This window comes from Aquarana catesbeiana, linkage group LG02 (assembly GCF_042186555.1).
Source record: "Aquarana catesbeiana isolate 2022-GZ linkage group LG02, ASM4218655v1, whole genome shotgun sequence".
Classification (NCBI taxonomy): domain Eukaryota; kingdom Metazoa; phylum Chordata; class Amphibia; order Anura; family Ranidae; genus Aquarana; species Aquarana catesbeiana.
In genome coordinates, this window is record NC_133325.1 from 140,350,512 (window position 1) to 140,416,764 (window position 66,253).

At 44.1% G+C, this 66,253-nt stretch overlaps 1 protein-coding gene across 1 annotated transcript; it reads right to left on the minus strand.

The window, feature by feature from the left end:
• Nucleotides 1-10,580: 10,580 nt before the first annotated feature.
• Nucleotides 10,581-28,681, minus strand: LOC141127262 (keratin, type II cytoskeletal cochleal-like). The gene is made up of 10 exons (XM_073613542.1): nucleotides 28,139-28,681; nucleotides 27,820-28,040; nucleotides 27,548-27,608; nucleotides 24,895-24,990; nucleotides 22,533-22,697; nucleotides 17,081-17,206; nucleotides 15,719-15,939; nucleotides 13,708-13,742; nucleotides 11,092-11,181; nucleotides 10,581-10,996 (listed from the first exon to the last, which is right to left on the minus strand). Exons 1-10 carry the CDS (start codon nucleotides 28,616-28,618, stop codon nucleotides 10,851-10,853), a joined length of 1,641 nt encoding a protein of 546 aa, XP_073469643.1. The 5' UTR covers nucleotides 28,619-28,681; the 3' UTR covers nucleotides 10,581-10,850.
• Nucleotides 28,682-66,253: the final 37,572 nt, after the last annotated feature.

Here is a 66,253-nt window from a genome sequence, read left to right on the forward strand (position 1 = left end):
GTCTCGTGAGGCGTATTAATATCATTATTATAGTTATAGCTGAATAACATGTTATCCATATGCGGATATAATATTGCTAGAAGTTTAACGTATAAAGAAATTAATAACATAAAGGGAGGGAAGGTAGGAGGGAGGGAGGGAAGGGAGTAGGGGAGGGAGGGGGAAAGGTTGAAGGAGGTTCATCCATGGTCTGATCTCATGTGGACATAGTGGAAGCATCTAGATTTTGGATAGTTTATCTAATATTTGTTAAAGTCAGTTACCTTTAAACCATGTTGTCCAAATTTTCCAATTTTTATCAAACTTTTCTTTCTGGCCATTCTTAATGGCTATTAGAGATTCATATACATAGTGTGTCTGGGTGTTTGTGAGGACTTCGGATACATTTGGAGCTCTGTCTGCCTTCCAATGTTTGGCTATTAGCGTTCTAGCAGCTAGGAGAATATGTGTGATTACAGTTTTGAATTCAGGAGGGAAATTTTCAATACCCACATTTAAAATTGCCAAGCTTGGTTTAGGGCGGGTCAGAATTCCCGTGATGCCAGAAATAAACCGGAAGACAGAGTTCCAAAAGCTAGTTAGGTGCCTACAGGACCAGAACATATGTAATAGGTTACCTATGGAGCCACATTTTCTCCAGCATAGCGGGGAGCCATTGTTTCCAAATTTTGAAATCCTGTAAGGTGTAAGATACCAGCGTAATGCAATTTTCTGGGAAAGTTCCCAGTGGTTGACACATTTTGAAGCTTTATAGAGTGATCTAAATGCACACTGCCACTGTGAGTTCGCAATGTGCACGTTTAGATCTGTTTCCCATTTCTGGAAAGGTTGTGATTTGATAAAATCTAGTTTACTTTGAAAAATATTGTAGAACAGAGAGATACCTTTTGGAGGAGTGGGTTTTGAGGTGAGATATTTCCACGCCTCTTTAGGTAGGTATATATGGTATGATTTAATAGAGCGTAGGAGATGAGCTATTTGATTATATTTATATTGATCTGCAGGGCATAGATTATATTGGTCTTGCAGTGTGGTGAAGGGGATAAGGGAGTTGTTGGAATATAAATCCGTGATAAATTTTATACCTTTGTTGTGCCATTCTCCCATGTTAAGATTGGGGATGGCTTGAGAGATAATTGCTATGGGTATAGGGATTTCCTGGAGTTGGGGTGGCGTGGTTGGATTTTTACATAAGTCTCTCCATGCAGATAATGATGCTTGGAGGGTGAGTGGGAGGGTGTGTAGTGGATGGGGTTTCCATACAATCTAAAAGTAGGAAGCATTGTAGGTTGTTAGAAGGAATCATAGTTCTTTCAATTCCACACCATAGGTTGTCAGATGTTGGGTCAAACCATTCTTTAAGTTGTGTAAGAACTGCAGCACGATAATAGTCCCTAATGTCCACCAGTCCCATCCCTCCCGCCCCTCTATGTTTGACCAGGAGGATTTTAGAGCATCTTGGTCTCTTGGATTGCCAGATATATCTGGAAAGTAGAGTATTTAAGGCTTTGATATGTGTGTTGTGTATTGGGACAGCTAATGTTCGGAATATGTATAGTATTTGGGGTAAGATTAACATTTTGAATGAGGCAAGACGGCCCGACCAAGTTAGTTCTATTTTGGCTAGTCTATTTGTTTCTTTGGTGAGTTTAGTAATTAAAGAGGAGTAGTTGGTTTCTGCTAGGTCATTTGGGTTTTTGGTCAAAATAAGACCTAGGTAGGTGATGCTCGACTTGCTCCATGTATAGGGGAAGGATGTCTGAAGTTCGGATTTTAAGGAGGGGGGTATTCCTAAATCTAGTATGATTGATTTTGTAAAATTGACTTTATAATATGAGATGTTGCTAAACTCATTTAGGGTATTGTGTGCATGGCTTAATGATATTTTGGGTTGAGAGAGGAATAAGATGATGTCATCTGCAAATAGATTTATGTTGTGTGATTTCCCTTGTATGGAGTAGCCTAAGATTTTCGGATGTGTTCTGATTCTTTCAGCAAGGGGTTCGATCAGTAGGTTAAAAATTGAGGGGGAGAGGGGACAGCCCTGTCTAGTCCCATTTGATATGTTGAAGGTATCAGATAGTAAATTAGATGTAAAGACTTGTGCACAGGGAGAAGAATACAATGCCTGTATAGCAGATAGGATGGGGCCAGCGAACCCGTATTTTTGCAGGGTTTGGTTCATGTAACCCCAATGTATCCTGTCGAACGCCTTCTCCGCATCCAAAGAGAGGAGCAGAGAAGGCGTCCGACACGACCCGGCATGTTGTATTATGTTGATGACCCTTCTGGTGGCATCGGCCGGTTGTCTACCTGCCGTGAAGCCAGATTGGTCGGGTTTTATAAGAAGCGGGAGGATTGGAAGCAGTCTGTGGGCCAATATTTTTGCATAAAGCTTTACATCAGTGTTAAGTAATGATATTGGCCTGAAGTTGGCCGGGGAGGTAGGCTCCTTACCAGGTTTTGGGATAGCTACCACATATGCTTTAAGCATTTCTGGGGGAAACGAGGCAGAGGACACCACAGCAGAGTAAACTGTCTGTAGGGTTGGGGCTAGTATGGATTGGAATGCCTTATAATACCCATTAGGGAGGCCATCTGGGCCTGGAGACTTACCCAGGGGGAGTGATCGTATCCCCTTTTGGATCTCAGACTCAGTTATGGGGGCGTTAAGGGTCTCAAGTTGTGTATGAGATAGAAAAGGAAGATTGAGTTGCGCTAGAAAAGCCTGAACTTTCTCCTCAGTTGGCTGTGGAGTGTCAGGGTCTGTTTTCAGATTGCATAGTGTAGAGTAGTATTCAGCAAAGGAGTTTGCTATGTCTTTGGGATTGTAAATGTTGTGTTTAGTGATGGGGTGTGTCAAGAAAGGAATTTTGGACTTGGTTCTAGCTATCTTGAGCCTCTGGGCTAAGAATTTGCCTGCACGGTTGCCCGATGAGTAGTGAGACATTCTAAGGTATGTGTATTGTATGTGTTTGTCATATCTTTCGATCAATAGGAGTCTGAGCTCCAAACGGAGCTGGGATAATTTTTGGGCATTATGAGAGGTGGGGTTTTGTTTGTTTGCTGTCTCCAGGTCTTTGATATCATTGATTAGTGAGTTTAGCTTTTGCGTCCTCTGCCTCTTCTCCCCTGCACTTATCTGACGCATCAACCCTCTAACAAACGCTTTATGGGCGCACCACAATACTGCCGGATCGGACACCGAACCAGTATTGGCTTCAAAAAATTCAGTTAGATTTTTACTTAAATTTTTAACATGCTGTGGCATTTGAAGAATACGTGTGTTGGCTCTCCATATATATGCCGGGCTTGGAGTGTGCCCCTCCACCACCGTGCTCGATACAGGAGCATGGTCAGACCATGTTATGTCATGTATGGTGGAGGAGGACACTGCCTGCAATAACATTTTATCAACCATAATCAAATCTATTCTGGAATATGAATTATGTCTAGCAGAATGAAAGGTGTAGTCTTTCTCATTTGCATGTTGGCAGCGCCATACATCGAATATATTTTCTAAGTGTAGCAGAGGCTGAAGTGAAGGAGGAGGACGCTTGGCCTTGGAGGTAGTGTCCAAAAAGTGGTCAGGTGATATGTTGTGGTCTCCACAGACAATCAGAGATCCCTGTTGGACGGTAGAAATTTTACGGTAGAGTCTCCTCAGGAAACGGAGTTGGTGAGAGTTAGGAGCATATAGATTAGCGATGGTAAAGGGTTTGTTATTAAGCTTTCCTATGAGTATTATGTATCTTCCAGCTGGGTCTACGTGTGTTTCCAAACGATGAAAGGCCACAGAGTCTCTGATAGCGATAAGGACCCCTTTTTGTTTCGAAGGAGCTGAGGCAAGAAAAACATGAGGAAATCGCTGGTGTTGAAAATGTGGGGTATTACCAGTGGCAAAGTGTGTCTCTTGAAGGCATAGGACATCTGCTTGGAGCTTTATTGCTTCTTTCCATACAGAAGCTCTCTTGGCCGGGTGGTTGAGGCCATTTACATTAAATGTAACTATTTTAAGCGCCATTTAGAGTAGTATGGGGAGTGGTGCGTGTAGTACCTTGGTCTCTTCGGAGTAGTCCATCTTGTTTTGATGAGTCGGCGTTGGTTGGGCTGGATGTTGCTTCTTGGGTCCACTATGATGAGGATGTCCACTTGGAGTTCAGACCAGTAGAGGGAGAGAGAGATCAGAGTAGGGGAAAAAATAAAAGGTAATTGTAAAAAAAACAAGTATTGCAAAATAACTGTGAGGTTGAACTTGCATCTGAGGGCACAGCTAATGCCCATATCTCAAGGCTTTAGTAGGAACCTTGATGTAGTGAAGTAGCATTAGGTTTTATATTTGGGTGTTTTTGAGTTGTTTCGTTTGGTACTGCTCTTTCTGGACACTGTTTGCCATTCGTACTGAGTGTCGAGTTTTGCAGGGGGTGAAGGGCCCTCTGAGGGGCGATCAGGTAGTATGTCAAGTGATCGGAGCAATTTGAGTCCCTCCTCCACGTCTGTGATTACCGTGGTGTTACCATCATGGGTAACTGTTATTTTCACGGGGTATCCCCACCGATATGGTATACCGTGGTTGCGGAGAGCTTTGGTCACCGGCAATAAGGCTTTTTGTTTTTGCATGGTGAATTGTGAGAGGTCTGCGAACAGTTGGAGATGTGCAAACCTTTCTGGGGGTTGTTGGTTTTTACGGAACGCAGACATGAGTTGTTCCTTGGTCTGGTAAAAGTGCACTCGCATCAGCACATCCCTGGGTATGTTGTCAGGGAGGTGTGCTGGCTTTGGGAGTCTGTGAATGCGGTCTATATAGATTTCGTTATCTGGAATGTTAGGTAAGAAGGTTTGGATTAGATCCTGTGCATATTGCTGGAGTTGTGGGGGAAGAACATTTTCAGGGACCCCTCTAATCTTAATGTTGTTTCTTCTTGACCTGTCTTCAAGGTCGGCGACCTTTGACCTAAGCCATGTAATCTCATCAGACTGGTCGTTATGGGCATCGATCAGAGTATTGTGAGATGCTGCAAAATCCCCCATTTTATCCTCTATGTGATCAACTCTTCCCCCTATAGCTCCTAGTTCAGATTTAAAGTTGTGTACACACTGCATCATATCTGTATGCATAGAGCTGCGTAGGGAGACAAGCATATCTTTTAAGGTGGTGTCTGATACAGGCTTACCCATTGTTGGGAAGGCTGTGAACGGGTCCACCAGCTCCCTTGTGTCCTCCATGGTATCCGGAGTCATGTTGCCTTGCTGAGTGTTCTCTGCCAACCGAGGTTTGGACTTTGCTGGGCTGCGGGACATGGGTGTGGAGGCACCAGGAGAGCTGTGCTTGGAGCCTGCTTGTGAACCCGGGCTGGAGATCGCAGACCGCGCGCTGCCTGTGGGGGAAGGAGGATCTCGCATGGCACCCGCGCCATCTTGGAGAAGGCCGCGGTCTTTCATCTGGAAGAAATCCGGTAATTTCTTCAGCTGATCGTTGTCCTTTTTCCTGCGGGTCATCTTGCGACAGTAGCAGGGCTTTTAGGCTCGTTTTGGAGGTTGAGCAGGGTCGTTGTTTCGTCCCCAAGGCTTCGGTTCCTGAAGCTGGAGCGGAGCTGTGGGTTTAAGCGTCCATTCAGCTGCGCGGTAGCCACGCCCCTCTGTGTCTTTATTCTTATAGAAGCAATAATTTGACAAAGCAATATAAACTTAAAGCAACTTGTTTAAGAGTTGACCCTAACAACCACCATCAACCCCACCTGTGACCCACCTGGGGCGTTGCTTTGGGCTTCTATTGACAAACATTTTTTGTACCAAAATCGGGATGGAGGAGGGGAGTTGAACGACCCCATAAATCCTCATTTAAAGTCCCCAACAAACATTTCTCCTTGTATCTTATTAACCAATTAGGGATGGAGGCACACTGTTGCATTAATAATTTTTACTCCTATACTTTAATGTATTGGTAACTCTCGAAATTATGTAATTTTATTCTTTCCCTCTTTTTCTCTTTCTTTGATATCCGCCCATGTTTTGATTTATTTCCTGACATACATGTTTATCATTTATGCTTTTTGTCAACATCTCTTTACTAGACCATGTGTGCCTGTGTGCACTTTGGGGCCATTGGCTGTGATTTGCTGTGGTCGTGTCGTTCTGCTACATCCCAGAGTAGGGATGAGCTTCGAGTTCGAGTCGAACTCATGTTCGACTCGAACATTGGCTGTTCGCAAGTTCACCGAACAGCGAACAATTTGGGGTGTTCGCGGCAAATTCGAATGCCGCGGAACACCCTTTAAAAGTCTATGGGAGAAATCAAAAGTGCTAATTTTAAAGGCTAATATGCAAGTTATTGTCATAAAAAGTGTTTGGGGACCTGGGTCCTGCCCCAGGGGACATGGATCAATGCAAAAAAAAGTTTTAAAATCGGCCGTTTTTTCAGGAGCAGTGATTTTAATAATACTTAAAGTCAATCAATAAAAGTGTAATATCCCTTTAAATTTCGTACCTGGGGGGTGTCTACAGTGTGCCTGTAAAGGGGCGCATGTTTCCTGTGTTTAGAACAGTCTGACAGCAAAATGACATTTTGAAGGAAAAAACTCATTTAAAACTACCCGCGGCTATTGCATTGCCGACAATACACATAGAAGTTCATTGATAAAAACGGCATGGGAATTCCCCAAAGGGGAACCCCGAACCAAAATTAAAAAAAAAAAATGACGTGGGGGTCCCCCTAAATTCCATACCAGGCCCTTCAGGTCTGGTATGGATATTAAGGGGAACCCCGGCCAAAATTAAAAAAAAAAAATGACGTGGGGTTCCCCCTAAATTCCATACCAGACCCTTCAGGTCTGGTATGGATTTTAAGGGGAACCCCGCGCCAAAAAAAAAAAAAAAAAACGGCGTGGGGTCCCCCCAAAAATCCATACCAGACCCTTATCCGAGCACGCAACCTGGCAGGCCGCAGGAAAAGAGGGGGGGACAAGAGTGCGGCCCCCCCTCCCTCCTGAACCGTACCAGGCCACATGCCCTCAACATTGGGAGGGTGCTTTGGGGTAGCCCCCCAAAACACCTTGTCCCCATGTTGATGAGGACAAGGGCCTCATCCCCACAACCCTGGCCGGTGGTTGTGGGGGTCTGCGGGCGGGGGGCTTATCGGAATCTGGAAGCCCCCTTTAACAAGGTGACCCCCAGATCCCGGCCCCCCCCCTGTGTGAAATGGTAAGGGGGTACATAAGTACCCCTACCATTTCACGAAAAAAGTGTCAAAAATGTTAAAAATGACAAGAGACAGTTTTTGACAATTCCTTTATTTAAATGCTTCTTCTTTCTTCTATCTTGCTTCATCTTCTGGTTCTTCTGGCTCTTCTGGTTCTTCTGGTTCTTCCTCCGGCGTTCTCGTCCAGCATCTCCTCCGCGGCGTCTTCTGTCTTCTTCTCCTCGGGCCGCTCCGCACCCATGGCATGGGGGGGAGGCTCCCGCTCTTCTCTTCTTCTCTTCTTCTTTTCTTCTTTTCTTCTTTTCTTCTCTTCTTCTCTTCTTCTTCATTTTCTTCTCCGGGCCGCTCCGCAATCCATGCTGACATGGAGGGAGGCTCCCGCTGTGTGACGGCGCTCCTCGTCTGACAGTTCTTAAATAACTGGGGGGGGGCGGGGCCACCCGGTGACCCCGCCCCCCTCTGACGCACGGTGACTTGACGGGACTTCCCTGTGGCATTCCCCGTGACGTCACAGGGAAGTCCCGTCAAGTCACCGTGCGTCAGAGGGGGGCGGGGTCACCGGGTGGCCCCGCCCCCCCCATTATTTAAGAACTGTCAGACGAGGAGCGCCGTCACACAGCGGGAGCCTCCCTCCATGCCAGCATGGATTGCGGAGCGGCCCGGAGAAGAAAATGAAGAAGAAGAGAAGAAGAGAAGAAAAGAAGAAAAGAAGAAAAGAAGAAGAGAAGAGCGGGAGCCTCCCCCCCATGCCATGGGTGCGGAGCGGCCCGAGGAGAAGAAGACAGAAGACGCCGCGGAGGAGATGCTGGACGAGAACGCCGGAGGAAGAACCAGAAGAACCAGAAGAACCAGAAGAGCCAGAAGAACCAGAAGATGAAGCACGATAGAAGAAAGAAGAAGCATTTAAATAAAGGAATTGTCAAAAACTGTCTCTTGTCATTTTTAACATTTTTGACACTTTTTTCGTGAAATGGTAGGGGTACTTATGTACCCCCTTACCATTTCACACAGGGGGGGGGCCGGGATCTGGGGGTCACCTTGTTAAAGGGGGCTTCCAGATTCCGATAAGCCCCCCGCCCGCAGACCCCCACAACCACCGGCCAGGGTTGTGGGGATGAGGCCCTTGTCCTCATCAACATGGGGACAAGGTGTTTTGGGGGGCTACCCCAAAGCACCCTCCCAATGTTGAGGGCATGTGGCCTGGTACGGTTCAGGAGGGAGGGGGGGCCGCACTCTCGTCCCCCCCTCTTTTCCTGCGGCCTGCCAGGTTGCGTGCTCGGATAAGGGTCTGGTATGGATTTTTGGGGGGACCCCACGCCGTTTTTTTTTTTTTTTTTGGCGCGGGGTTCCCCTTAAAATCCATACCAGACCTGAAGGGTCTGGTATGGAATTTAGGGGGAACCCCACGTCATTTTTTTTTTTAAATTTTGGCCGGGGTTCCCCTTAATATCCATACCAGACCTGAAGGGCCTGGTATGGAATTTAGGGGGACCCCCACGTCATTTTTTTTTTTAATTTTGGTTCGGGGTTCCCCTTTGGGGAATTCCCATGCCGTTTTTATCAATGAACTTCTATGTGTATTGTCGGCAATGCAATAGCCGCGGGTAGTTTTAAATGAGTTTTTTCCTTCAAAATGTCATTTTGCTGTCAGACTGTTCTAAACACGGGAAACATGCGCCCCTTTACAGGCACACTATAGACACCCCCCAGGTACGAAATTTAAAGGGATATTACACTTTTATTGTTTGACTTTAAGCATTATTAAAATCACTGCTCCTGAAAAAACGGCCGTTTTTAAAACTTTTTTTTGCATTGATCCATGTCCCCTGGGGCAGGACCCAGGTCCCCAAACACTTTTTATGACAATAACTTGCATATAAGCCTTGAAAATTAGCACTTTTGATTATTCATGTTCGTGTCCCATAGACTTTAACGGTGTTCGCATGTTCGAACGAACTTTTTTCCTGTTCGCATGTTCTGGTGCGAACCGAACAGGGGGGTGTTCGGCTCATCCCTATCCCAGAGCCACGACGAGCACTGGTGGATGGCCCCTTCCCCCTTGATCTGACGCAGGGGGTTGTGCGTCGACGTCATGCCTCCATGCTGGATATCTGTCGTCCTCGTGGCGCGCTCCTACCCTGCATGCCTGCTTTCCATCTCCAGCGCTCGAGGGGCTTGACATGACGCATCTGGGTGAGCTGCTTGGTTGTACCGGCGGTCTCCCCACAGCGCCTCCCTTGCCCCCCCCTTTGCTTGCTGGTACATGACGTTGGGGGCTCTTGAACGGTGATACTCCCTGCCTTGGCCTCCCCTTGATTTTGGGCTTCACAATTTGCCTTTTCTCATCTTCCCTTTCCTGGTTGACACTCACCTTTGCCGTCCTTGCCTCATTCACCCTTTTAGCAGGTAAATTTCCTTGTTCACCTTTCTACACATCCTTTTCTTTCCCTTTCCTGGTTCACTAACAAACACTTTTGTCATCTATCACCTTTATTTCACTTTGTTTTTCACAGGCCCTCCCTTACAATTGGGGCAGCCTGTCCCATCTGCATCCTTCTCTCCTGTTCACCACCATCACCCCCACCTGTGACCCACCTGGGGCGTTGCTTTGGGCTGGTTGTGTGTCGCCAGAAAGGGCCTCCTCGGCTCCGGGGGTGGTATTACTGGCCGACCTGGCTTTCTTGGCGGTGTCGCCATTGCACATACATGTATGTAAGTTGGTGGGTCAGATGTATATATGTGATGGGATATGTTTTACATTTGCCCACCTTTTCTTTTGAACTTTTTTCAAATGTGGTCTTTTCATATTCATAGGTGACCCTTGAGGTCTTGCTCCTGAAGAGTGACATAAAGGTCCCGAAACGCATAGAGCTTACAACTACCTAAAGGTGTACCTAATCAATAACTATGTATGGACATTCCAACCCATTCGTGCTCTCTTGATTCTTTTATACTTTGTAAACATTGGTATCTCTGTACATTATATGTTATATGCTATTGTGCTTTTTCGTATATTACTTACTTGCAAACGAGTCCATGTTAGACCGCTTATTGTGATATAGTACTAAGTATTTTTGTTATTGACCTTGTGTAATGCCATGTGGAAATACACTAACACTACCTTTTTACAATTAAATTTTTTTTTTGCCCCATATCTACCGCTTCCGTGTGCCTCACTCAAAGTCCCACCCTACGTTCTATTCATAAACATTTTTTGTATGTTTTTTGTGTCTGTTTCCTACTTCAGTAGTTATTATTAATTGGGAACCACTAATCAATATGAGGATAGGAGTTGCCTATCTATAAAATCTCCAGAATACTGTTAACAACCCAACATACTGTAGTTGTATTTACATTTAAAAGAAAATAACATAATGAATTTAACATGCAGTTTATTGAATTATAGATACACAGTTACAAGATACAGTACATACCAGTACAGGATGTTTAAATAGTGCAAGACGAAGGACATGCTAATCCTCTAAGTGATTATTATGTTGTTTTAGTTTGCCAAGGCTAAAGAACAGAAAACAATTCCAAATACAAATATCCCCCTTAGTTATTAACAAAGCTTTATGCAAAGTTGTTTTCAGTAAGAAAATAGCTTTCAGTGTAAAATATTGGCACTGCCACTAAAGGTTTTTATATTTCCTTAATAGTTCTTCTTGCTGAAAGCAGTTGAAGCAAGTACTGCAATCCCTCCGGTGGCACTAGCTGCTTTGCTGTTGGTGTTGCATTTTCCTGTTCCACACCCAGAAGCATCAGAATTGCGCACCTTCACGATGTTGTTATATACAGCTGTTATGATACAAATAGTGAAAAATACAGACAGATAAAAGTGGCAGAAATTAAAGTGGTAAAAAAGGTTACAGCAGATCACGCTGAATTCCTACCTCCTGCTGCATTGCTCCTCGGGAAACTGCAGGATCCTGTTCCACAGCTCAAACCAGAACTGGCCACCTTTCCAGCACTGTTAAAGACAGCTGCAAAGCAAAATCAGACCCAATGTTAATGAAAAGTTCATATTTCACAGCAATCTTAAGATAATGAAGTTTAAGGCACCCTTTCACGTGGGCGAACTGTTCAATTGAATGTTTTAGGCAGACCTGAGCGGATGCTCCATGCAGGTCTATGGAGCAAGGGATGTCAGCAGTGACTTGTCCGCTGACATCCGATCTGATAAAATCAGACGTATGGCCATACGTTCACCATCCATCCTGGCAGGTCGGATCGGATGAGATCTGATGAAAACGGACATGCTGTCATCTGCCGGCTCAGCGGAGATCAAGGGAGAAATTTCCCACTGAGCCGATCCTCCATGTGTGGAAGGGGCCTAAAGGCATTTTTAACTGGAAATATGGTAATCAAAAAAAGTTTCCTGATTCAATATTTGTAGTTGAGATAAAATAAACAAATGCAAGCAAATCAAGGAGAATGGAATTTCTTCCTAGATTATCATATAGATTCTGCTGACGGGTACTTCCCACTGGAGATCCTTGGTTTGTCCTCGCTATAATGGAGTTTCACTTATTTTGTGACAAAAAGACTATCTGAAAAAAGGTCTTGTAGAAATAATGGGAAGTAAAAGGAAAGCTCTTCAAAGTAAGGGTAATCCCCTTCTGAGCAGTTATCATGGGAGCAAGTGTGTACATTGGAAGATTTCCCCTCTTGTTTTTGTAGTAATGTAACATTTTGGATTATCCTACTTTCTGTACCAGTGACAGTGGACACCAGGGCACATAGAGAGACTGGAACTTCCCATCAGTGAAACACACAACAATATAGACCAGAAAGAGGTTTTAACCACTTACATTCAATCCAAAAATACATTTTTAAAAGTTTAAGCTTTAACCACTTCAATACAGGGCACTTATACACCTTCCTGCCCAGACCAATTTTCAGCTTTCAGCGCTGTTGCACTTTGAATGACAATTGCGTGGTCATGCTACACTGTATCCAAATGAAATTTTTATCATTTTGTTCCCACAAATAGTGCTTTCTTTTGGTGGTATTTGATCACCTCTGGGATTTTTATTTTCTGCTAAACAAATACAAAAAAGACGGAAACTTTTGAAGAAGTTTTCTTCAAAAGTTTCCGTCTTTTTTGTATTTGTTTAGCAGAAAATAAAAATCCCAGAGGTGATCAAATACCACCAAAAGAAAGCACTATTTGTGGGAACAACATGATAAAAATTTCATTTGGATACAGTGTAAATAAGTGTAAATAAGTAAATAAGTAAGTTTTCTCCTTCACTGGTGGGCACTGATGGAGCTGCACTAACGGGCACTGATGGGCACCGATGAGGTGGCACTGATGGGCACTGATGATGGGCACTAATATGCAGCACTGAAACGCGGCACTGATAGGTGGCACTGACATGCAGCACTGATGGGTACACGTAGGCGGCACAGATGGGCATTGATAGATAGCACGGATGGGCACTGATAGGCGGCATGGATGGGTACTAATAGGTGGCACTGATGTACACTAATGGATGATACTGATGGCATCACTGATTGGCAGGCATCAATTGTGGGCACTGATTGGCAGGCATTGTGGGCACTTATTGGCATCCATTGTGGGCACTAATTGTTATTCCTGGTGGCCATTGGTGGCATACCTGGTGGTGACTAGTGGTGGGCATCCCTGGTGGTCCTGGTGGCATCCCTGGTGGTCCAGTGTGGGCATCCGTGGGGGGACTTCGCTGATAATCAATCAGCACAGACCCCCCTGTCAGAGGAGCAGCCAATCGGCTCTCCTCTACTTGCGTCTGACAGACGTCAAGTGAGGAAAAGCTGATCAATGGCTCTTCCTGTTTACACTGTGATCAGCCGTGATTGGACATGGCTGATCACGTGGTAAAGAGTCTCCATCAGAGACTCTACCTAGATTGGTGTTGCGGTGTGTCAGACTGACAAACTGCAACAACAATCGCCGTGATATCCTGGTGCCATCATATGACGTCCGGTTAGGATATTGCAACCACTTTGCCGCAGTTATTTTGCTATATGGCGGGCGGCAAGTGATTAGGCTAATCTCCGGGATAAGCAAATATTGTCTAAATACAAGAGGACTGAGTATTTTCTACTTGGATCTTGACATGCTTTATGTATTTATTTGAGATCAGTGCAGTAATCAAGCATAAAACTTTGGCTTTGTGCTGGAGCTTCCCTCAAAAAGACCAATCACTGCTGTTCTCTCTACTACTGCAAGGTGACTGGTCTTGTAACCACCCCCCTCTTATAATTCTCTGGAGGCAGCCTGTAGTGGGTAAGGCTTGCTGGATCCCTCCCACAGCTCTGCTCTCTGCACGGGTTAAATGCAGCACAATGATGATGTCACTCCTACCTTTAAATTATAACCTCTGGGTATACAAAGGGGTTTGGAGCACACATAGTGGATTTATATCCAATGTGGCTATTGATAAATATATATAAATTAAAATGTTTGTGCTTGGAGTTTGGCTTTAGGATTGTAAATTATATATTTGTTTTAAAGTGAAACTTACAGATTGTAACGTTGTTGTCAACTTCGCCATGAATCCTGCAAAAAAAAAAAAAAAAACAGTGTTATAGATTACAATAAAGTCTGCACTAGAGATAATTCATGAATAAAATGTTTTTTTGTTAACAAGGTTTTGCAAATTATCATTATTGCAACTCTTGTGCAATAAAAGATAACAGTGGATGCAGGGCTATTTTGGAAATACAGCTCTAAGAGTGAAAATTATAAAATGATCCCACCCTACCCAGCCCCGTGCATACTGAAATAAAATAGGAAAAAGCCCTCATTTATTATTACTATTATTACTGTTATTATTATTCAGCATTTATATAGCACCAACAGTTTGTGCAGCTGTTTACAAAATAAAGGGAAATAATACAATTTAATACAAGAGGGTTGAGAAGGCCCTGCTCATAAAAACTTACTATCTAATAGGAATGGACAAGGGATACAAAAAGGTATTAACTGATAGAGATGAACTGATGGCAAAACGAACAATTATATTTTTAGGGGAGGAGAGGAAGAGATGAGTTTTCAGGGATCGCCTAAAGTTGGACAGAGTAGGAGATAGCTAAGTAGATTGGGGTAAAGAGTTCCGATGGATGGAAGAGGGACTGAATAAGTCCTGGATGCAAACATGGCAACTATAAACAAGGAGCAGAGAGGATTTGGATGATATTTTGAGAGTGGTTAGTGAAGATTGGTGACTGGCTCGGGGAAGAGTTGTAAATAGCTTTGTATGTTTTTGCTTGTGTTTTGATTTGTGTTTATTGGGCTTTCATGATAAAATAAAGATGGGGATAGCCCATAGATGTAGGCCAATGAGGAGGGAGTTGCAATAGTCAAGGCAAAAGTGACAAGGTGGTAACTTAGTGGTTTCATTGGTTAAGTAGCAGCATATTTTGGAAATATTATGGGGGTGAATTTTGCAAAACTTAGACAGCGATTGGATTTGAGGCTGAAAGGACAGGATCTAGAATTATACCTAGTACCCTGGCATTAGCTATAACTGCAGCTCAGAGAAATGTTTAATCAGAGCAAAGACTATAATGCCCAAACCAAAGTATGAGGGGGAGGGGGATGCCGGAGGTGGAGAAAAACAGTAGCATAGGGGTGCTGGAGGTGAGGTATAGAACATAAACGATCACATTACTGGGAGATGAAACAAGTGGGCACTGCATGTGGAGGTGAGGCACAGTACAGGGATGAAGTACTGAAGATAGAAAAATGGTGAAGGCACACTTAAGGGTGGCATGCTATAGGAAGACCATATGAATAGGGGAAACAGATCTGCAATCCCTTACTTTCAACTGAATTTAAGGTAAAAAAAGTGACACCTCCCACTTCTTTTACCCATTTAAAATAAGAATACATAGCAAAATACCATCCATGGCTTCATAATATAATTTGAAATTAATCTTAGGGAGATTTCCTTAAAGAATATTTCAACCCAGAATTTCATATTTCTGATATGTGCCTGCTGTACCATGTACTTGTCTGAAAGTATCATGTTCTCATTGTATTGATTCTTTTGTGTGAAATACCTGGTGAGCTTGCCAGTCCCTCTGCTTACTTATTAAAAACTGATCACACTAGTCTTGAGAGCACCATGTTGTCAGTCTGCTGGTTGTGCTGGAAACTCAGCCTGCTCTCCTCCAATGAGCAGACTGGTGCTGACATATCTTCCCCCTGCGCACCCATTCAGAGGGAAGATCAGTGTGCTGCTGCTTCTCCCTCCTCAGCTCTCTAAGATTCTTATGGAGTTGAGAACAGAGGTTATGTGGTCACTTATAAAAACAAATGTTTTGCCTTTTTATTTCTATTTTAAACTGATTGGGTTGTTTTACAAGGTGAGGGTTTACATATACTTTAATGGAAGGTCTGCTTTAAAGACACTAGTAAATTAGACTCATATTGAAAATATTACACTAATAAAGCTTGCATAAGTAGTACAGGATACATTTGCTTTTAGATATATGATGCTTTTCTTTGGCCACTTATTTTATAACACTTACCTGCTTTCTTCACCCTCCAGAAGAGTCCTGTAGGTGGCAATCTCAAGATCCAGAGCCATTTTTACATTAAGCAGTTCCTGGTAGTCACGTAGCTGAACTGCAAGATCTTCTTTGGCTTTCTGCAGAGCAGCTTCCAGTTCACATAATTTATTTTTGGCATCTTTCAAAGCAACATCCCCACGCTGTTCAGCATCAGTAATTGCTGTCTCTAGTGCACAAATCTGCAGGAATAAAATGATACTTTAAAGCTGTTAGAAAAAAAAACATGCTAAGTTTAAAAATTCTCCAAATCTAGGGTAAGCATGCTTGAATAGACTTTAGGTCATGACACAGGAAGGAGTTGACCAGCGGAGGATAGATGATGCAGGGTGTGTGCTAATGAGATCAGCTGGTCAACTCCTTCCTGTAAAAAGTGTAGCAAATAATTCAGTGCTGCCCTTAAAGATAGCAGCTAACACAGCAAATTGGATAAATAGCAAAATAGAAGAAAACAAATAGTGTAGCGCTAAAAATTGACGTGGCACATAGGCCAAAATAAAGGCAGTGAAAGCAAATAACACTCAAAATGAAATGAAGCAAAAAAATAATATATAAGTGTTAAGAAAAAAAATGTGAAATGGATATCCAAAAAAGAAGCAAAAGCTAGCAATGTTCAACACATAGTTCATGTAATTTTTTTTTCTTAACACTTATATATTATTTTTTGCTTCATTTCATTTTGAGTGTTATTTGGGTTCACTGCCTTTATTTTGGCCTATGTGCCATGTCAATTTTTAGCACTACGCTATTTGTTTTCTTCTGTTTTGCAACTCCTTCCTGTAACATGACCTAAAGTCTATTCAGGAAGTAAGGCAGAAGTAATGCAGCAGGTTTTTAAACAGCCATGAACAGAGTGAGTTAACCATGGGTAGAATAAATGGAAAGCTGTTTTATTTTTGCAAAAGAAGTACGTTAATGTTTTATTGGTACATAGGGGAGCTGAAATAAGAAAAAAAAAAGGTGAACAAAAGTGAACTTAGCCTTTAAGCCACAGATGGCTCAGAGGGATGTGAATGCTGCTTTGAGGGGGAATTGTTGGAGATTGATGCAAAGGCAGATTCAGGTTCCTATGCTAGTTTTCATTTGCAATTTTTAACCAATACACATCAAATTAAACTATATTTTATATCCGCTTGAAGTTTAGTTAAACAGCCTGGGATGTGAAATTAAACTATGGTAATTATTACCTAATTAAATGATACAGACATGGCTGATCTAACAATAGATGCATACCCAAGACTGACCCCCTCCCCTGTAAGGGCCCTATCATCAGTAACAGGAACCAAGATGAGAACATACTGTGTACAGTAGGAAAGGTCTTACCTGTTTCTTTACACAGTCGATTTCTCCATGCAGTCTTTTTACCATGCTGTTCAGATCCTGGATCTCATTCCTCTGATTACGCAGATTGTCCCCATGTAGCCCCGCTGTGTCTTTGAGCAGCTGGTACTGTCAGGGATGTGCAGATTATTTGGTATTTGTGTAATATTTATCATTAACCCAGCAAAAATTCAAATGTTGTATTACAGATCATACAATTAACAGTCACAACACAAATTATTCTACTGCATCAATTAAATGTAAAATGGAACTGCAGCCTAAACTTTTTTGTTTGTTTGGGATAGAGTGGAAAAAGTTTATAATGTTTGTCAGGACTTTATTGTTGTGTGTTTGATTACCCAGACCACCTCCTAACTTCCTGCTCCGGTGACGGCGCACACTGAGACAGGAAGTGAGGGTGCATGGACAGGAAAAAAAGATCTTTCTTAGTAGAGTAGGGGAGGGTTAAGGCCTCTGTAAGTTTTTTATTTTTTCTTTGGGGCATATTTCTTCTGTGTATTCTACCTGTATAGTCATTGGGGCAGAATGTCATGGGTAATCATCCATATGGGTGCACTGAAAACATCTGAACATGGGGAAAAAAAACTACCAAAATGAAAAAAAAATTAAAAATGTTAGTTTTGTTTCCTTTAAAAGTTTTGAAAGCTGATGAGGTATGTAAACAATAAGTATTAAAACTGTAATATGGAAAGTAATAAAACAATACTGGTCGCTAAAAGTATGATCTATAGAGAAGTCAGTCAATGATCAAGCCAACAAATAGAATGATTATTTTAATCTGAGAAAATACTAGAAATAATGTAATGCTGTGTTTCCAGTGACTGAACAGATATTAAAAAGCAACTGTGCCCAGACTATAGACAATAAAGTTTTTTACATACTCCTATTATACAGTAAAACAGCATTTTTGCACACATGTTAAAGTGGGAGCAAACTCCCATGCATGATTTTTACCTATAGGTACTTTAAATATCTCCTAAATGTGCACTGTTTAGGAGATGTGTACTGTACATGCAGCCGGTGACATCACCAGCACCTATGCTCGGAAGAAATGGCATACCCATGCTGTTCATTCAGAGTCCTGTGCCGTAAACGGCGGCTCCTGCACGCATGCATGGGCTCAACACAACCGGAGTCTGCAAACCCAGAAGGAAGACTGGGTGAAGATGGAAGCACCTTCAGTGGTTACAGCGCACTGCTGGAGGGCTTTGTTCTAAGGTAAGTTTCACATAATGTGCTCGTATGCAATGCATACGAGCACATTATGACATTGCCTTGCAGGTTAAAAGAAAAACAAAAAAAACAGCGCTTTTAAATTGCACATTTTAGGGCTGAAGATTAATTAAGACTGCCAAATATAATATTTTCTGAAAGCAGAGACCCTGGGCAATGAAATGTTGGTAGTTGCAATATTTTAGATCCCATGATATTAGCACACATTTATCAAACACTTATTTTTGAGTAAAAAATACACTAAAATTACTTTTAGTGCATGCAAACACAGTGGGGTTGATTTACTAAAGACAAAAAGACTGTTCACTTTGCAAAGTGCAGTTGCACTCTGCAAGAGCAGTTGCTCCAGAGCTTAGTAAATGAGCAGACGCTCTGCTAACTTCCATCATCCAATCATGTGCATGCAAAGATGCAGTTTTTTTATTGCCTTGTATGTGATTGGGTATTCTTTGCAAAGTGAAGCTTTATCTCACTTACTAAGCTCTGGAGCAACACGGAGGAAAAATGAGTATGCTTTAAGAGCATATTAAATAAGGGCATTAGCCAGTGCATCCCAATGGGAAATACATTTAAAAGAGCTAATACAAGTCCTGGGTGGCTTAACTCCAAAGTAAAAATGCATATAAAAAGGAGAAGGCCTTCAAAAAATACAAGGCTGAGGGATCATCATCAGCATTCCAACTTTACAAAAAATTGAACAAGAAATGTAAGAGTGCAATCAGGGCAGCTAAGATAGAACACGAAAGGCACATGGTGGAGGAGCGTAAAAAAAATCCCAAGAAGCTCTTTAAGTACATAAATAGTAAGAAAGGGAGGGCAGATCATATTGGTTCCATAAAGAATGATGAAGGGAATCTGGTTACTAAGGATGGAGAGATGGTGAAGGTATTGAATGTATTCTTCTCCTCAGTCTTCACGAGGGAATTGGGGGGCTTCAGTAACCAAAACTGCAATGTTTATCCTCATGACATGTCACAGGAAGCACCCTCATGGCTAACAGAGGAGAGAACTAGAAATAGACTTGAAAAACTTAACAGACTTGAAAAACTTAACATTAATAAGTCACCAGGACCAGCTTGCACCAGAGGGTCCTTAAGGAATGCAGTCAAGTAATTGCCAGACCATTGTTCCTTATTTTTTCGAACAGTCTCCTTATTGGAATGATACCAGCTGATTGGAGAAAAGCCAATGTAGCACCAATATTTAAAAAAGGGCCAAGATGCATCCCTGGGAATTACAGACCAGTTAGCCTAACATCAATTCTATGCAAGCTCTTGGAGGGAATGATAGGGGTCTATATACAAGATTTTAGTAATGACAAAGGTATCATTAGCAATAATCAGCATGGATTCATGAAGAATCGTTCTTGTCAAACCAATCTATTAACCTTTTATGAGGAGGTGAACTGCCATCTAGATAAAAGAAGGCCCTTAGACGTGGTGTATCTGGATTTTGCAAAAGCATTTGATACAGTTCCCCATAAACGTTTACTGTATAAAGTAAGGTCCATTGGCATGGACCAAAGGGTGAGTACATGGATTGAAAACTGGCTACAGGGTTGAGTTTAGAGGGTAGTGATAAATGGGGAGTACTTAGAATGGTCTGAGGTGGAAAGTGGTGTCCCCCAGGGTTCTGTCCTGGGAGCAATCCTATTTAATTGATTCATAAACGACCTGGAGGATGGAATAAACAGCTCAATCTCTATTTGTGGACGATACTAAGCTCAACAGGGGAAAAACTTCTCCGCAGGGTGTGGAAACTTTGCAAGAAGAACTGAACAAATGAATGGGGTGGGCAATTACATGGGAAATGAGGTTAAATGTATAAAAATGTAAAATAATGCATTTGGGTGGCAAAAATATGAATGCAATCTACTCACTAGGGGGAGATCATCTGGGGGAATAGGATGGAAAAGGACCTGGGGGTCCTAGTAGATGACAGGCTCAGCAATGGCATGCAATGCCAAGCTGCTGCAAGCAAAGCAAACAGAATATTGGCATGCATTAAAAAGGGAATTAACTCCAGAGGTAAAACAATAATTCTCCCACTCTACAAGACTCTGGTGCGGCAGCACCTGGAATATGCTGTCCAGTTCTGGGCACCAGTCCGCAGGAAAGATGTGCTGGAACTGGAGAGAGTCCAGAGAAGGGCAACAAAATGAATAAAGGGACTGGAGCGCCTTAGTTATGAGGAAAGGTTACGAGCACGGGAATTATTCTCTCTGGAGAAGAGACGCTTGAGAGGGGATATGATTTAAATGTACAAATACCGTACTGGTGACCCCACAATAGGGATAAAGCTTTTCCATGAAAGGGAATTTAATAAGACACGCGGCCATTCACTAAAATTAGAAGAAAAGAGGTTTAACCTTCGTAGAGGGTTCTTTACTGTAAGAGCCGTTAGGATATGGAATTCTCTTCCACAGGCAGTGGTCTCAGCCGCGGGCATCGATAATTTCTATTAGATAGGCACCTGAACGACCACAACATACAGGGATATACAATTTAATACTGACATTTAATCACACACATAGGTTGGACTTAATGGACTTGTGTCTTTTTTCAACCTCGCCTACTTTGTAACTGCCCTGCAGAGTGCAATTGCACTTTTCAAAGTGCACAGTCTATTGGCTTTTTGTAAATTAACTTCTGTATCTTTTCGGTAAAATATAAAATATGGCGTTGTGTCAAGTAAATAGAAACCAAGAAACAGCGACAAACTTTGGTACCCAAAATTGTCAAAAGGCGACTTTTAAAAGCATTTACAGGTCATATATTTATATGCATAACAATCAGTGTAGCGCTGGACATAAATAATGTGACTAGTGACTAAAGATTTGTGCACACTCTCTATTGTTACCAAGATGTGGTGCCCAGATAAGCAATATAAATGCACATAAGCTATTTTACCAAAGCCTATATCCAAATATAATACATAGTGAAATTCTCATATGTGATATTTCTAAAAATGTGATATTTCTAAAAATGTGGGTCCATGCCCAAAATGACATATGTGAAAAAACTTAAAATAATAATAAATAAACACAAAAAAAATGGTAAAATAAAAAGTTCAAAAAAGTGTCCCAAATAACAAAGTGTTAATTCCAGAACAAGATGTATTGCAGGGTTTGGGAATACTTGATCCACCTCTCGTGCGGCCCGCCACCAAATGGTAAAATTGAAGGCTTACCGCAAAGCCTGCGACCACCCTTACTCAGGGGGGTCAAAACAGGCTTAGTTGTGATGAAATCCAAAGATGATGGACCCTCCGAGCCCTCTTTCACTCCATCAAACAGGCAGCTCACAGCACCGGGGACCCCAATGTGGAAGTATGCTCCCAGGAAATTCTTTAGTGTTTCTTCTCAGGAAAGATAAACCACAGCTTCCACCACAAGCTCCTCACACGTGAGTAGAGTGACTGGCAACCAGCGGGCCTATCAATGGGGAAGCAACATCAATGGGGGCTCGGAGGGTCCATCATCTTTGGATTTCATCACAACTAAGCCTGTTTTGACCCCCCTGAGTAAGGGCGGTCGCAGGCTTTGCGGTAAGCCTTCAATTTTACCATTTGGTGGCGGGCCGCACAAGAGGTGGATCAAGTATTCCCGAACCCTGCAATACATCTTGTTCTGGAATTAACACTTTGTTATTTGGGACACTTTTTTGAACTTTTTATTTTACCATTTTTTTTGTGTTTATTTACTAAGTTTTTTCACATATGTCATTTTGGGCATGGACCCACATTTTTAGAAATATCACATATGAGAATTTCACTATGTATTATATTTGGATATAGGCTTTGGTAAAATAGCTTATGTGCATTTATATTGCTTATCTGGGCACCACATCTTGGTAACAATAGAGAGTGTGCACAAATCTTTAGTCACTAGTCACATTATTTATGTCCAGTGCTACACTGATTGTTATGCATTTGATCTTTGCCTTTATATCGAGGTTATAGTGTTCAGCATCAGGATTTTTTTCAAATTTGGTTACTCACGATTTACTTACTTATTTTTTTCACATTCATGCACATAGCGCGGTTCTTTACTTATTTTTAGTTCATATATTTATATGCTAACCATGAACGATGGCCCTAGAATTATTGCTATCACTCTGGCATGTATTGTGATATTGAATAAGTGTAGCAAAGTTGTTGTTTCCCAACATAGGCATGGGCATATTCGTTGCTTATCACTTACTTGTCTAGCATAGTTGGCTTCGGCCTCCGCTCTGCTCTTGGCTGCAATTTCCTCATACTGAGCTTTAGCCTCAGCAATGACTCCATCCAAATCCAGGTCTCGGTTGTTGTCCATAGTCAAGATAACATTGGTGTTGGAAATTCGTTCTTCCATATCAGCCAATTCCTGTAATGAGCAAGTGTAACAACATGTAAAAAAAGACCTTGCTTAATGCTCTGGGTAACAATGTCCCCCAACAGTCTATCATTTCTCAAAATATCCATTAGTACTAGACACATGATAGAGAAACCGGACCTACTAACTGCAATGGGCACACATAATAGAGGTACTTGAACTGATAACTGATACAAGCACTCGTAAAGTGTTAGAGGCCTCTTAAAGCATACATAAATCCAAAAAGAAAAAGGATATAGATTGCAACTTACCACCTAGGTGTGGTGGCTGCATTAGTTTGCTTTTTTCAGGCTGTTTTTCCTTTATGTTCACCTGGCAATTCCACCATAGACACACTTTCCTTTCTTAGGGCAACAACGCTCACTGTGTGTATGGACATTCAGCATTGTCACCCTAGGCTACTCTGCTGATAAGGCCAATAATAAACCACTCCCACTCTTCTACATATTAAATCTACATTATATGTAGATGAATTTTGATTTGTAGCTCACAGAATATAGCTGGGAAAGCTGATAATGTTTGGCATATCAGTTCAGTGTACAAAAAGTGACAAGAATACTGGATTTCTGACAGAATCAACAGGTATTTGTCTGTACTTGAAAAAAATGTACATAGCTGTAAAAAAATTGAAGCAGCTATCACATATAGGGACTCATAAGCTGTACTATATCATTTTTTCTGGTTTTCATAGGCGTGTGCACAGGGTATGCCAGGTGTGTCTGGGCACACCCTAATCACCCTGTACAGTGCTGATTTCCCCTGCTTCCTGACCCCCCCCCCTTCGGTGCTACCAGCTTCCTTCCTCTCCTGCCAGCTGCTGCGTGGGATGTTTCAGGATGGAGAACAGGGAAGGGGATGGTAAATATTTCATTTACCAGCCTCATCCTTTTCTGAACTAACACAGTTATTGAATGAACAGGATGCCTCTCAGCACAGAGCACTTCTCGTTAGTTCACTGTCCAGAAATAAGGGGTCTGTTTAGACCCTTGATATTTCACCAAGAACCCCCAACTGGGCTCCTAAAGAGAAATTGAAAAAAAATAATATTGTAAAAAATAATTAAAACAACAAAATTGTAAAAAAACTATAAAAATAAAAACTACTGACACCAATCTCTGCTCTACTGACACCATCCACTGCTCTGCTGTTATACTGTCCACGCATGTGTGCTTTGGGGTGCACATCCTAATGCAATAGGCTGCACACGCCAATGCTGATTTTAGATATAATTTAAGACTGCTTTAACACTGCAATTTCTTGCTTAATAACATTCTCTCTTTAGATTATCTGTATGTCTTCTTTCTCTTTTTTTAGCTCTCTAAAAGGACAGACTCTTCCAATATGCAACAGTTTTGGGCAAACAATTTGCTGTAATATTATTATTATTATTTATTATTATGCAGGATTTATATAGCGCCAACAATTTGCGCATCGCTTTACAACGTGAAGGCAGACAACAAGCATCTTTCTCTCCAACTATGCAGATGATTCAAGATGCTCTCTATTGTGACATGACAGAAAAAAACATATGACCAGCTACAGGCTTCAGAAGGTGAACTGAAATTAAAGATTAACAATCTGCCAGGGAGAGCAATATTGTGTGCCAACCTGGCAAAGAGACTCGTTAATACATAAAACCCAGCAAACTGGACCAGAGGATTTAAAGAGGAAGACAAGAATTTGCCTACCAATAGAGGATCCTTTCTACAAACTTTCTAGCAAGCTCCAAAAGGGCAGGGGCAATAATATAGATGCCATAAATGAAAATGACCCAAAAATCTGTTCACCTTTTATAACAATGTGTATACATTGTCCTATATGGGCAGTCTGTAGTTTGCATTGGGAAATTTGTGGAATATAAAATTACGTTCTAAACATTTATTATTAGCTTCCCACAATGCTATTTTGACCTATATGCTACAATGACAGCATTTTCTATTGCATCATTTTCTATTTGCCTAAAGTTTTTATTTTTCATGGGCTTACATGCAAATGGTTTAAGGGATTACACAAACATATCATACACCCTGCAATTAATTGTTATCGTAAAATTTGACAAGCAAACACAATGCAATTGTTGTGTAAGCACTGAAAAAGGGTTTTATCTATTCTCGTAGCCAATCCAGCCCACCCATTGATAAATCAGCACTTTAACAGCAGTTAATAATTTAAATAATGGGTTTAATACCGCATCAAACAAAGTCTTCAGGAAATTTAGCTCATCCACCAAGGCATCTTGCTTGCAATCCAGATCAGTCTTTTGCATGTACAGGACATCAACATCCTTAAAAAAAGCATGAAAGCATGTTAAATGCATTTAAAACGAATAGTCCTATACTAAAGCACCTAACTGTTTTTTTTATATAACAGAAAAGCACATATGCAGGCATAATGGGAAAATTCCATAAAACTATATGAAAAAAAATTGTCATGGTTTATGAAAGGAATACAGAGACAACATGGAATTTGTAACAATGTCATAGTCCACTGTCATGCAAGTCAGTAGTTCTCAGTTCACTCTGACTTTCTGACCTACATGCTTGTTCCAGGTTGGTTTGCTTAAAAAGTCACAGATGTCTGGGCTGCTAGCATTCAAACGAAGAGGTCAACATTGACAGTCTCTATAGATCTCTCAGGGTAGGTTTACTTTAGAGCAACTCTGTGTTTGGTTTTGCAGGGCAAAGTAACAGCTTCCTTTAAATGCAACCCTATTAGCAGCACATACTCCCCTTAATTTTAGCACTTTGCCACTCTATGCAGATAATGGTATTCAAGCAAACTGTCCATAATCCCATTTCACATGGCAGCACTGGTGTTTTGAGCTCATGTTCTCAGTACTATCACATGAGGGTGGAGAGAGACTCTTCAACCCTATGTAAGCTGTAAGTCAACAATGTAGTATAGGGGGAGCAAAGTCAAGGGCTTAGTTGGTGGGGCTGGCATTAAAATAGAACAGAGTGAAGGGAAATTTTTCCACCGAGAGCTCAAACAGAAATCTAACCACATTTTTAGTAGAGTTACAAAGGGTTTGGAAATCTGACATTGTTGTAATTGCTGTTTTTGACTTCTTGTCCTGGTGACAACCTCAACTAACTATCGCATAGGTATTACAGGGGCAGGAAGTGAGGGAAAATCTCCCCAAAGGGATCACAAAAATAGAGACTTGCCAGCAATTTTAACTCTTCACTACTATATCCAGAACTATAAAACAAACTTGAGCTGCAGTTGTGTTTAGAATGCTGTTTAGAACACCTACAAACCAATCATCTAGATTCAGTTTGTGAATGACAATGATTTGGAAAAAGCTTCAAATGCACTAAATATTGAATTGAACGGAATCCATTCCTACACTTTATGGTATATTTCAAGGAAACATTGAAACTGAATCCCAGGAAGATATAAATGACATATATTATTGCAGCACTTTATTCATTAAAATGTCACATGGACCAATTAAGATGCCTCCTATGCGTACCTTTACGAGGTACGTTTAGGAGATTAAGCCGTGGGGAATTTCAAATCCCCGGACCGGTGAAGTGGCGATCCGATGTCTCCTAGCGGGTGATCGCCGGCTTCAGGTACAGCGGGACCAGGGGGGATGGGGAGGGGGTCCTTTGTAAGTTCACCTTACAGATTTTATGTAAAGGTGAACTTACCTTTTAAAGAAGCCACTACATCTAAGGATCATACATTGCAATATATTTACATTTTTTGTTATTGGGTTTAGCTATCCTTCCTATATTATTCTAAGCAGTGGAAACATCTGAATGCTCTCTTTCTTGCAATCCTCTGAACAACAGAGCTCAGACTGGGGCAGGAAGAAGTAGCACATGGAGCCAAACAAGTGTTCCGTAATGCTTATTTCCTAACAATAGACATGTTGATAGGATGAGATAGCAAAGTGGCAGAGAAACAAGCACATTAGTCTGCTGCTTCTACTTTCATTGTCCAATAACTGGTTGATGGAGGGACAAGATCTGTAAGTGTAACTTAAAGTGTATGCAAACCATAGAAGTCTGACCATTGGAGTGCAGGCAGACTGGGCTCCCAAGTAGAATGCAAAGAAGAAAACTGACCATGTTGTGATGGATGTGCTCCCTGGTCAGTTTGAAATAGGAAAGCAGGGGGGACTGACAGGATCAATAGGTGATTCACAAAGGAGGCGATGCAAAATAAGCAGGAACTATTTCATGCAATTACATGGTACAACAGGCACATATCAGGAATATGAAATGTTAGGGGTAACATACACTTTAAATGTAGCACAGAAAAATCAGGCCTCTATTGGATTGACAGAAACACAAGTCCTATGGCAGAAAACATATCTCCCATATGAGTATTTAATCTGTGTGTCTATGTCTAGTCATTCACCAAGAGTTTGACTTTAATGTTTAAAATTAAACTAAACTAGCAGTACATCAGGAGGGAGACTGCAAACAGTTTTGGTGCTGTATACTTAAATATTACACTTTCATGTAAAATAATCCAACTGAACACAGCATTAAGAAGGATTTTTCACACATTAAATTAATGGGAGGAAAAAAAAAAACTTAATTTAGCTAGATTGATAAAATAAATGTATTTTTGCTGTCAGGTACATTTCTACTTAGACAAATTGATCTTCTTCAGAGAGAATTTGATTACCATGTTGTTGTACTTCTCAATAAAATACAAACAGTTCATGTACTTTTAGAATCAACCCAAAATAATTGAGTACAAAATAGCAGGATTTCTTTTAGGTTAGTAAAATTAGAAAAATTAAATAAATTAAAACCCAATATTTAAGATACAATAATAAGGGATACGTTACATTCAAATTCAGCCACTGTTATGAAATATACCTTTTTCAAAGATACAAATTCATTTTCAGCACAGGCACGTTTGTTAATCTCTTCTTCATATCTGTAAACAAAGGTAAACATAAGTTCTTAGTAATTACCATTTTGAACTTTCTGACACATACAGGACTCAAGATATTTCAGAGCAAATTTTTTTAAAACCCCAATAATTATGTCAATTTGTATTAATATTGTAGTTGATTCTATTCAGAATAGAAGGTAAATACTATTATTTACTGATGCGGGATAGGAAACATGAATTTAGTTTCACCTACTTAGCCTTAAAATCTTCGACAACATCCTGCATGTTTTTCAGATCTCCTTCAAGACGACATTTTTCATTCTTAGTGGTATCCAGTTGTCTTTGAAGGCTGCTAATGTACACCTCAAACAATGGTTTGATCTTGTCTTTCATGTTGGCCAGTTTTTTACTTCGTTCTTGCAAAAACTTCCATTTTGTTTCCAGAATTTTATTCTGTTGCTCAAGGAATCTGACCTAAAACAGTTGTAAGGACTAAACAGTCAGTAAGGTTAAGAAAAGTATAATATTTTTAGGCAATAATTTTACAGAACATTTGAGCGCATTTAACTTACCTTGTCTATGAAGCATGCAAATTTGTTGTTTAGAGATTTCATGTTCTCCCTTTCTTCTGTTTTGACTCTCTGGATGTTTGGATCAATATCAACTTTTAGTGGATGAAGGAGAATTTGGTTGACAGTAACATTTTGGATACCTCCAGGTGGACAAATAGGATAACTTTCATCACTGAAGCTTAATCCTTTGCCCACTGTGCTTATTCCCTTATTGGTGCCAGTAGCTATGGACATCCGTTTGCTTCCTCCTAAGCAGTAAAGACTGTTGGTGCCATATTTACCACTTCTACCACCAAGGTGCACAGAGTAACTCTGAGGCCCTCCAGATCGTATCAGAGAAGATGAAGAGAAGTTGACTCTGCCATACCCACCACCAGTTGAGCAACTACTAAAGCTCCGAGCTCCACAAGGAGCCTTTCCAGGCTTGGTCGCACATGACTGTTGGCTTTGGCTCATTGTGGTTCTTGCAGATGACAGCATGTAAGATCAGAAGCAGGTGGAAGAGAAGGCTAAACTTAAGTCCTGTGAAGGGCAAAAACCAGCTTTTTATATTTTTTAATAAGGGCTTGGTTCTTGAGAAAATCTTTATAACTTAGCCACAGTCATGGGCTTGGTTTTGGGCTTGTCACATCTGACACCGGGCAGTCTATATTTTTAGAATAAATATATGTATAAATTAAAATCTCTTAATGAGATTGTGAACACATAAATTGCTTTGTTTATATATGATCCACTTTAATGTAATTTAGATTGTTATCTTTAATGTAATTTAGGCTGTTATCTTTAAATTTAACCACTAAAGTTTCTGAATAAAAGTTCCAAACGAATTTCAAACAAACACTTTGTCTATTTTTATGAAGTTATAAACGATGCCTTAATTTAAACGAGAATGTTTTTAAGACAATTTTATTAATATTTGTCTCACAAAGTAAAATATAGGAAAATTGACTCGCAAGCTCATAAGTTTTCAAATAAGGGTTGCCTCACAAATCATTAGATTTCTTGTGACAGAAATTAAAGCTGGTATAAAAATTTTAATTATGAAACTATTAAGCAGAGGTTGTAATTATAAGAGGGTGTAGCTTGCACCATTCCCTACACAAAATCTACCCTGTAGGGAAGATTTTAGTGTATAATGAATTTTTGGCATTTCCTTATTCCTATTGTAATAAATGTTAGACTTCCATCATTACTGCAGACAATCATCCTGTTCCACCAAGCTATATTATTTTAATATGTTGACTGGCATTTGTGCAACACTAGACACAAGCTACTTTGTCTGGTATGTGGAAGAAATATTTTACACAGGTGGCACAATTTATAGTGTACACATGAGTGCAAATCTCCATACAATACATGCAATACTGATAATTCTGAAAATCTTACTGCGTATGTTTATACCAAGATGAGATCCAAGCACAAACATTAATAGACAATAACAGGGAGAAGGTACATAGGAAGAATCATGCATCGGTTTGAACTAGGCTATATCAATCAATATAGAATAATTGTTGCAAACATTTTTAAAGGTGTATTTCAGTATTAGTTCTGTGTTTTTTATGACATGCCAGAAAACATCATTCATATCTTAACTGCGAATTTTCACTCTCCAATGTCTGAATGTGTCATGAAAATGAAATATAAGGCTAATAGAGGCCAGAGTCAAGGAAAGACTAGATAAGCTTAACGCAAATAAATCACCGGGACCAGATGGCTTACGCCCGAGAGTCCTCAAAGAACTTAGTCAGGTTATAGCCAGACCATTATACCTAATCTTTCTGGACAGCATACTGACAGGATTGGTACCAGCTGATTAGAGAACAGCCAATGTGGTACCAATATTCAAAAAAGGGCAGAGACATATTCGTGGAAACTACAGGCCAGTCAGCCTAATATCAATAGTAGGTAACCTAATGAAGGGGATGATAAGTGACTATATCCAAGAATTTGCTGAAGATAACAGTATCATTATTAGTAACCAGCATGGGTTAACGAAGAGTCATTCTTGCCAGACCAATCTGTTAACATTCTAGGAGGAAGTGAGCTGCCATCTAGATAGGGGGAGGCCTGTGGATGTGGTGTATCTGCATTTTGTAAAAGCATTCGATACAGTTCCCCATAGACATTTAATCTAGAAGCTGAAGTCTGTTTGTATGTGTCAGGGCTGGGCTCAGCTCTCCCTTCTCAGAGCTCAGACTGCTCAGCTGTCGGTTAATTGCCAGGACTCATCACTCCACAGTGATGATCATATCCTGCTCATCAGCCAGCTATGCTGGCTACTTAAACTCCCTTGATTAAATCTCCTGTGCCTTCGCTGGTCAACATATCCAGATACTCTCTGCTGTGTTTTCCTGTTCAAGACTTTTGCTTGGCTGACTTCCCTTCTGTTTCCTGATTCCTGTTTGCTGCCTCTGACTACGCTGATCTCTGGACTCCTGTTTTTTTTTTTACTTGGAAGAAAACAGCTTTATTGCTATAAAAACACATTTTACAAGTCATTCGAGTACATATATTCATAGGAGGTCAATTACATATTATGACAACGAAATTAAGTATAAAAAAGTGTTGCAGAGTATATAAATATATTCATAGGTGTAGTGAATCGAATGGTACATTAATCTATCCTATAAACAATGTGTGTCACGGGTGCAGGTGAGTGCCGCACTGGGAATGACACAACTATACACAGGTCTCCCCGTCCTCCAACCATCTGTCCCAGATCTTAGAATATTTCTGTGAAGATCCCGTGTGCGTAAATCAGTTTCTTGAATGGTAGGGTATCATTTACTGCTTTTTTCCATATCTGTATTGTAGGGGGTACATTCTGCATACATCTCTGTGCTACCACTTTACGTGCTAAATATAATGTTTCAGAAATGAATATTGTGTGATACTTATCCACCTCTACGTCTGGCAGAATCCCCAAAATACATAACTTAGGGTCTAGCACCACAGGGGACCCCATATTGTCATGGAGGAAACAAACAACCTGTGCCCAATATGTCTGGACATGAGGGCAGCTCCATATAAGATGGTAAAACGAGCCTGGGTCAGCCCTGCACAAGCGACACGTCGGATCCGGCGTGTGCTGGAACTTCGCCAATCTCATCGGTGTCAGATAGGCTTTATGAACTATATATGTTTGTGTCAGTCTATCCGACATCTTGGGAGATACTGTCTTGGTTCCCTTTAAAAACTCGTTCCAGTCAGCGTCTTCTATGGGCCCCATTTCCTGTTCCCATACTGTCTTAGCTTTGTGTGACACAGCTGCTACTCCTTATAACAATTGTCTAATTGCGTAGTACAGGTGTGATATCAGCTTGGAGGGGTCGTCTCCCAAAACTATACCCAGCACAGTGGGAGGCTCCATCCCTAGATCCAAATTCGGTATCTGAGTTCTAAGTGCATGACGGAGCTGCAAGTATTTGAATGCTAGTTGGTGTGGAAGGGAGAACTCCTCTTTAAGGGTCTGAAACTGCTTAAGCCCAAAAGTGGATAGGACCTGATGGAGATATAATATTCCATGTCTAGCCCAGACTATTGAATCTGGAATTGTTTCCAGTTCTGGCATCTGACTATTGAGCCACAATGGGGTATGTGAATTAGATTTCCCCGCATTTTGCTTTTTGAGAGCAATTTCCCATATTCTTTGGTGATGTATCAACATGCCCAAATTGTACCGCGCAGTGGGACCTGGTGCTTTTTTCCCACGTAGAATGGCCTGAACAGGATGTATACGTTGGGTGTCCCGGTTTGTCACAAACCAGTGATCTGTATTGCTGTATTTCCGACATGTGAAAATGGTAAATATAGAATAGTTGTGAGGCTAGGTAATAATCCTGTAGATCCGGGAGGGATACACCCCCCATATCTGTGGGGTTTTTTTAAGGTTTGCCAAGCTAGTTTGTGTCTACTATTCCCCCAGACAAATGAATTTAAAATAACTTCCATCTGCTTAAATAGTTTTAAGGGGATGTATAGGGGGGCATGCCACACCAGATATAAGATCTTAGGCAGCATAATCATTTTAATTAAATTTACACGCCCCATCACCCCCCAATGGCAATCTGCACCATGTCTGCGTTTTAATTTTCAGTAGATTCAGTAGACAAGGGAGCTACATTTAGAGGAGTATAGTCCACCAGATCCCTAGTCACCTCCACACTCAAGTATTTAATCTTGGATACCCTAGCTAGTGATAATGGAGGGGACATGAAGGGAGGAGGGAACACATCTATACGAAGAATCTGAGACTTGTCCCAATTTATTCGCAGACCCAAGTATCCCCCCATTTGTTCAATGAGTTTTAACGCAGCTTGGATTGATTGTCCCTGGTCCGCAAGGTATAATATGGTCTCGTCGGTATACATTCCTATTTTATCGACTGTGGGGCCCCCGGCGCAGACCCTGAATATCAGGGTGTGCTCTGATGGCAATGGCCAGCGGTTCAGCTGCTAGCGCATATAGTAAAGGAGAGAGGGGACACCCCTGTTTAGTACCCCTCTCTAGTGGAAACTGCTCCGAGAGCCATCCATTCACAAAGATTCTTGCCCTGGGTGACTGATATAGGAGCTGTACCCATTTAATGAAGCGTGACCCAAAACTGTAATTGTGTAAACATTCCCACAGATATGGCCATTCTATGGAATCAAAGGCTTTAGCGGTGTCTAACGCCACCACCACCCTCATTCCTGAGTTATTGTGTCGGGCTTGAATATTCATATAGAGTCGCCTGATATTCATAGCTGTGTTTTTCCCCGGCATGAAGCCTGTTTGGTCCGTATGAATTAAAGTTAAGATAGCAGTGTTTAACCTAGAGGCCAGGATTTTAGCTAAGATTTTGATATCTACCTGCAGGAGTGATATGGGCCTGTAGGACTCAGGGAAATGCGGGTCTTTTCCCAGTTTGGGGAGAACTATGATTTGAGTTTCCTGCATAGATTCGGGGAGTGAGTTCTGATCAAAAATGGACTGGTATAAGGCTTTATCTGAGTATGTTACATAAAATTCTGAGATATCTGAGTATGTTACATAAAATTCCAGCGGTAGGCCATCCATCCCCGGAGCTTTAGATTTGGCTAGCTGTGTGATTGCTTCTGTGATGTCATGTTCTGTAATAGGTGCATCCAGAAGCTCAACTTGCTCTCGGTTCAGCTGGGGGAACTGTATGGAGGATAAGTATGAACGAATCTCCCTTTGTGTGTATGTGCTCTGAGACTTGTATAGGTTTTCCTAAAATTTTCTAAATTGAGTCGCCACCTGTCCTGGGTCTGTTATATTTCACCCGTCTGGGTCAGCAAGCAACACCACAACTGGGGGCTTATCGTCCATGTGGGCCAAATACGCCAACAGTCTCCTAGCCCTTTCTCCATGTTCGTACACCCTCTGCCTACAGAAAAAGACATGCTGTTTTGCCTGGAAGCATACATTCCCTTGCAACCTGTATATAAATCAGCTTCCAGCCATCAACGTTAGCTGGAGGTACAGAGCTATGAATTTGTTGAGCTGTAAGGTTCAGAATAATATGGAAAAAAGGAGGAAAAAATAAGGGTTGCAAACATGTCGGGGACGATTTTCCACTGTGTGAAGCATGGAAAGGACACGAGGCAAGTCTGATGTGTCTCTTTCTCTGTCTAGGTGAGACTCTCGCTGCAAGGATACACAGTCATCCTGGTGTATTAGTGTTATGGGGCCTCAGCCCTATAAAGGTCTCCTCAACTGTGCTGTGGGGGTAGTATACTACTCAGGGTTGTAAACTCTGTGGATCAAGCAGCCTCAGGCTCAAAGCCACGTAACCAGGGGTATCAACAAGCTCTGGTCCCCCTCCCTCCCAAGGGGTACAACCTAGGAAATGGGCCCCTTGTCCTCAAAATAGGGGAGTCCGGTCTCATATTTAGTAATGCATGGGTTGTATAAATGAGGGGGGAGGCAAAAAACAATAGCAGAGAAAAAAAGGGGGGGGGGGTAAGGCCTTTGTGCGAAAAAATGAATGGTGAGTTGAGACTACCTCCCCACAGCGGAAGTTTCAGATTGAGAAATGGTGGGGCCCGCCATCCTCTGCCAATGTCAACAGTACTCACGGTAACTGGCCATGTGTTCGATTAACCGTCCGGACGTCCGCGTTGATCCAACCACTGTGCTGCCGCCCTTGGGTCCTCAAAAAATAGGACTTTGCCATCTTCCTCCACTCTCAGTCTGGCCGAAAACAACATGGCACATTTAAGGTGTACCATTCTGAGCCGTCTCTTAACAACTTGGAACTGTGCACGCTTTCTTTGGACTTCATTAGAGAAATCAGGGAACACTGCAACAAGATCATTGCCCAGGGTGATGTTGCCTTTCTCTCTGGTCAGCCGCAGGATTTTATCTCTGTCTTTAAAGTTAAGAAACGTGGCAATAAAGGTCCTGGGGGGGTCCCACAGGTGGAGGTTTAGCTGGGATGCGGTGCGCCCGTTCCACTGCGAACATGACGGAAAAGGCTTCTCTTCCAAAATGTTGAATCAAAAGGGATTCCAAGTATTCTGCAGGGTTGGTACCTTCCACCTTTTCAGGTAAACCAATGATCCGGAGGTTACATCACCTCAAACGATTCTCCATATCATCCTGGTGAGCATGTAATTGATGGATCTGGCGTGGCAGTTCCTCTGTAGTGTGGCTCAGGGGGTGCAGAATGTCCTCTGCCGCTCCAATGCGTGTCTTGGCTTCGGTTACCCTGTCTTTTACCTTGGATAAGTCTTGTCATATCAGGGAGATGTCAATCTTGACCTCATCTATTTTGGCAGTGAGTGTTCCCTGCAGCGTTGCAATGACATCCAAGACCTTGGCTGTGTCCGCGCTCTGATGCATGTGCCATCTCCATCTTTGGCTTACGGGTCTTGATCCTGATGGCGGAACGCTGCTCCGATATACCTATCACCAGGTCTTCTTCAGGTGCAGCAAGATGGTCGCTGCTGTGCAGATTAGGTCGGAGCCAAGTTCCATTTTCACGGCGGGTGCGGGCTGTAGGTGTCCCTCGTCAGCGAGAGGAGGCAGCCCGAAGATCCCTCCGGAAGGTCATGGGATAACCAGTAAGGCCAGGAAAACTCACCAGGGAGCAGCCAGGTGGAGAAAGATGGCCGCTGCTCCAGAGAGCAGGCCGGCGCCACGGTCTGTCCTAAAGCAGATTTCGGCCGTGGGTGTACTGTGCCAGCGGCCTCGGGCAGTCCGGATGTGGTTCCAGGAGAGGGGGCAGCTTCTGGCAGTCAGGGGGACCCGAAAAACTTGCCCAGGCTGCCGGCTTGTGGAGCAAGATAGCCGCCGCTCCGGAGACTAGGATGAAGCCACAGCCTTTCCTAGGGCTAGTACCGGTCCAGAGGTCTCGGGCGGTGTTTTGGCGACTCAGCAGGCTCCAACAGTATTGGAGAAGACAGGATTTGTCCCCAGGTATATTTTAGGGTGTCCGATGGGTAGGATGGCTGCAGGATAATAAAATCGGAGTATGGGTCAGCGGAGCTCACACAGCCTGCGACCTATTCCATTGCTCTCCAGGCCACGCCCCCCGGACTCCTGTTTTACTGGCTTCTTCTGACTACCTGCTCTGGTTACCAAACTCTGGCTATGTTTTGACTACATTATTTGTACCATTTTACCATTTTATTAAAGTGTGATTTTAACTGCATTTCTGTCTCAGTCTGATTCATGGTTCCTGACAGTAGTCGAAAGCCATGAATTCAGAAGATACAGGTAATCCACTTGCTGGTGATATCTTTTCCAGATTGAATGAACAGGATCACCGCATGGATCAGTTTGCCATAGCTTTACAGATGCTCCTGATTCGCACTGCTCACCTGGATCCTTTCACTGTGGCTGTTCCGGTTCAACCTATGTTGCAGGCCGTCTCTGCTCTAGTCTCTGTGCACGCACCTGCCTTGAATATTCCCCAGCGATTTGGGGGCGATCCAGTTCAATGTAGAGGGTTTCTCAACCAGGTTGGGATATATTTTGAGATGCTGCCCCAGGCGTTTCCCACTCATAGAAGCAAAGTAGGCTTCATGATATCTTTGCTTTCTGAAAGAGCCTTGGCCTGGGCAAACCCTCTATGGGAGACACAAAAACTCGTTGTCCTGAGTTACCCAGAGTTTGTGGCTTCCTTTAAAAGGGTATTTGACGTTCCCGCATGCTCCACTTCTACTGCCAAAGGCCTCATGTCCGTCAGGGTACGAGAACTGTTGCCGATTATGCCATTGAATTCCGTACTCTGGCAGCAGAGGTTGCTTGGAACAATGAGGCACTCGTGGCTGATTTTTCTCATGGTCTCTCTGATAACCTCAAAGATGAGAGAGCAGCCTGAGACATTTCCACTAAGAGAAATTAATCACTTTTGCCATTCTCATTGACTCCAGACTCCAAGAGAGACCTTCCTTTAAGGAGCACTTGCGGAAGCCTCCTATACGTTTGGCTCTGAGCTTTGGAGTCCCACCCTTGCCTCCCTCCCCTCCCATATCTCCTGGTACCGAGTCTTCCAGTGAGGTAGAACCCATGCAGTTGGGCTTCACACATATCTCTGTGGATGAGAGGGCCTTAAAGAGGAGGGAGAGATTGTGCCTTTTTTGTGGCAAGGTCACTTCCTGAAGTCTTGTCCTACCCGTCCAGGAAACGCCTGGGGTTAGGTCCTTGAGGTCCTTAGGTGGCATTGTTTTGTCCCCAGTTTCGTCCCCAGTTATTCAGAAGGATAAGCCCCTGGTTCCGGTTACCCTTTCTTTGTCTGAGTCGTCCATCGAGATACAGGCTCTAATCGACTCTGGGGCTGCAGGCCTGTTCATAGATGGTGCCTTTGTGTCAAAGCACTCGATTCCGCGGCAGCTTTGTGCCACTCAACATTGCCATTGAGGCTATTGATGGGAGACCTCTACAGCCTGCCCATGTGACTCATGAGACTGTTCCGTTGACCATGGCCATAGGGGCTCTTTACCATGAGATAATCCAATTCCAAGTCATTTCCTCACCTCATTTCTGGTTGTTTTTGGTTATCCTTGGTTACAGAGGCACAACTCCTCTTTTGATTGGCTTCATGCTGAGGTTCTTTCCTGGTCTCCACAATGCAGTAATACATGTTTTCAGAAAGTGGCTAAGGTCTTGTGCACCTCTTCACTCTCCTCCCTGCTGGAGGAGTACCGCAATTTTACTGATGTCTTTGACAAAGGTCAAGCCGGTAGTTTGCTTCCACACCGGTCGTATGATTGCGCAATTGGTCTTCAACCTGGTGCCATACCCCCTCGTGGCTGGGTTTACCCTTTGTCTGTTTCGGAGGACAAAGCCATGGAGGAGTATGTTGCCGATGCACTTTCTTGAGGATTCATCCACAAATTCTCGTCTCCTGCTGGTGCTGGTTTCTTCTTTGTGAAAAAGAAAAGTGGCAAACTGAGACCTTGTATTGATTATAGGGGTCTCAATCGCTTCACGATTATGAATGCCTATCCGATTCTGTTGATTACGGAATTATTTGACCACCTCCACGGAGCAGTGGTTTTCACAAAGCTTGATCTGACAGGGGCATATAATCTCATGAGGATCAAGGAGGGCGATGAATGGAAAACTGCGATTAATACCAGGACAGGCCATTGCGAATACCTCAAAATGCCATTTGGTATTTGCAACGCTCCGGCAATTTTTCAGGAATTCATTAACGATGTCCTTCGAGGTTTGTTGCAATGTGTGGTGGTTTATCTCGATGATATCCTCATATATTCCAAGTCCCAGAGAGCCATCACACAGATGTCTGACGTGTGCTTCAGCCGCTGAGAGATAATAACCTGTACTGTAAATTGGAGAAGTGCGAGTTCCATCATGAACAGGTTAAATTACTGGGTTATGTAATTTCCACTACTGGTTTTTCAATGGATCCAGAGAAATTATTGGCAGTTCTAGCCTTGACCCGTGGGTTTAAGTCCACTACAAAGTTTTCTTTGCTTTGCCAATTATTATCGGAAGTTTATTCATAACTTCTCGTCTCTGGTCAAACCCCTGACTGATATGACCAGAAAGGACGGTAACTCACAGAATTGGTCTCCAGATTCCATTAAAGCCTTTGAGTCTCTCAAGGCTGCCTTTGTTTCTACTCCTGTGTTGACACATCCTGATCCCACGTTACCATGCAACCTTGAAGTTGATTCATCTGAGACTGGAGTTGGTGTCCTTTTGTCTCAGCGTCCTACCTTGAGAGCGCTATGCATCCTTGTGGTTACTTTTCCAACAAATTGTCTTCTGCAGAATGCAATTATGAGATTGGGGACAGAATGTCGTTAGCGATCATTTTAGCCCTTAAAGAATGGAGGCATCTCCTTGAAAGTACCACTGTGCTGGTTCTCATTCTGACTGACCATTAGAATCTCACATTCTTGTCTGAGGCTAAACGCCTCTCTCCCAGAAGGGCGTGATGGGCTCTTTTCTTGTCAAGCTTCAATTATATAGTCTCATTCCTTCCCGGTACTAAGAATGTAAGGGCTGATGCATTGTCCCAACAGTTTTCCTCCGCTTCCAAGTTGGAGTCAGTTTCTGTTCCTGTGATACTTCCCGATCGTATACTGGCTACGGTTCGTACCAGTCTCACTTCAACTTTGGGGGACAAAATTCTTGCCGCTCAGATCTATTCTCCTCCTGAAAAACCGTGTGATCGCTGTTTTGTCCCTGAGAGTCTTCAACCGCTGTGCTCCAGACTTACCATTCTCCCTAGGCTGCTGACCACCCAGGGAAGAATAAACTAATTTGGGCTATTTCCCAACAATTCTGGTGGCCTAGTCTCCATGCTGATGTAGCCGCCTTCGTAGCTTCCTGTTCCGTGTGTGCTATAAATGACACAACGACACCTTCCAGTGGGCCTACTATAACCTATAGCCAATAGAGAGAGGCCTTGGACCCACCTGTCTATGGATTTTATTGTGGAGTTACCCAACTCCCAGAGCAACACACTTATCCTTTATAGTGGTTGACCGGTTCTTGAAAATGTCACATTGCATTCCACTTAAGAAGTTGCCCACATCCAAAGAACTGGCATCCATTTTTTGCTCAGGAGATCTTTTGATTACCCAAGGTTATCGTCTCGGACAGGGGTAGCCAGTTTGTATCCAGGTTTTGGCGAGCCTTTTGTGCACAGTTGGGAATTCAGCTTTTCCTTGTCTTCTGTGTATCACCCGCAGTCTAATAGGGCTGCAGAATGAGCCAACCAGTCCTTGGAGCATTTTCTACATTGCTATATTTCCGACCATCATAACTACTGGTCAGACCTCTTACCTTGGTCAGAATTTACTCACAATAGTGCCGTTAATACCGCTTCCCGATTGTCTCCGTTTATGGCGAATTATGGTTTCCAACCATTTATGTTGCCTGACTCATTTGATCCTCAGAGCATTCCTGCATTAGAAGAGCATCTCTGTGGTCTTCATTCCACTTGGATACAGGTCCAAGAGTTCTTGCAACGTGCCAATGATAGGTACAGACTTCATGCTGACCGCAGACACCTACCTTTGCCCTCCTGCCAAGTTGGAGAGAGGGTCTGCCTGTCCTCTCGCAACCTCCGACTCCGGGTTTCCTCACTGAAATTGGCACCATGGTATATTGGGCCTTTCTGTATTCTCCACAGAATTAACCCAGTGGCTTACGCTTTAGACCTTCCTTCTAATATGAGTATCTCTAATGTATTCCATGTCTCCTTAATAAAACTTTTGGTGTGCAACCACTTCACCACATCTCCACCCAGTAAAGGCTGAGAACCATGAGGAGTATGAAGTACAATCCATCATTGACTCCCGTAGGTTCTGTGGGCATATACAGTAACTGGTTCATTGGAAAGGGTACGGTCCGCAGGAGCTCTCTTGGGTCTCATACTCGGACGTACATGCCCCTGTCCTCCTCTGTGCTTTCCATATAAATTTTCCCCTCAAACCTGGTTGCCCTCCGAGGGGGAGGGGTCGTTGAGGAGGGGGGACTGTCAGGGCTGGGCTCAGCCCTCCCTACTCAGAGCTCAGGCTGCCCAGCTATCGGTTAATTGTCAGCACTCATCATTCCACATTGACTCACCTGATGATCATTTCCTGCTTGTCAGCCAGCTCTGCTGCCTACTCAAACTCTCTGGATTAGATCTCATGTGCCTTCACTGGTCAACATATTCAGATACTCTCTGCTGTGTTTTCCTGTTCAAGACTTTTGCTTGGCCGACTTCCCTTCTGGTTCCTGATTCCTGTTTGCTGTCTCTGACAACGCTGATCTCTGGATGTCAGGGATCAGCAGCTAAGGAGACCAGACACGTAGCTACTATCACGTACCTGATCGTGAGCCTGATGTGTAGAGGAAGGCCTCTCGTACAGCTCCGGCTCGAGGACCACTAATAGTGAGACAGCAACCACTGGAGCACGGCGGGGTAAGAGTGCCTAGGATCAGTCCAGAAGTCTGAGCAAATAGTAGCCGGGAACTCACAGGCAGGAAACCGGACTTGGCTGGTAGCAGGCAGATTAGGCAGCAGACAGGCTGGCAGACTTATCTGATAGACTGTGGATGCACAGCAGGAAGCAGGAACCTGGAGGTGCTGAGTGGGACTGAAGGAACTGTAGCAGGCTGGAGGAGCTGGAAGCAGGGTCAGGTGAGCCAGGTCAGTAACAGATTGGCAGATCAGACATAAACGGCAAGCAGAAGCGTAGTCGGGTCACAGGCAGGGTTGGCAACAGGTGAAGGGTAAACATGAGCAGCAGGCAGAGACAGAGTCCGTAGTTAAGCCAGGGGTCAGAGCAGGAAGCAGACAAGGGCAGTTGGGAGCAAGCCAGATCAGTATCAGAAGTCAAACACAGGAATCAGGATTCACATAAACACTGTAGACCAAGCAGCAATTAGACAGCGCTAAAGCTCCGTTTAAATTAGGCTGTTTGGCACCAGTCCTGGTGACAGGCACGCGAACACACAGCCGCGGCCACGCATTCGCATTCACATATGTGGCTGTTCTACTTGTTTCTTGTCGGCGCCTGCGCACATGTGTGTGTCTGGGAATGGCAGCTGTACAATGCAGACATCTTTCCCGACATTGCTCCCTCCTTACGTACAACCTCCCAATTGGTTCTTCTTCTGGGGGTGACTGCGGAAGAAGGCATGAACCAAGTCCATAGCATGTACATTCTGCACTAGCTTCCAGGTGTTTTTCTCTGGCCCATAACTCTTCCATTTAAACAGGTATTGTACTTGACCTCTTCTCCTTCTACAGTCCACAATTGTGTCAACCTCAAACTCCTCGTCCCCATTGATGATCACAGGTTCAGTTGGTCCAGTCTTCCGATTTGGAAAAGGATCTGGCAGCGTGGGCTTCAATAATGACACATGGAACACTGGGTGTATCCTAAAAGATTCCAGTAATGACAGTTCATAGGAAACATCATTAATTTTTCTTCTAACTGGAAATGGCCCCACAAAATTAGGAGCTAGCTTTTTTGAAGGACACGCCAGTCTCAGATTGGTTGTGGCCAACCAAACCTGGTCCCCTGGCTGCAGGATAAGCTCCCCCCGTCTTCTTCTGTCAAAAGCCCTTTTGTTATCTTCCTGTGCTTTGGTCACGGCTTCTTGTAACAGTTTGTTGTTACAACTGAAGAAATCCAAGATACTTTGGACGGCTGGCACCGAAGACTTAGGGATAGGGATAAGGTCAGGCAGAAAGGTGGGGTGGAAGCCATAATTTGCAAAAAATGGAGACTGCTTGGTGGCTGCATGACAGGAGTTATTATAAGTGCTAACGTTAAGAGTGATACCCAGTCGTCCTGGACAAATGACGTGAAGCAACGGATGTATTTTTCCCACGTCTGATTAGGCCATTCGATTTGCCTGTTAGACTGCGGGTGGTATTCAGAAGACATAGAAAGTTGGATCCTCAGGGTTTCACATAGTGCTCTCCAGAATCTTGATGTAAATTGAACCCCTCGATCTGAGACAATGTCAATTGGCACCCCATGGAGTCTAACGACCTCCTTTATAAATACTCGAGCAGTCTCCACAGCAGATGGTGTACCTTTCAGGGGTAGTAAGTGGGCCATTTTAGACAGCTGATCTACTATGACAAAGATGGCTGTACAGTCCTCAGAGGGTTGTAGTTCCACTATAAAGTCAGTGGAGATCATGGTCCATGGCCTGTCGGGCACAGGCAGAGGTCTGAGCAAGCCCCAGGCCTCGTTTCGGGTGCTCTTACTTCGGGTACAGGTAATACATGCATTTATATAGCTCTTACCGTCTTTTTCCAGATCAGACCACCAAAACGTGCGTATTCTGAAGTGTCCTGCTAAGGGGTGGTCATGACCGAACCTCAGAACTGATATTCTAACCTTTTCTATGACAAAAACTCGATCCCCCCTCTCAAAAGAAGTCCCTCTCTTGCCTGTAAGGTATCCTTGATAGGACCAGGGGTAACTGCAGATGCCTGCTTCAGGCAGGGGTAACTGCTGCCTGACACAAGATCAGTCTGTAGCAACAGGAAGTTCCTTGCTGGCAGAATAGTATCTGATACCGGCAAGTCCTTAGGATCCTCAAACATGCGTGACAACGCATCAGGCTGGACATTCTTTGACCCGGGTCTGTAGGTAATATTGAAAAGAAAAGTGCCCATCGGGCCTGGTGAGGTTTCAGTCATTTAGCAGTCCTTAAATATTTAAGGTTCTTGTGATCTGTATAGATCAATATTGGATGAGCTGCCCCTTCTAGCAGATACCTCCATTCTTCAAGGGTGGTTTTTATGGCAAGAAGCTCATGATTTCCAACATCATATTTCCTCTCAGCAGGGGCAAGTTTCCTTGAGAAGAAAGCTACCGGGTGAATAAAATTCCTGAGACCTTGACGCTGGGACAGCACCTAACCCCCCCCACCTCGATAGCACTCTCAGAAGCATCTACTTCTGTTCTGCTCATTCCTTCATGGCGTCTGTGCACATGTGTGTGTCGGGGAACGGCAGCTGTACAATGCAGACTTCTTTCCAGACAGCTACACAAGGGAATTGAGACCAAACAAAGTGCAACAGTGATATTTATTTTCAGTGAAATTTATTTACAGTGAAACACACACCAATAAACATACACAGCAACCAGTGAACACAGGTGTGGCTGATCAGAACCTGCTGGCTTCTGGGAGACACCTGCTGGTGGACACTGGAACTGAAGCCATCGACCCAGAGAGCCACAGTGCCACCAGCAGGTGAACTCAGTACTGACAGATCCCCCCCCTTAAGGAGTGGCCTCTGGATGCTTCATAGGGCCCTACCACCGGAGTTTGCAAGCCGACTGAGTACCCCACCGTCAATGTCCGAAGGCTTAGTAAGAACCCCGCCACTGGGGTCCCAAAACTGGCTGGGTTTTCTGCTGGTCAGATCCTCAGAGGCAGGCAGGTTGTTGGGCACAGGACATCCAGAGGCAGGCTGGGAAGCAGGCACTGGATCAGCAGACTGGGCAACAGGCAGAGGCACATGGGCAGCGGTACAGGTATCGGCATAGTCCAGCTGGGCAGCAGCCCCAGAATCAGCATAGTGTGGCTGGGCAGCAGCCTCGGAACCAGCATAGTCCAGCTGGGTGGCAGACTTGGCAGCAGATGGTAGGTCACCCACGGCAGTCATCAGTATGGTTGAGGAATGGACCCTATCGGCAGGCGGCAGCATGGATGAGGAATGAACACCATCAGCAAGCGGCAGCATGGAGGAGGAATGGACACCATCGGCAAGCGGCTGCATGGAGGAGGAATGGACACCATCGGCAAGTGGCAGCATGGAGTAGGCATGGACACCATCAGTAGGCGGCAGCATGGAGGAGGCATGGACCCCATCGGCAGGCGACAGCTTGGAGGAGGCATGGACCCCATCAGCAGGCGGCAGCATGGAGGAGGCATAGACCCCATTGGCAGGTGGCAGCTTGGAGGAGGCATGGACTCCATCAGCAGGCGGCAGCAAGGAGGAGGCATGGGCCCCATCAGCAGGCCGCATCAGCATGGAGGAGGCATGGACCCCATCGGCAGCAGTCATCAGCATGGAGGGGGACTGGATCTCATCAGCAGCAGTCATCAGCATGGAGGAGGACTGGATCGCATTGGCAGCAGTCATTAGCATGGAGGAGGACTGGATAGCATTGGCAGCAGTCATCAGCATGCAGAAGGACTGGATCACATCGGCAGCAGTCATCAGCATAGAGGGGGACTGGATCACATCAACAGCAGTCATCAGCATGGAGGAGGACTGGGCACCATCAGCAGGCAACATGGATAGTGGCAGAGTTGTAAGAGCAGGAGAAAAGTTTTGTTTCTTTTTGGGCTTGGATACTGGAGTCCTGCACGTTGTTGCATTGTGCTGAACAGAGTGTACTGCTGATTGAAAGATAGTAACAGTACTGGGTAGAATAGAGGGAAGAGTAGCAGAAGTACAGGAAGAGGCCTGAGAGGTTGCTATGGACAACGGTACTGCAGGGGGAGCTTCCAAAGGATTGCATACAGAGGAAGTGTGATTACTGGTGGCAGGGTACCGATCTACAGAAGGTAAGGAACACTCAGTAGCAGCAGAGGTTGCTTACGGTAATATAGGAACAGATTCTTGATTTTTAGCAGCAGATCTGATTTTATGTGCTTCATCTTGCACTGGAGATATGATCTCTGACCAAGCTTGTAGCAGAGGGTGAACTAAAGTCAGTTTGTCTCTCCCTTGCTCACATTGTTCAATTAAACAGTGCACAGAAACAATACAATCTAACAAGACCTGTTGTGAATAAGCTGAATACTGCTGGAAAAAAGAACCTGCACAATGTTTCAGCAACCATCCCAAAAATCCAGCCTAACACATAGTAAATGGGGGGGGGTGAAAACATCATGGCCCTGAGAGATACACTGAAATAGCAGCTCAGAACAGACCTGAATCAAAGGTTGTACTTCACTAAGGGAAAATCTGCCCTCAACAGCTAAGGTATGTGCAGTCAGAATGCTTCCCAGCAGCTCCTCCTCAGTGAGATCCTGCCAAAGTGAATGACAAAAATCCTTATCCTCTAGTGCCAGTTGCACACGGCAAATAACCTTCACTCTCCGCATTCTGAAAAAGGCAAAAACTCAAGTAACTGGCTCCCAGCTCTCAAGTGTAGCAGATCTGATCGTAGTTGGCGTCACTATTATGTCAGGGATCAGCGGCTAAGGAGACCAGACACATAGCTACACAAGGAAACTGAGACCAAACAAAGTATATATCATTACAGTGATATTTATTTACAGTGAAATACACAGCAACCAGTGAACACAGCAAAAACAAACCCCAAAAGACAAAATAACAAATGAACCTAACTACTATCTATTTGAAATATCTACAATAAAGGTAACAGGGATGCAAGAAAGGGAAACATGACTGGGTGCAAGAGCAAGGCAGAGGGGTGCAGGATGGCTCGAGATAAGGGAGGCACAAGGATCTGGTAGCAAGGGGGCAATCAACAGGATAGTGACGTGCTGGGGGAAGGGAGGAGTAGCCTTAAATATCCACCTGGCAGCTGGAGCCAGGTGTGGCTGATCAGAATCTGCTGGTTTCTGGGAGACAGCTGCTGGTGGACACTGGAACTGCAGCCATTGGCCCAGAGAACCAAAGTGCCACCAGCAGGTGAACGCAGTCCTGACAGTGGACTCCTGTTTTACTGGCTTGTTCTGACTACCTGCTCTGGTTACCGAACCCTGGCTTTGTTTTGACTACGTTTGTACCATTTTACCATTTTATTAGCGCCCTTTCACACTGAGCCATGGGCAATGTTAGCGGTAAAGCGCCACTAGTTTTAGTGGCACTTTACTGCTGTTTTAGCGGCGTTATTCGGCAGCTAGCAGGCGCTTTTAACCCCAGCTAGCAGCCGAAGAAAGGGTTAAATGCGCCATTGTATCGCCGCTGCCAAAGCGCTTTGTAGGCCATTCGGCAGCGGTGCCCATTCATTTCAATGGGCAGGGGCGGTGGAGGAGCGGTGTATACATTGCTCCTGCACCACCCCAAAGATGCTATTTGCAGGACTTTTTTTAACGTCCTGCCAGCGCAGCACCCCAGTGTGAAAGTACTCAGGCTTTCACATTGGGGTGGCAGGGGAGGCGTTTTTCAAGCGCTTTACAGTGGATACAGCATCTGAAAAACGGCTCAGTGTGAAAGGGGTGTGAAAGGGGTCTTAAAGTGTGATTTTTTCAGCACTTCTGTCTCAGTCTGATTCATGGTTCCTGACAGCATGGACCATAAGGTTTGTTCTTGGATAGAAAACTGTTTACAGGGGGGTGTCCAAAAGGTAGAGATAAATATTGGATCTGGAGTGGTAAGTAGGGTACCCCAAGGCTCTGTCTTGGGACCAATTCTGTTTAATATATTCATAAATGATATAGAGATGGGATAAATAAAATCACAGTTTTTGCGGATGACACAAAAATAAGCAGGGCAATAACTTCACATCAGGATATAGAAATTTTACAGAAAGACCCGAACAAAATAATGGAGTGGGCAACTACATGGCAAATGAGGTTAAATGTGGAGAAATGTAATGCACTTGGGGCAAAAAACACAAACGCGAACTACTCACTAGGAGGAGAACCTCTGGGGGAATCAAAGATGGAGAAAGATCTGGGGGTCCTAGTAGAAGATAGACTGAGCAATAGCATGCAAAAGCCGGCAGAATATTAGCATGCATAAAAAAGGGGATATACTCCAGAGATCAAACTATAATCCTGCCACTTTATAAAACTCTGGTTAGGTCACATCTGGAGTACTCCGTCCAGTTCTGGTCACCAGTCCTCAGAAGGGATGTGATGGAACTGGAGAGAGTCCAAATAAGTTCAACTAAATTAATACGGGGATTGGAGGACCTCAATTACAAGGAACGACTATAAGCACTAAATTTATTCTCGCTGGAGAAGAGACGCTTGAGAAGGGGTTGTGATAGCGATTTACAAATACCTTAATGGTGATCCCAGCATAGCAAAAAATGATTTAGTCTCAGGGAGTGTAATGCCCTGTACACACGGTCGGATTTTCCGATGGAAAATGTCCGATCGGAGCGTGTTGTCGGAAATTCCGACCGTGTGTGGGCTCCATCGGACATTTTCCATCGGATTTTCCGACACACAAAGTTGGACAGCAGGAGATAAAATTTTCCGACAACAAAATCCGATCGCGTCAATTCCGACCGTGTGTGGCCTGTTCCGACGCACAAAGTGCCACGCATGCTCAGAAGAAATTCCGAGACGGGACAGCTCATTCTGGTAAACTTAGCGTTCGCAATGGATACAGCACTTTCGTCACGCTGCAATGTTAAAAATAGTTTAATACAGCGCACTCTCTTCTTCTTTATAATGTGACAAGAATTAAGAGGTTTTGCTGCTCATATTCACACACACTTCTCACAAAGTTTTATTTGTGTTTTTTTAGTGGAATTCCCTGAATATATTGTTATTAGTTGTCACATCTGACAGTTTTATATTAATTTTTTTTTTTTGGATTTTAAGCCTTTTTTTTTCTTTAATGTTTGGATTTTTTCCAAGGCTGATCTTTGTTCAATGTTATTTTTATTTTTACTCCAGAATATTTTTGTGTGTGTTTTGTGTGTCAAGTTACCCCAACACCATTGATATCTTTTATTATTTAATCTCCAGGAGATTGTTTGGTGTTGGTGTCCCTTGTTCATTTCACATTGTATATTTGAAATGTACCTGAATCCTCACAAACAAACTGTCCTTTTTGAAGTAAAACACATAGGAGAGTATAATTCAAAACAAAAATCCTTTATTAAGGGATCAGAACCAAACAAAGAGGAAGGCAACACTGGATCAACAGGAGAAATTAGCAAAGCCTGGGACCCCCACGGCAGATATCAATTCTTGAACATCAAAATTGGTGGCCTGAGGAGTCCATATGTAAGGGAGGGCAGTCTGGTCCAGAATTCGCAGAGATCCGGATAGCAGCAGATGACATGTGTGTCCCCAGGCTGTGGTACCACAAGAGGCTGCATTTTTTGGCCGACCAGACTGAACCCAGGGCAATCACTGTCTGGTCTTCCTTCCACGCTTCCTTCCAGGCTGTGGCTGTGCAGTTGGAGATGTGGCAGGAGGAGGAGTAGGACCTGGAGGAGGAGGAGGACTGGGAGGACCTGGAGGAGGACTGGGGGGACCTGGAGGAGGAAGACCATTACAAAGGTGTGTCTGAGGTGTCATTTGGCCCTTCATACCTTTCTCAAGAGCCTCCAATATGAGCGCCTCACACATGGCTTGTTGGCCCTCCTCCATCCTCTGCATTTTATATGCAATGACGGCAGCAATGTCCTCCTCCACAGTCTGTCGTGCTCCCAGGACCTCTGTAGCCCTCCAAATGAGTCCTCCGGTAGCCTCCTCTAGGGCACTCCTCCTACTGCCACTTTCTCTTTTCAGGGGGGGTGGAGGGACCTGCAGATCAGCCAGCCGGCTCGGCCCGGCCACCTCCTGGCTGAGACTTCCCTGTGTATGAAAAAGGGACATGGTTGTAATGTTTTGCATCATCAATCACAATCCTAAATTATTACTCCAAACTAACATCTAGTTAACATCATTGATTGGACAAGCAGAAATATTTAGAGGAATGCTATACCTGGCTCAATCTGGGCTCCTCCTTGTGTTGTTGCCTGGAAGGCCCAGGTTGGGCGTCAGAAGCCTCAGCCGGGGGGGAAGGAAGCGTGGAAGGAAGACTGGAGAGGGATGGCCTGGGTTCAGTCTGGCCTGCCAGAAAGTGCAGCCTGTCATAGTACAACATCCTGGGAACATAGATGTCATCTGCTGCTCCGGATCTCTGTGAATCCAGGACCTTCTTGCGCTCCCTTAGATATGTGCTCCTCAGGCCACCAATTAAGATCTTCAAATAGGTGATGTCTGCCGTGGGGATCACCTGCTTCACAATTTCACACAATTGCTCCAGTGCTGCCTTCCTCTTTGTTTGGTTCTTGAAATGGAGGTGGTTAATCTCCCACAGACATGGCAGCTCCCTTAGCATCTCTACGAATACTGACATGAAGTCATTATCTTTGAGTAGCATATCCATGTTCACTGCAAGATACAACACAAGACAAAGCCTAATAGACAAAACTCTCCTAATCTTGTTACAATATAGGCCTCAATCTAGAAGCAGTATAGGCACAAGTTTGTCTCTTACCTTCGTTCTTACGATCGGCACATCCAATGCTCCTTCCTCCGCTCACAGATCGTACGTAATACGCACGCGTGTTACGCTTTATACACACTGCGCATGCGTGTAACTCCGCCCGCCGCTGACGTTCTTTCTATTCTATTCCCCGCCCCTTTTCGTTCGGCGCAGTGGGGGAAGAGCACATGGCGGAGTCACAGCAGGTGCGTGCTAATTGCAGGAACAAGGAGGAGGAGGAGGAAAGCCCGGATCCGGACACGTCCCGATCCAGAAGGAGACGTTTTAAGGCCACAAATATGTCCTTTGGGGAGATGTTGGAGATGGTCGACATCATGAAGAAGTCCGACTATGACGGGAAGTATGGGCCTTACCCCAACCCCAACATCAGAAAGGCCAAGATCATGGCGAAAGTGGTCAGGAGTCTTCTGAGGAATTTCGGGGTCCGAAGATCGAAAGATCAGCTCCGGAAGCGGTGGTCGGACCTGAAATTGAGAGAGCCAGAGCAGTACCAAAAGATCCGGAGAGTGCTGCAAAAAAGTAAGTAGTTGTGCTGTGTTCCTATTCTTTCTGTCTTCATTCCGTTCGTGCTGCTCCATATGCTTTTATTAATTGTAACGTTTAAAAGGGCAACTTTAATGTTCATGGGCCCATTATTCATTCGTATCAAACATTTTTCTTTCGGCCTCTAAAACATCATTGTTTAGGCCATATGCATTTTCCCAAATTTTTTTTGGGCCTACTTGGATGCCAAATATTTGTTTGTGTAGATGGGTTTGTTACTAGAATTAAATGCCAACTAGATTGTGTGTAAGGAGAGGACACTGAGCAGCTGTTTTCACATCTGGACACTGGAGCACTAGTGTGGGACACAAGAACACCATTTTTATTAGGGGGGCCACACGGGTGCTCCAGTGTATACTATAGGGGGGTCTCCATCTGTGAAGCTTGTACTAAACAGGTAAAGTATTGCAGCTTGACAAAGGCCAATAAAAAATATACATCTTGGAACTTGGCTAAAATAGACAATTGTACCCCACTTCCAAGCAATGTTTCCTATTTCTAGTTCTGCCATCAAATATCTGTGTGCTAATGATACCATTTTTGTTTTACATAGGGGAGAAAAGACTCGGAGGACACCCCTCATCCGAGGAGACCAGAGACCCCCCACCTATGGAAGAAGGTGAAATACCCCCAAACGAAGAAGAGCAGGAGGAAGAAGAAGATGTGGTGGAGATTGGCACCACAACAGGTGAGTGTCTGCAACCACAGGCTCAGGTAAAAGAGATGGATGGTGGCAGATTTTTGATACCTGTTTTTGTTTTGTTTCTCTCTTTTTAGGTGATTGTGAAGTTGTGGATCCAGAACGCTTTACTTCAGAAAGTGCCCAGATCCTGATTGGGGAGATCATGGGGTGTAATCTCGAATTGCACAACATACAGCAAAAAATCAATGATGTTATTAAAAAAAATAATAACATCATTGATGTTTTGGGGCGAATTTAAAACCCCACAAAATATATTTTTGGGATTGTGTTCCAATTTTTTAAATCTTTTTGCAATGTTTTGAAAAGCCAAATTTGGAGGATGCACACAGTGTGTCAACATGTGCTATCTGCCATCACGGGAGATCAATGGACGCGTTTTGGGGGTGCAACCCCTTCCTCAATTATAAAGTAGCGTTGAGGAAGGGCTTGCTCCCCCAAAACATGTCCCTTGATCCCCCCCGATGGCAGATAGCACATGTTGACATTCGTAAATTGGTGTGCATCTTCCAAATTTGGCTTTTCCAGGGGTGATTTCCCCCCATCTGAACGCTATATCAAACCCAGTTCCTAAATACTGATGTCTGATATAGCCTTTAGGTTTTACCTAATGTGAACTTTGTAAGTTCAAGTTTTTTGGCTTTCTTGTTGGTTTTACACAGGCCTGTTTTATCTGAAATGGACATTTCGATTTTTGATAATGCTACTGCAAAAATTGTTATACAACAAACATGTTGGTTTGTTTTAAAAACCTTTGGTAAATGCACATGTGATTGTGCAGGTATAAAAAAAGTGGCTTACTCAAGAATGTGTGGATTATTGTCTCAACACTACAACACTTTTGGGGTGATGTAATAGCTGTTTTATGCAAAAATGGGGGTTATTTCCTAAGGGCAAATCCTCTTTGCACTACAAGTGCAGTTTCAGTGCAGTTGCAAGTGCACTTGTAGTGAAATGTGTTTTTGCATTTAGGAAATAACAGCCAACAGTGCTTTGTATAATAAGGTTACACAATCACGACATTTTCTGGACTCAACACATTTCTGTCAGGGTCAGCTAAAACAAACACAAGCAGTAAATGTCCACAAAGAATTTCTTTTTTTTTTTTTATTACAAAAAGGTTTCACATATTGTCTGGCATAGCCGCAAGGAACTCCAGGTAGCGTAACCGGACATCACGGGCACTCAGGGAGGGCAAGCCAGGACGGCCACTTTCAAGCGCTGTCAGTGTGGTTTGATGTAGGATTCCAGCCTCAGGCCCAACTGAGCCAGCATAGTTGGCCGAATGTTTCCTTAAAAAATTATGGAGAACACAGCACGCCAGTATAATATGGTTCAGTTTATACTCCGCCATATGGATGGGTGTCAGAAATAGTCGGAACCGGCTGGCCAGGATTCCAAATGTGTTCTCCACCACTCTTCGGGCTCTGGCCAGCCAGTAATTAAAAACCCTCTGTTCCGGGGTGAGGGTCCTCATCGGGAATGGCTGCATCAGGTGGTCCCCCAGGGCAAACGCTTCATCAGCAACGAACACGAATGGGAGTCCTTCCACATTGTCCTCTGGAGCTGGCAAGTCCAAGCTGCCATTCTGGAGACGCCTGTAGAACTCCGCCTGGGCGATGACTCCACCATCGGACATCCGGCCATTCTTCCCCACGTCCACATACAAGAAGTCGTAATTATCCGACACCACCGCCAACATCACTATACTAATAAACCCCTTGTAATTATAATAGTACGACCCCGAGTTGGGTGGTGGGACGATGTGGACGTGTTTCCCATCAATTGCCCCTCCGCAGTTAGGAAAGTCCCACCGCTGGGCAAAGTGGGAGGCTACAGTCTGCCATTCCTGTGGCGTGGAAGGAAACTGTTGAGGAAAAAACAATAAACATTACTATTTTTTCACAGAAACATGGCAAGCAGATTATACACAAACATTATGGGGCAACCTCCAGATAGCATTTAGTAAGGGGAATTTAACAAGGCCAAAGTATAAGGTACACCTATCATATTCCCCCTCCCCCCCCCTCATGGGCCCTTTCTAACATTATGGGGTGTGTGGAAATCTTGGACAGGTAACCCTCTTCACTTCATTGAGAGATGAATGCCTAAATAATGGGTATTACTTTGAACAGACCTTTGAACGGACCCTCCTTAGTTACACTATTGGCAGCCCACTGGACAGGTAAGAAGTGTCATAATACAAAGATATAAATACACACTGTACACATTTGAGGACATTTGGATATTCTGCTATTACCTATCAAGATAATAATAGGATACAAAAACTTTAAACAGTACCATTTGAAAGTATACAGGCAGGCCCTTGCACTACATGCTTTGGGTAATTCATCCATAAATCAGAGCACTAAAGAGGTGGGTATAGTGTGTATGGGTTTGGCAAAGTCAGCAGATAGATGATTGAGGATAGAGAATTGGAATCAGCTGACTTAGCAGTTGGGGGGAGGGAGGGTTACTAAAAATTATTTGGGGACACGACAAAAAAAAGCCTCTGCCACTCTTCCTGAATTTAAATCAAAAATAACATTTCCAAACATTTTAGGGGGTGTTTGGGGTAAAGCACTACTATGGAGCTGATAAAATACATTGTTAAGTGACCATAATGAGGTGAATATAGGGCAGGAGACACCATGCTGGGGAGGTTAGTGAAGGGCAAATATGTATGAAGGACATAAAATAATAATTACATAAAAATCCAGCATGCATGAGGACAAAGGGGACATTCACAGCATATTCCAATCATGGTAATTAGGGAATGAGGAAAGAAATACAATATATTAGCAAACATTCAATACAATAAAATGTGATATTAAAGGATAAAAATCTTACCTTCATATACTCCTTCTGCAGGACCTGGATGATGGCAGAACAGGGTGGAGGGAGGGGTGGAGGGCTGCCAATCACTGGGACTGAGCTGTCCTTACTGTTTGTGACACTGATGATCAGGAGGAAGGGCGTGGAAAGAATGGGATGGGACAGGGGGTGGATATAAAGGTCAGTCTGTGGCTGAGGGATGCTGCGGGGGGGTGATGGCTCTTTCTCGTGTTGGTGGTAGCTGTATGTATAAAAGGGGAAGCTGTGCTGAATAAATTGACCTGTGAGGCTACCAACTATTAAATTAAGCACTCACATAAAGTGTTGAATGTGAACAGACATGTGAAATAACACAGTACAATACTTAAATTTGGCTGCTACAATAAATGTGCACAGAAGTGCCAGTGAAATAATCTAAAGAAACAATAATGTAATAAGGTGACAAAAATTAGTGCACATAAAATTATACACATAAACTGTCAACAAACCAAATGGCCGATGACATAAATAAACAATAAACCACACGCATTGAACAAGTTCATGAAAGTGAGTCCATGTACAGTAATAGTGACCATACAAATCAGAATTTGACAAAAATTGAGTGAAACGATATAGTCCATGCAAATGGTTGTTGGCTGGTTAACGGTGACATTAAACACAGCACCAAAGGAAACGTGAAGAAATAGAAATTGCCTCCACCACAGCAAACACTGCCGCTTACCAGATCACTATGGTCCCTTGTTACAGGGGACCACAGACGCAGATGGCTGATACCCCAGCCTGGGATCTTTAGGTAGACACTGGTCTTTAGCTTCAAATCCCTATGGTCCCTTATTACAGGGGACCACAGAACATGAATGGTTGATGCCCTAGCCCGGGATCTCCAAATAGACACCGGACTTCTAAAATTTAGGTAGATTAAAAATCGTATAAAACAAATCAAGCCGGCCGGCTCTCAATAGCTGCCCGTGATGGGCAGCCCGTCTGATCTGGTAAGCGGCAGTGTTTGCTGTGGTGGAGGCAATTTCCAGCCAACAACCATTTGCATGAACTATATCGTTTCACTCAATTTTTGTCAAATTCTGATTTATATGGTCACTATTACTGTACATGGACTCACTTTCATGAACTTGTTCACTGCTTTTGTGGTTTATTGTTTATTTATGTCATCAGCCATTTGGTTTGTTGACAGTTTGTGTATAATTTTATGTGCAATAATTTTTGTCACCTATTTACATTATTGTTTCTTTAGATTATTTCACTGGCACTTCTGTGCACATTTATTGTAGCAGCCTAATTTAAGTATTGTACTGTTATTTCACATGTCTGTTCACATTCAACACTGTATGTGAGTGGTTAATTTAATAGATGGTAGACTCACAGGTCAATTTATTCAGCGCAGCTTCCCCTTTTTTACATATTCTATTGATGTCATATAACATCCTGAGTTGCAGCTTGATCTCTTTTTGCTATTAGCGCAGTTTTCCCTTTTTTTTCCATGGTGGTAGCTGTGCCTCTCCCTGCAGCTGGAGCCCCGGTCCCCCCCCCCGCACTGATTGACAGCCCCAGAGAGGGGCGGCCCGGTCTAGACACCTCTTCTTTCCTACCTCTCTTTCAATCAGCTCCATACAGCGCTGGGGCCTCCTCCGCGGGACCTTCCTCTTCCAGTCCTCACCACTGCATGTCAGATGCCTCTTTCAGGTGTGCGGGGACCGTTCCGCTGAGCACTCCAGTGGTCGGGGGGTGACGGCCGGGGGGAGCACGATATGTGTCTCCAGAGCAGCGGGGCACATTTTGCTTCAGCTGCTGGAATCTCCTCCCCTTCTCCTCCACCTCTCCTACCCTGGACAACACAGCACCGGTCCCGCCTCCTGCCTAAGACACAGCCACACTCCGTCCTCTCTCTCCTGCCTAAGACACAGCCACACTCCGTCCTCTCTCTCCTGCCTAAGACACAGCCACACTCCGTCCTCTCTCTCCTGCCTAAGACACAGCCACACTCCGTCCTCTCTCTCCGCTGGCTGGCCGTGGAGCACACAGGCAATGTTAAACCACTCCTGGCCAGAGCTAAGTGCCACAGCGGCATTGTTGTCAGCAGAGGCTGCTCTTCACTTCACTGCGCCCACCCCCAATAAATTGTCCCGCCCAGGGCATCCGTCCCTTCCGCCCCCCCTTGTACCGGCTCTGAGTATGCATAAAACGAAGCCCTCCAGTGGCATGCTGTCACCACTGAGAGGGCTTCCATCTTCCCCCAGTCTTCCTTCCAAGTTTGTTGACCCTTGTTGTGTGAGTGGCTGGAGCCGCGATGACGTCACTACTGCGCATGGGTGCAGGTGCCCTCGGTTATGGCACAGTGCTCTGAAGGTCCAGCAAGTTATGCCGGACCTTCAGAGTGCATGCGCCAATGATGTCACCAGCTGCATCCAGGGTGAATATCTCCTAAACAGTGCACATTTAGGAGAAATTCATTTTACCTATAGGTAAGCCTTATTATAGGTTTACCTGTAGGTAAAAATCACAAAGCAGACTACCGCTTTAAACCCCAGAAATTTTTCAGGAGGTAGAGCAAGGACCACAGATAGAACATAATACATTGTTATAAAGAAATGAAGGCAAGAGACAAGGACTGGCTTAGATAAAATATTTTCTTGAATGTATTTTCTACATTCCCTGTCTGTGCAATGTGTTCATGCCTAACTTACATATTTTAACTGCTGTACGCAGAAATAACAAGAAAATTAAAATAAGGGATATATCTAAACTAAATTACAAGACTAAGCCCCTAAAGTCTTTCACCTATCAAGGGGGAAAATGTATACCTTCGGACAAAGCATTTGATTTACCTAAAGCAATTAGGCTGTTCACTTTGCATAGGCATTTGCGTTTTGCAAGGGAATTGGCCCCAGTGCATAGTGAATGTAAAATTTCACTTTGTATAGAATACCAAATCATTGCAAGCAAAAATTTTAAAAAATGCATTTTGCTTGCCATGATTGGATAATAGAAGTCAGCAGAGTTTCACCAAAGTGCAGAGAAGGGCAACCAAACTGAAACGAGGCATGGAAGAGCTCAGCTATGAGGAAAAATTAGATGAACTGAATTTATTCTCTTCAAACAGCTCTAAGGTGGTGTGGTTAGCGTCTGAGGTGAACGAGGGATGGAGGAAGAGGGAGAGAGGGATGGAGGGAGAGCAGGCCCAGATCCTACACAACAATAGAAATATGTGTATTCTACACATATTAAAAGGAGGAGGATAAGGGGGATATGATCAACATGGTGTTGAGTTATTCACTTTAAGGTTATCAGAGGACAAAGGGGCATGCTTTATGTCTGGAGGAAAAGAGATTTAATCTCCAAATACAGAAAGGATTCTTCAAGATCTGTGAAAATGTGGAATAAACTCCCTGAAGAGCTGGTTCTGTATATATAACCAGACAGGGGCGGACTGACAACACTCGGGGCCCCCGGTCCAGATAAAGCAAGGGCCCCCTGTCAGAACCCCCCATGACCCACCAGGATCTGCCCCTAGCGCTGTCCCTACATTTTGCACAAAGTACAACTTCTGTCTTTTTTTTAAACACTGTTTAATAACAGAATCTCTTCACATTCAACAATAATCAAAATACAGGAAGTGAAGTGGGCAACTTTAATGGGACCTGGAGGGGGTTTCCCTCCAACAGAGGCCCTCTCAGTGACCATTAGAGAGTCTCTGTTAGAGAGAGGCCCCCCTCCAGGTCCCATTAGAGACTACAAAGGAGTATAATGGGACTGGGAGGGTGGTCTCTCTCTAACAGAGGCCCTCTCTGTGTCTATTATAAATTCTGTTAGAGAGCGTCCCCTCCAGGCCCCATTAGAGACTACAGAGTCTAATGGGACCTGGAGCGGGGTCTCTCTCTAACAGAGGCCCTCTCTGTGTCCATTAGAGAGTCTGTTAGAAAGCATCCCCTCCAGGCCCTGGTGGAAACTACAGAGTCTAATGGGACATGGAGGGGGGATCTCTCTAACAGAGGTGCCCCTTTCAGTGTCCATTAGAGTCTCTGTTAGAAAGAGCCCCCTCGGGGCCCCATGAGAGACTACAAAAAAGTCTAATGGGACCTGGAGGGGGCCTCTTTCTAACAGAGTGTACAGGGAACACCTTTATTCACTCTGGTCCTCATGGGACCCCCTCCCTATGCCATGATTCTCACCCCTGCCCCAACCAAAATTTAGAAATAAAATTGACACTGTGTAGTGCTCCTCCTATCCTAACTATGGGTACTGTGGCTGGCTCCTGCATCCTCTGTGCTGGCTCCTGTGGGTGGGTGGCTGGCTGGATTTCTGCTGTGGGTGGCTGGCTCCCTGTTGTGGATGGCTGGCTCCCTGCTGTGGGTGGTGTCAGGGCTGTACTTAGCCCTTCTCTAAGCTGGCCGCTCAGCTGTTGGCTAATTGCCAGCTCCTATCTCTCCACAGTGACTCACCTGTTGATGATATCCTGCTCGTCAGCTCTGCCTACTTACGCCGTCCAGCCCAGATGATCTCTGCCTTCGCCTTGGTCACATCTCTGGAAACGCTCTCCTGTGTTCCTGTTAAAGGCTTGCTTAGCTGACATTCCTTCTGGCTCCAGATCCTGCTTGTTGTTCTACTACGCCTATCTCTGGCTCCCTGACGTTTTGGCTTGTTTGACTATCTGTTCCGGTTCCTAAACTTTGGCTATGTTTTGACTACATTTACTCTGTTTACCTTTTTTTATTATTATTAAACAATGATTAAAATGATTCATGGTTTCTGACAGTAGGCGAAGGCAATGAATTCAGAAGATGCAGTCAATCCACTGGTTGGTAATATTTTTTCCAGTTTGGATGAGCAGGATCACCGCATGGATCAGTTTGCCATGGCATTACAAACGCTCCTGAGTCGCACGGCTCACCTGGAATCTCCCACTGTGGTTGCTCCAGTACAACCTGCATTGTAGGCCATCCCTTCTGCTGCTCCAGTCTCTGTGCAGGCACTTGCCTCGAGTAGTACCTCTATAAGAGGTATGTCTGGTTCTGCTCTGCTTCCCCAGCGTTTTGGGGGCGATCCAGTCCAATGCAAAGGGTTTCTTAACCAAGTTGAGATATACTTATATACTTGAGATATACTTTGAGATGCTGCCCCAGGGACAGAAGCAAAGTATGTTTCGTGAGAGAGCCTTGGCCTGGGTAAACCCTGTATGGGAGATGCAAAAACCTGTTGTCTTGAGTTACCCTGAGTTTGTGGCTTCTTTTAAAAGGGTATTTGACGTTCCCACATGCTCTGCTTCTGCTGGCAAGTGCCTCATGTGCATCAAACAGAGTATGAGAACTGTTGCTGACCACGCCATTGAATTCCGTACTCTGGCATCAGAGGTTGCTTGGAACAATGAGGCCCTCGTGGCTGCTTTTTCTCATGGTCTCTCGGATACCATCAATGATTAGAAAACAGCCCGAGATATACCCACTGAGCTGGAGAAGTTGATCACGTTTGTGATCCTTATTGACTTCAGACTCAGAGAAAGACTTCATTTTAAGGAGCGCTTGTGGAAGTCTCCTGTACATTTGTCTCCGAACTTTGCAGTCCCACTCTTGCCTCCCTCACCTTCTATGCCTCCTGGTACTGGGTCGGTCTGTGAAGATGAACCCATGCACTTGGGCTTCATGCGTCACTCTGCGCATGAGAGAACCCTTAGGAGGAGGGAGAGATTGTGCATTTATTGTGGCAGGCAGGTCACTTTTTGAAGTCTTGTCCTACCCATCCAGGGAACACCCGAACCTTCAGGGTCCTGTCATGAACAGACCTTAGGTGGCGTTGTTTCGTCCCCAGTTATCCAGAAGGATAAGCCCCTGGTTTTGGTTACCCTTTTTTAGGCTGAGTCGTCTGTCGAGATACAGGCTCTGATCGACTCTGGGGCTGCAGGCCTGTTCATTGATACTGCCTTTCAGTGGCGGCTGGTGAAGTTTTAGGATGGGGGGGTGCCAGACCCCGCCCTTCCTTTTTTGACCTCTCCCACTTGGTGAAAATGGGCGTGGTTTCAGCGAAATAGTGGGCGTGGCTCTAAGGTGGTGTGGTTAATGTCTGAGATGAACGAGGGATGGAGGGAGAGGGGAGAGGGATGGAGGGACAGTAGGCCCAGATCCTACACAACAATAGAAATATGTGTATTCTAGAAAGTTTAACAATCAGCAGATAAAGATACTCCAAACACCTGGTGTTAGCACTTCAATCATCCCAGCACCATGGTTGTTATGGTGTCAGGATGATTGAAGCACATTATTTCTATTATTACATTTTAATATAAAATGAAATCATTCAACCCACCATAATGCAGAATCAGTGGGAGCCCTGAGCGTGTCACTAGCCACATCGCCTGCCACCAGATGCTATCAGGTGTCCCCAGCGGCGTCCCTCCTTACATGCAGCCTGTGTCCCATCAAATGCAGCCTGTGTCACATCAAATGCAGCTTGTGTCACATCAAATGCAGCCTGTGTCACATCAAATGCAGATTTTGTCACATCAAATGCAGCCTGTGTCCCATTAAATGCAGCCTGTGTCCCATTAAATGCAGCATGTGTCCCATTAAATGCAGCCTGTGTCCTATTAAATGCAGCCTGTGTCCCATGAAATGCAGCTTGTGTCACATAAAATACAGCCTGTGTCACATAAAATGCAGCCTGTGTCACATAAAATGCAGCCTGTGTCCCATTAAATGCAGCCTGTGTCACATCAAATGCAGCCTGTGTCACATAAAATGCAGCCTGTGTCCCATTAAATGCAGCCTGTGTCACATAAAATTCAGCCAGTGTCACATAAAATGCAGCTTGTGTCACATAAAATGCAGCCTGTGTCACATAAAATGCAGCCTGTGTCCCATTAAATGCAGCCTGTGTCACATCAAATCCCAGGATATCAAGGGAGAGCAGGCAGAGAAAGAGACGGTATTAAAGCGGTTGTATACCCACACTTTTTTTAAACCAAAAAACCTGCAAGGCAAAGGCATAATGAGCTAGTATGCAGCACATACTAGCTTATTATGAAATACTCACCTTAGAACGAGGCCTCGACATCTGATCCTGATCCTCGCCGAGGGAGCTGACATGTTGCCTTCCGGGTATCGTGGCCCCCCGGCGTTGTGAGTGGCCGAAGCCGCGAGTCTTTTTCCTGGCAAGGTCTGGCAGTTCTACTGGACCTTCAGCCGGGCCTTCACAACGCATGCGCCACTGACATGGCTGCATGCAAAGTAAATATCTCCAAAACCGTACAGATTTAGAAGATATTAATTTTACCTACAGGTAAGCCTTATTATAGGCTTACTTGTAGGTAAAAGTAAAAAAAAAGGGTATACAACCACTTTAAATGGGTTGTAAAGGTAAAAGTCTTTTCACCTTAATGCATTCTATGCATTAAGGTGAAAAAACATCCGACAATACCGCCCCCCCCCCCGTTTTACTTACCTGACTCCTCGATAGTCCCGCTTACCCCCGACATCCTCTTTGCCGCTCAGCCTGGACATTGATTGGTTACAGTAGATGGATTGAAAGCAGCGCAGCCATTGGCTCGCGCTGCTATCAAACACATCCAATGACGCGGCGCGCCGGGGGACGGGGCTGAGTGATACAGTGAGCGGCTAAGGCGGCTAAGGCAACACCATGCGAGGGAGCTTGCATTAAGATGTTGAGTCCTTGCGGGGGGGAGCCGAGACAGCCACCGAGGGACCCCAGAAGACCAGATTCGGGGCCACTCTGTGCAAAACGAGCTGCACAGTGGAGGTAAGTATAACATGTTTGTTATTTTAAAAAAAATTATCTTTAGTGCTCCTTTAAGGGCCCCTAGGTGGAAGAGACATACGTGGGGAGACATATTGTTAATGTGTGCTGCAGCTGAGAGATGGAGGATCTATGTCCAGCTCCTGTAAGGGAGAGTGTGGCTGTTAGCCTATGCACTTGGTTCCAGTTTCCTCAGCTGCCAGAGAGTGCTTGGGCAATCTGACCTGAATTGCACTGTGCTGTCTAAAGATAGTGAGCTACCTAGGGATTGCTACCTGTGAGCCATACACACACACAGCAGCCCCGGTCACAGTGCAGAGGTGGAGGGGGAGGGGGAGGCTCACAGAAGCAGAGAAGGTGGAAGAAATCCCACACAGTTCTAATGTCTGTGTGTGAGGTGACTGTCACTGCTGGATCTGTTCTCCACACTGCCAAAACCACGCTAGCTTCCTTCACTGTACCTGGGCAGCCGATCTGATCCTGGGCTCTGCACAAAGGGGAGGCTGGAGGATCTAGAGTGGAGGCGGGGATGAACCGAGCAGTGAGTTAAAGTGCCCTCCTGACAATATAGTTAAAAACACTGCTAGCCGACAGGAGGGGAGACGAGAGGAGGATTGGTGCTGCACTTACCTTGCTGTGTGATGTCCTCTGCTGTGTGGGCACTGGCAGCAGCGATGGAGGAGTCCACTCCTCATACTTCCGGTTTTCTCTCTCTCGGGTGCAATGGGAGAGAGAAAACAGGAAGTGACATCAAACTCAGATGCCAATCAAACCGCCTGGCCGTAGTAATAGATACTACGAGCGCCGGGCAGAAGCTACTTGGTGCTTTGGAAAGCGCCGCAAGGCGGGACAAAAGCCTGCAAATGAAGCGCCGCGTCTGCAATCTCGTGATTGCATAGATGTGGTGCTTCCCATAGTGCACTGTGTCCGGCGTCCAAACATAGTGCACTTAAGGAACTTTTTTCTTTTTTTTTTTTTTTAAAGGGCCAGTTTAAATTTTTTTTTTTTTTTTTTGTGACTGCCTGGAGGGGGGGGCGGCCACTGTGTGGAGTCTAAACTTTTGGGCATATCAGTAAAAGGTGTGGACTTATCCTTCCAGCAGCCTAATCTTTGCTGATCACAAAGCAGGAGAATCTGTATTCCTTCAAGAATTGTCAAAGATGACTTCCAAATCACATATCTATGAACATTTTAGCCTATGTAATGAACTTTCATAGTTTTCTAGCTGACTAATGCTAAAACATGCTGAACACCCTGTTTATTTCTACCAGTAATACTATCAAGTTTCTAGTCACCAAGTACTAACACAAAAACATGCATGTCAAAGCTGCGTGTGATTTAAAACTTAAAATTCAATTTTTTTGGAAAAGTAGGGAAAGCTTACAATTTCAGTCAGGTTTTTAATTTCTGTGTCAGGAAGTTGGAGTTATGGCTTTGCTCGGAGATCTGGCTTTGCTTGGAGACCTGTGTGGGCACATGCACTGGCAGGGCTGCTGTTGGAAACGATGGGGCCCCATACAGCCTACCTGACAGGGCCCCCCAAAAATATTAAATTACATTTTTGCTAAAATGTGAAGGTCGCAATGTTGTTTTGCAGCCATGACAGTAATTATATCCTTTTTTTAATACTTTTTTTACATTGCGACACCGTGCTGCAACTGTGAGCCAAGTGTTTGGCTTGCAGTTGCAGAGCGTCCCGAATGAACTCAATGGGGAGTTTGTTAGGTGGTGCTGCCTGTGAAACTGCAGCCTGCGTTAAGAATGCTGTGCAGTAAAACATTGCAGCCACAGCATGTATACAGCCCTGTCTGACTGTATTGTTAGGATTTGGATGCACAGACAGGGATAGCGATAAATCCATGGCTCAACCGCCCATGTGAAAGAGTCCTTAGGTCGCATTCACACTTTGTATTTCCTAAACATGTGACAAAGTGCACGGGAAATGCATGCCTTACAGTAGATATTAGAAATGCACTGCAAACTTGTATAGTGCTTGCGGTGCCATTATTTGTTTTTTGCACCCCAAATGCAGTTAGCAGTCTTGCGTTTTGTCATATGGCAAACTTGCAGAGCTTCTATGGTGCATTTGTCAAACGTAGGGCAGTCCATTCAACTGAAAACCCTCACATTTTTGTAAATATTTTATTATATCTTTTCATGTGTCATGTGACAACACTGAAGAAATTGCACTTTGCTGCAATGTAAAGTAGTGAGTGTACAGCTTGTATAACAGTGTAAATTTGCTGTCCCCTCAAAATAACTCAACACACAGCCATCAATGTCTAAACCGCTGCTATAAAAAAGTGAGCATGTCCAAATTGGGCCCAAAGTGTCAATATTTTGTGTGGTCACCATTATTTTCCAGCACTGCCTTAACCCTCTTGGGCATGGAGTTCACCAAAGCTTCGCAGGTTGCCATTAGAGTCCTCTTTCTTTGACTCCTCCATGACGACATCACGGAGCTGGTGGATGTAAGCAACCTTGCGCTCCTCCACCTTCCATTTGAGGGTGCCCAACAGATGCTCAATAGGGTTTAGGTCTGGAGACATGCTTGGCCAATCCATCACCTTTACCCTCAGCTTCTTTAGCAAGGCAGTGGTCACCTTGGAGGTGTGTTAGGGGTCGTTATCATGTTGGAATACTTCCCTGCGGCTCAGTCTCCGAAGGGAGGGGATCATGCTCTGCTTCAATATGTCAAAGTACATGTTGGCATTTATGGTTACCTCAATGAACTGTAGCTCCCCAGTGCCGGCAGCACTCATGCAGCCCCAGACCATGACACTCCCACCACCATGCTTGACTGTAGGCAAGACACACTTGTCTTTGTACTCCTCACCTGGTCGCCATCACACACACTTGACACCATCTGAACCAAATAAGTTTATCTTGGTCTCATCAGACCACAGGACATGGTTCCAGTAATCGGGCTCTCTTGTGCATCATCTTTGGAAGAGGCTTCCTTCTGGGACGACAGCCATGCAGACCAATTTGATGCAGTGTGCGGCGTATGGTCTGAGCACTGACAGGCTTCAACCTCTGCAGCAATGCTGGTATCACTCATACGTCTATTTCCCAAAGTCAACCTCTGGATATGACGCTGAGGACGTGCACTCAACTTCTTTGGTCAACCATGTTGAGGCCTGTTCTGAGTGGAACCTGTCCTGTTAAACCGCTGTATGGTCTTGGCCACCATGCTGAAGCTCAGTTTCAGGGTCTTGGCAATCTTCTTATAGCCTAGGCCATCTTTAGTTAGAGCAACAACTCTTTTTTTCAGATCTTTAGAGAGTTCTTTGCCATGAGGTGCCATGTTGAACTTCCAGTGACCAGTATGAGAGAGTGAGAGCGATAACACCACATTTAACACACCTGCTCCCCATTCACACCTGAGACCTTGTAATACTAATGAGTCACATGACACTGGGGAGGTAAAATGGCTAACTGGGCCCAATTTTGTGATTTGAAAAAGTAGTTCAGCCATGTTGAAGTCATATTGTATTTTATACGTCTTCCATTTTATGTAGAACTGTCCGTGTTTAACTACTGTATTTATCGGCGTATAACACACACTTTCTTCCCCTTAAAATCAGGAGAGGAGCGAGTGGAGCCGACATACACAAAGCCGAGTGTACTTCAGCTGGACTCGGCTCCTCTCGCAGTCCCGCCCCTGACTGTGAGCAGAGCCCAGTCTAGCCGAAATACACTCGGCTTTGTGTATCTCAATCGGCGCCAATTTTAAAAGACACAAGGCTGCAATGACACAGGCTGCAATGACACAGGGAAGGCTGCAATGACACTGGGAAGGCTGCAATAATGACACAGGGCTGCAAAGACACTGGGGAAGGCTGCAGATGGGCACTGATAAGGCTGCATTGATGGGCATTTAAATGTAAGTTTTTTTCCTTAAAATTCCCTCCTAAACTTGGGGTGCGTGTTATACGCCGACGCGTGTTATACGCCGATAAATATGGGTATTCTGATAAGTCAGCATGTCCACAATTAAGTTACAAGTCCCTTCTGGTCACAGGAGTGTACAGCCAAATGCTCTGTAAATATCTATTTTTTTTAAAATCATTGGTTTTTCACAATGAAAAGTAATTTTGCAGTGAAAAGGCTGCTCTCAGCTATTATATTCTCCACAATGGAGTTTGCCTCTTTGGCCGGGACTACCTCCACCTAAGCGTGTGGAGGTTCCAGGTTAAAGGTGATAGCAGGTATAGTTAATGATCAAAATATTGATCAAAAGAGGTGATATTGAAAAGGAAATTTGTAAATTCTGTATATTATTGTATTTTATTTTGTATGTATTGCACACTGCACTGTGCACACTGTACTAATAATTTTTTCAGTACATGTTTGCATTATTTTGAGTCCTGATTAGAATCAGCCTGCCTACGTTTCACCCCTTGTTACCTGTAATATTAACCACTTCCCTACCCGCCCATAGACATAGAACATCCGCAGATGGGATCTCCCATCCTGGGCGGGCATCATATAATGTCCTTGGCTTCCCGGTGGTATTAGGGGAACGTGCGCGCCGCGTCGCTCGCGATCGCTCGTTACACAGCAGGACTGTGGATCTGTGTGTGTAAACACACAGATCCATGTCCTGTCAGGGGAGAGGAGACTGATCGTGTGTTTATTGTATATAGGGACACCGATCGGTCTCCTCCCCGATCCAGTCCCCTCCCCGAGCCAGTCCCCTCCCCTCACAGTTAGTATTACTCCCTAGGTAACACATTTAACCTCTTGATTGCCTCCTAGTGTTAACTCCTTCCCTGCCAGGGACATTTGTCATTTGCCAGTGACATTTGACATACAGTAATCAGTGCATTTTTATAGCACTGATCGCTGTGTAAATGTGAATGGTCCCAAAATAGTGTCAAAAGTGTCTAATATGTAAGCCACAATGGCAAAGTCATGATAAAAATTGCAGATCACCGCCATTACTAGTAAAAAAATAATAAAAATGCCATAAATCTATCCCCTATTTTGTAGGCACTATAACTTTTGCACAAACCAATCAATATACGCTTATTGCAAATTTTTTACCAAAAATATGTAGAAGAATACATATCACATAAAATTAGGTTTTTTTTTGTAATGGGATATTTATTAT

Bases quoted from the DNA above. Each gene is read 5' to 3' on its own strand.
- LOC141127262 (XM_073613542.1), bottom strand. From the start codon at position 28,618: ATGCTGTCATCTGCAAGAACCACAATGAGCCAAAGCCAACAGTCATGT. The intron at 27,609-27,819 runs GTAGGTGAAACT...CTTTGTTTACAG, and splicing joins GTCGAAGATTTTAAGGCTAA to ATATGAAGAAGAGATTAACA. The intron at 11,182-13,707 runs GTAAGTTTCACT...TTTGCTTTGCAG, and splicing joins TGACAACAACGTTACAATCT to CTGTCTTTAACAGTGCTGGA.